This window comes from Colossoma macropomum, unplaced genomic scaffold, assembly GCF_904425465.1.
Source record: "Colossoma macropomum unplaced genomic scaffold, Colossoma_macropomum, whole genome shotgun sequence".
NCBI classification, from domain to species: Eukaryota; Metazoa; Chordata; class Actinopteri; order Characiformes; family Serrasalmidae; genus Colossoma; species Colossoma macropomum.
Window position 1 is genome coordinate 37,603,668 of NW_023494795.1, and position 60,948 is coordinate 37,664,615.

Here is a 60,948-nt window from a genome sequence, read left to right on the forward strand (position 1 = left end):
GGCTTGGTTCGAGAAAGTCAATAAAAATGTTAGGAGACATCTGCATCAGTAAGTTATCATGAATCAGATAATTTTTATATTGATAATTGATTGACTGGTGGCTCCAGCTTTCATTGACCACCACCTCCCCTGAAATCCATTTACATCTTAAGCCCAACTGTCTTTGCTCAGCTCCTGATCCAAAGGTATACCTTAATTTTTAATTTCAGATGTACTAACCAGCACAAAAAGAAAGCTAGATCCCAGGGTGGTTAAAATACCCTGTCTACATTAGTTAACAGCTTGAACTGAAGCAGCAGATCCCTTGCTGTCATAGGGGGCTTTTGCTTTGCCTTTCTGGCCAGCATACAAGCAGTTCTGTCTGAGAGATTTCTTGAGGTTCTAGAGCTTTCCTTGACTTCCACAGTTCCCCTTAACTGCCATTTTTGAATGACAATTTCCAATTGCAAGCTGGAAGAACTTTGATATCTTCTGTTTTATAGGCATCTTTGTAGGCATTTTCAGTTTCTGAGCCAGCTGCTTAGAGGAGCCTATGGTTGTTGAGTGTTAGCACAATGTATTACACTCTGGCACTGTCATCAGTTGACAGTTCTTAATGACAGTTCTTGATCTGCCTATCCAGTCCTGATGATTCAGTTAAGGCCTAACTAGTTAATTAAGTTCTGACACTACAACTGGAAAGGTGTCCAAACATGTGCAAATTTTGTACAGTTTTTTTTTTTGTTTTCTATTTTAAACAAATATAAAGTAACTTTCTATTAGGATTAGCTGGAATAAATGAAAAAAATAGTTTGCTGCAAAGGTTGTGTTACTCTTTTTCTGCACATCAAAAATCAACAAAGTATGTCATTTGGTGACAACACAGGAGCTTTAAAGAAATGAGCTGGCACAGTAGTGCCAAGCTGTGATCATTTCTCTTGTGTAGGCCTCACTGACAGTTGCTTTATGAAAGCTGAAATTTGTTACGCTCTCCAGTCCAGATGCTAAAGCTAGAGAATTAAGATTAAAATCAGCTAAATTTGAATGACCAAAAGGGAAATGAGGAAAAAGTGGATTCCTTTCCATGCACATCCACTCAAGTCTAGGAAAAATAATCATTTGGCTCCTTTCCATTTCTTGGTGATTATGGTCACCAAAGCAGAGGCCAGATTAGCACTACTACTCTGCCTACACTGACTTCCCTGGCGGACGTAGCCCCAGAGGTCTATATGCACCAGTTATCTAGCAGTGGATGACTCATGCATTTTCCATCTCGCCTATCTGACAGACTCCCCCTCTGGCCTGCCTCCATGATTACAATTATTATCCAGTCACTTAAATGCCATGATTACACCTTCCAGCTATCCAATCCCTGCCCCTGTCTTTCTGTGTGTATACAGCCCATTCCGGCAGACAGCTGATTCCAGGCTGATTTTCAGAAAGTTTTATGATGAACTTTTTTTCTTTATTATCTACAGGATGTTAGGCTTCACTACTCATCCAGTAGTGTTATCCATTACAGAGTGCAGCAATGCAGCAGCGTTCATGAGGCAAATGGAATGCATTTGCAGTAAATGTGTTACTAAGGAAATAAGCCTATGTACGTAGCATTGTCCAATAGCGCTAAAAGGATAAAGATAGAAGCCAAAGCCTAAAGATAACAGTCATTAAGTAAGATGCCTCAATAAATAGCGATCCATGAAGATGGCATGGAAATAAAAGAGTAGGACTGTTTCTGTACAGCAGGGTAGGTGTGATTATATGCATTTTTTCTACTATGCCCCATTGAGTCTTCTTGAAAGCTTCCGGCGTAAGCTAGATAGCGAACAGTGATTAGGCTGTCGCTGTTCTCCATTTTGATGTAAAGTTTACTGGGATTTTGTACTCAAATTGTGGGTTTAGTCTATGATGCTAAAGGAAGTGAGTTCACAAACAAAGATTTAGCTTGCCATATTTGCTAATTAGATAGCCACATACTTTGGATTTTTGTAGTTTTTCAAACCGTTTAATCCAGATTCTACACCTCTTCTCCAGGTCCTGAATGGGCAATGCCCGCCCTGTTACTGGCTGTACTACTAGTGGCTTGCTATGCATGCCTGGTATAAAAGCCTACACGGTTAGCATAGTGTGCTTTGTATGCATCACTTTGTATTAGCTGCACTATAACTGCACTGATGATTAGCTGCACCCACAGCTCTGTTTATTTTATCCTGAATGTATGGCTCCAGGGCCCTGTATTTTCTTTCACGTTTCATGGATGCGCTGACCCTCTTCCCACCATTGCTTTTCAGATGCTTTCGTTTTCAGCATGATTTAGTTCTGGCGCTGGGCCTATTCTCCTCTTGTGTCTTTGGTTTTGGAAATGGCTTACATTTCACTCCCTCCAAGCTGTTGGGATACAGAGTATGCATTTAACAAGTCTACTATGGGCAACCCTGTAGCATACTGTAAAACTCTGAAAGCTTGTCAAAGGTGCCCAGGCTTAGTTACACTTACAAAGCTATGATGGGTCAACTGTGAAAACCAGTTTGCTGCAGCACCACCCTGAGGCAGACCAGTGTTTTAGCTCTAGTAGTTAGTTAATACTGAAGACAGAGGCCCACCATTTTGAGGGTAAGACAGGCTAAACTAAAACACAGTAACAATGAGTGTTTACTAAATTTGTACAACCCTATTTCCGCAAATCTTTTAAACCATATTTTTAAAGGAAAATACAAAGACAACATATCAAATGTTGAAACTGAGAAATTTTATTCTTTTTTTGAAAAATAAATGCCCATTTTGAATTTTGTGCCAACACTATGTTTCATCACCTCTCCTTTTAACAACACTTGTTTTTTAACAAAACAAAGCGTTTGGGAACTGAGAAGACCAATTGCTGTAGTTTTTAGAGTTTTAACTTGTATTTGTGGATGCAGTGATGAACTGTGTTCACAGACAGTGTTTTTCAGAAGTGTTTCTGAGCCCATGCAGTGATTTCTACTACAGAACATGCCTGAGGGCCTAAAGATCATGGCCAGCAAATATTGGTTTTGGGCCTTATCCCTTGCATACAGAGATTTCTCCAGATTCTCTGAAACTTTTAATGATATTATGTACCGTAGATGATGAAAAACAAAAGTTCTTTGCTATTTTACGTTGAGAAACATTATTCTTGCATTGTTGCAGTATTTGTTTGTGCAGTCTTTCACAGAGTGCTGAGCCCCTCCACAACTTTACTTCTGAAAGATTCTCTGGGATGCTCTTTTTTATACCCAGACATGTTACTGAACTGTTGCCAATCAACCACCAGGTGTTTTTTTTTTAGCATTACACAACTTGTTTGCCCCCGTCCCAACTTTTTTGGAACGTGTTGTTGGCATCGAATTCAAAATGGGCAAATATTTTTCAAAAAACAATGAAATTTCTCAGTTTCAACATTTTAAATTTGTCTTTGTACTATTTTCAATGAAATATAGGGTTTAAATGATTTGCACATGATTGCATTTTTTTTCATTTACATTTTGCACAGGGTCTCATCTTTTTTGGAAATGGGGTTGTATTTGAGTATCTTGAACATTACAAACACCATAACAAGTTTATTTTCACAGACCCAGAATTTTGATTTTGAGACTTTCAGAGGGCCCAAAGGGTTAATTGCATGACCACACTGTATTTTGCACCTCGCTTTTTTATAGATTCAGTCCAAAACCAACATGACACTAAATGTCTTGGCTAGTCGATGACAATAGGGTTAGGAGGAAAACTGTGTACATTTGATTTTATCGTGAACCTTCTCTTTATAGGCGAATTCCACCCAAATTTTAATTCAACATAACTAAATGGTTAAATGTGAGATGCTCCATTCTAAAGAAATGGTGACAGGAACCAGATGTCTGAAGAGTGTAATGCCTCTAAAAGCCACATCACAGATATTTCTTCCTGGAAATAGTTGTGAATGTGCTGCCTGATGCCTGGGACATTGTTTTATGATAGTTTTGAGAGTTTTTGGCCTAAAAATGTATTTACAAAATCTGTTGATGGTGGAGGGGTACAGAAGGATGTTATAAGGCAAATTAGCCCCCTTTTTACCATCATCAACTTTACATATAACAATTTAGAAGACGTGTTGGTTCAGTGGACATTTTGTATTGTAAATGAAGTGGCTATATTTGTGTTGTAGACATTGTGACCCCTGGTTCCCATCACCATTACTTTAAAGAAATTATAGTTGGTAGGTTTCTCTGTAATGAACCACTTCACATCAAACCACTCTGAATGACTGTCTAAACGACTGAATTATGCAGAATCTTTGAAAAATCTGTAAAATTCCTCATTAACATCTCAATTTAACCTAGTTCTTGTTAGCAACAGGCCTGATATTCAGACACAGGTTAAACCTACCGATTCAGATATTATTTCTGTGAGGAAATACCTCTCTGACCTTTCTCCACCGTAATTATTTCTTCTGATTCCACCCTCCATCCCTCTATTTGCAAACTTCAGCTTCCAACACCTTCATGAAAGTTTCTGCCCTCATTTTCTCCCTGTTAATTTTCTGTTCTCACTTCGTGGGCATGCATGATATGTAGAAATGTGGAGCAGTTCCTAAGCAGTATAACAGCTGATGTAACACAGAGAGAGAGAGGGAGAGAGAGAGAGAGAGAGAGAGAGAGGGAGAGATGAGTGGAGGGAGGACGGTGGGGGTGTCTGTGTGGGAGAGAATTAACAGATTTAGTGTCATCTTTCAGACTGGAGGCAAGCCAAAGTATCGACCGCTTTAATCCGCTCATCATCTCCCTCCTCCCCTCCCTCCTTCTCCCGCTCTTTTTCCTGCCTCCCTCTTCTCCTCCACCACCAGTCCCGATGTCTGCCATCTAGAGCTGTTTTTTTTTCTCATCTGCACAGGAGACTGTGTTTGGGGTCTGATCATATTAAAGCTGCCTAATGCCCGTGTTTGTGTGGTTGTTTAGCAGGAGCTGGACGAGGCCACAAGGTCAAACATGCATGCCGTCCCCAGGAAGAAGAGGTAATGACCAATGATCAGTGGCTAACAGACAGGGAAAATGTAGAAATTGAGCCTAAATACAGTGAACGAATAAGGAGTAAAGGAAACTAGTTTAATACTTAAAGGGCTCATATGTGCCCACGTTCTTCACTCATATATAACACACATATCAGTTTCATAGGGGTTACTGACCAATAAGCCTACAGGATAAAGTGGTTTTCATACACTGGACTGTGATGTATGGTGAGGTGTATCACTAAACATACATATCGCTGCTGTTGGAAGAAAACCTTGTATCTTCATTTTTGTTGTTTTTCAGTTTTTGACATAATTCGAACATGCCTTTTGCTCTTTACATTGTGTATAAATTTCAAAGTGAATGGAGCAAAAGAAATGGCCCAAATTGACTTGGAAGAAAGTCTGCTTCTATTGACTTACATTGAAAGTAAAGGATGTTTTTTCCATCTCCTGTAAAGTTATCATTTTGGAGACATGAGGTTTAGTTCCGACAACAGTGACATACAGTACTGTGCAAAAGTCAGGGACCACCCAGAGAAATGTTTAAAAGCTACAAAGAAGATGGGACCCCTAACAAATGTGCAAGACCTGGTAGACCACAAAACTGCCCCCATCAGATAAACAATACACTCTTAACAAAGATGGTGCTTCAAGGGTTCTTTAGCAAAGAAAATGGTTGATTAAAGGGCTCTTTGTCTCATGAAAGCATTCTTCAGATTGATGGAGTATGTGCATGAATGTGCTATAGATGGTTCTATATATAGAACCTTTTTGAAAAGGGTTCTATATAGCACCCAAAAGGGTTTTTCTATTGTTACAAGCTCAACACTGTAATAATAGAAGAACCCCGTTTAGGTACTATATGGAACCATTTACAGCACATTCTCCATCAATCTGAAGAACACTTTCATAATGCAAAGAACCCTTTGATCATGCAAAGGGTCTGAGTGTCCATGGTTCTTTATAGAACCATCTTCTTTACTAAAGAACCTTTGAAGCACCATCTTTGTTAAGAGTGTACTGTTTATCTGATGGGGACAGTTTGGTGGTCTACCAGGTCTTGCACATTTGTTAGGGGTCCATCCTTCCACTGTGAGAAGACAACTCAGTGCTAAGAAGCCCTTACTGGGAAAAGAAAACTGCTGGTGTCCTCAGAACGATAGACCGTCCACCCCAGAGTCGAGACCTGAAGATCACTGAATGTGGGATGATTTGGATTGTGAGAAGCAGAAAATGCAAACTTCTAAGACTGATGTTTGGAAAACAAATATCCAAAGAATAAATGCTAAAAAATTCTATTGTATTTAATTGTTTAGGCTTTCGTGTCACTTTCAGCTTTTTTTCCAGATGCTGAAAAATGAATAACTTGTACTTAAAGGCCATTTAACTAGACTTGAAATAAATAAAGGGTGGTCTTTGACTTTTGCACAGTACGCTAGTATTGAAAAGTTTGGAATCACTTGCCTTATTAATAATTGTCAGTAATTTGATATACAGTAATAACTTAGACAGTGCGGATCTAAGTATTACAAACTTATCTCCAAAAAAGTATTTTAAGAGGTTTTGTTTAATATTTCAAGATTTCTGAATGTATCTGCTTCGAGATTTGATGTCTACTTTTGAAATATGCTGAATTCTGGATACTCATTTTATTATGAATAATTTTATTATTATGAGAGGTTGTGCAGAACTCATATTACACAGTATATATGTACATGTATACATATATCTGCATCCAAACTGATTTTATATTATTGAAAATACCGACTCCAAACTTTTGAACACCTGTGTACTTTAAACTCATTATTATTATTATTGTTTATTGAAAGTGAATGAATCATTATCAGCTCAGTTTAGTCACTTAGGCCTGCAGTGTGCTGGTCAGTTTCTATTGTTTCCTTGTAAATCTGACTTGCCCTCTTTGCACTGTTGGTGGGGGGATTTCAGAGAGGTTGGTGTAATTATGTTTTTGTAGTGATGGTGGGGGGTCGGGGGGGACATGGTGTTGGTATTAGTACTGTCCAGCCTCTGTCTACATTACAGACAGTTTATTAAAGCACTAGGATCTGTTAATCTGACACCAGATTATAGCAGGAGAATCAGCCACTTAATCCGATGACTAGCCTCATAATCCCACCCAAAACAAGACTCCCTGCACATGTCTAACACATACACATATATACGCACACATTTCACAACACACAGGCGTACAAAGAGGAGGCAAAATGCAGAAATAACAAACAGAATATGAATCAGAAGTAATGAACTGGTTGGTGACTGCGCTGAAAACCTTGACTGACATTAGCACGTCTTAATCCAGAGATGACTGGCATTCAAATGAACGCACTGATCCCATTAATGCACGGCCTGGAGACTGCAGTAAACAATGCTGAACTCTGTGCTTGTGTGTGTGTGCACACGTGTTCAGAGATCAATATTTTAAGTGTTGGGTTCAAACATTGGTGATAACAGTGAGCAGACAGGTAAGGGGGAAATGGAGGAAATGACCCCCTTAAAAATGATTTACTGTAATGTACTGTGATTTACTGTAATTTACTGTAAATATAAATAAATAACCATATCAAAAGCACTACAAAAATCTTTAAAAGGTTGCTAGGGAGAGTAGCCCCTCTGGTGAATCTTGCATCAATTTGTCATCTAAGTTTTATAGAATGTGTCATTTTTTATAGCAAACTTTTTTTTATGAAAAATTGTGTTAGCAATCAAAGTACAAAAATTATTTTTTTATGAAACTGAGGCCTCAGCCAATTTATATGTTAATGATTCCACTTCATTTTAATAAAGCATGTCAAAGGACAAATGACAGTAAAATAGAAATACTTGAAAGGTCAATTATTGTGATTATATCAATTATGAAGTGATATTTTGTTATTATTATAACCTAAAAAAAATTAACTTAAAAAAAGTTGAACTTTAAAAAGTTACTGTCTGGGCTGCCTCAAAATGTTAAGTGATTTGAACTTCAGATAATAAGTTAGTAAGGCATAAATCACAGATTCTTGTTCTGTTAACTTACTATTCACAGTTCAATTGGCAAAAAAAGTTAAAACAACTATTTTTTTACATTGCGGTCAAATTATATTAAACTGTCCAAAAGTTATGGCACATTTATATATATATTTTTTTTTCAATAAAAATCAACTGCACATAATTGGACAGGAGATTTGAACCTCTGCATATGACTGCAGGAACAATAATAACAATTTAAACAAAGAATTTTTCGCATTCAACATACAATCAGTAAGTGTAAATGATTAGTGGACATGACAGAACAGATCAAGTGTGGATGTAACTTTGCCAATCGGCAAAACTCACAAATAAATTTCAATACAAATAAATCTCCAGCGAGATCGCTAAAAATACAGTAATTATGATGGTTTATGATCGCTATAGCTAACTTGAAAACCTTCAAAAAAACCCAGTGAAACTCCAGTGAACAGATTTGTGTTTTTATGGTAAAAAATAAATTATATTTCTGGGTCACTATGCCAAAGGGGACCTTTTGCTTAAAGTTTGGGGGGATTCTAGTACCAAGCCCCTCAAAACCAAACATATTGCTCTGTCCACCCCACCCACCCACAGTCATGTGTATTTTTAAACTATTTTTCTTGTGCAGCGTAATATAAGTTCACAGATCACTATAATCCAATGACAACAAAACTGATCAACTGGTCCAAAAAGAATAAACCCAGCAATGCAGTGATCTGAAATTTCAGAAGGAATTAGACCACGAGATTGTCGAGATCAGATTCGGCTCCATAATTTGATCAGGAGAGAAAATAAGAGAGGAAAGACATCTTACCCTGTGGGGCTTTATCCACCAAGTCCCCTATGCATATCGAGGAAGGGGGGGAGGGGGGGGGCAAAAAGAGAAACACACAGAGAGAGAGAGAGAGAAAGAAATATAGAGAAACAGAAAAACAGACACAAGAGAGAAAAACAGAGAAACAGAGAAAAAAGAAAGAGAGAAACAGAAAGAGAGAGAAACAGAGAGAAACAGAGACAAAGAGAGAAAAACAGAAACAGAGAGAAACAGGCAAAAGAGAAAAACAGACAGAGAAACAGAGAGAAAAGAAGGAGAAGAGAGAGAGAAACAGAAACAAAAGAGAAAAACAAACAGAAAGAGAAACAGACAAAAGAGAGATAAACAGAAAAAGAGAGGGAAAATCAGAGAGCAAGAGAGAAACAGATACAGTGGAGAAACAGAGAAATAAAGAGAGAGAGAGAGAGAGAGAGAGAGAGAGAGAGAGAGAGAGAGAGAAAGTAAGCTGTTTCAGTATGCTGGAAATGTGCTGTGTCCAGTAATGGTGATATAACAGCACTGCCAGTGCTGGAGTTGTGTGTTATAAAAGGGTGCAGAGGCTCATGGGAACATGATTTCCATTCTCATTCATTTGTAATCTAACCTCCTGCACTTCTGCCTTCATACTGCACAGAAAGTAAAAGCAACTTCATGCAGCCTGAAGCGACCCTCTCTCACTGACCCTGTCTCTCTGATCCTCTCTCAGTGACCTGAGCCAGCCTCTCTTCCTACATCCAGATCACGTCCCCAGTCGACACCAACTGCGGGCCGTCTGAAGGCATTGTGTGTAATAGCTGCTGGGGTGAACATGAGGTCAAGACCAGGATAAGGAGCTGCAGGTATCCAAAGTGGGGTCAGTCTGTGGGGCAACTGGGGTAAATTGTTCTCTGTATGAGGGGCGGGGTCTGCATGGTTATTAATGCATTTGCTTGTGGATCTGCCTCCTCAAAGTAAAGAAGTACTACTAGTAAAGTGTCCACCTATGTGCACATGCCTGCACAGCATGCTGTTTCAGTAACACATGCAGAGCTACAGTCTGTTGATAGACTGTTGAAATCTACTGCACTGGTACTGCAGGCGCTATCAGTGGCAGATAGAATGCAATGAGACAGTTTCAGAATGAAGCTGTCAAAGTAATTCAGGACGCACAAAAGCTGCAAATCTTTTTGTGACTCTCTTCAGAAGAAGCAGAAGCAAAGACCTCCTGAGTGGAGTCGTCTCTGTAGCTGCCACCCTGCACACACTGAGTCACCGTCCGTCTGAACAAGACAGCTAGAAAACACGTCATGCAAACGCAGTGCTTTCTTTCAGCAATTTCCAACCGAGGCAGTTAACTATTTTTAGGGACTTACTGTGTCATTTATAATAAGGTTTATTTATTTATTTATTTGTTTGTTTTTAATGGTAATTAGTTTACACATTTATTTTTTGAGAGTTTTGAGAACTTTTGAGGAAGAAATTAGGAGGAAAAAAATAGGTTTATTTATTTATTTCTTTATTTATTGTAGTTAACTTATTTTCTTATTTGTTTTTTTTGTGGTTAATTGTGGGGTTTGTGAACTTTAGAGAAAAAATGGGAGAAAAGCTCCCTGGACAAAAAATTAGTCACCTTGCGTGTTTAAGGTGGTGACTAATTTTATGTCCGTGTAGCTTGTGAATAAAAATCGCTTCGCTTCCACGCAAGAATTGCTTCAAGAAGTCAACGCAGGTCCTTCACAACTAATTTCTGAAAGAACACTCCGCAAGGAAGCGATTTTTATTTACAAGCCGTGAAACACGCCGGCAGTCCCTGTCCGTCACTGCTGGTTGACCTGTGTGACTGTACGCTTCGATATACCTGCAAATTCAGCTACTTCCTTCACACTGTGGCCTTTGGCACGCCTTCATGCAATCACTCCTTTTTGCCAATCATTAACATTTGCTTTGCGACCCATTTTCCACCCAGCACATGAGACATTCACTGCACTGTACCACCTCTTCTCAATCTATGAAGGTATTTATAGCTCGATCATCCTCGTGCAGCGCCATCTGCAGGAGCCTGAAGTTACTACCACCTTAAACATGCAAGGGGACTTATTTTTTGTCCAAGGAGCTTATTTATTTATTTATTTATTTACTTACTGATGTATGTTTTTTATTCTTTATATATTTGTTTGTTTGTTTTTATAGTTTTGTATTTTTTTAGAACTTTGAGAACTTTAGAGACAAAATTGGAGAAAATTACTTATTTATTTGCTTATTTGTTTGTTTTGTGGTTAACTGTTTATTTATTCATTTAATTTTGTTAGAGGTTTAAATTAGGTTTGAAAATTTCAGAGAGACAATTTGAGAAAAGTTTTATTAATGTGATTTAGGTTTATTATCTCTTTATTTATTTGCTAATTGAGCTAATTTATTAGCTTATTAGTGGTGTATTGTATTGTTGTTTGTATTTATTCATTAAAATGTTTTGGGGGGTTGAAAACTTTAAGGAGAGAAATTGGAGAAAATTGAATGATGTGTGGTGCAGACAGTAAATTTGCAGCAGGCGTTACTGTAAATCTGAAATGAAGGTGCAGGCGACACATCATTAACTTGATTGACATTTTAATTTTGACTTCAGTAAGGCTTTTTGTAGCGGATATGGAGAAACAGCAGCATCACGATAACATCACACACAAGCTTCACTGCCTCATGATTGCCAGCGGTGTGTGAATAAGGGCTGTCATTCTTCTTATTCTTATTAGTATTCTTATTCTTTTACCTGCTTTATAAAGAAATTCATGATGCAAAGATTGTAATACCTTATTTGAGCCAGTGAATTCATTTATTAGCAAGATTTATATGAGCAAATTAACTGTTCTGGTTCCAGATATGTTGTTTAGTCATTTGACTTTCAGACATGTAGTTTTACTAAAGGAAGAAAGTGATGAATCGGGCTTATTTCAGTTACGTTTTGTAGTGGAAGGTCAACTCTCTTGACCTTTCTGGCCATTTTGGCTACGTCTCCAATGGAAGTTGTGTTGTTATAAGCACCAAGCTTTTCCTCCAGAAACACACACAGCAGACTGATGGAGACGCAGAGCTGAAGGGACAACAACAAGACACAAAGCCTTCTCATTTTGGCAGATACACTGTTAACACTTAAATTAATGACTAAATTTATGTTTTAATGTAGTAAATCAACTAAATAAATTTAAAAAGGTGTTGTAGTGTGTGTGTGTGTGTGTGTGTGTGTGTGTGTAAGAGATTACACTTCTCTCTTTATTATTGCCTTGATACTCATACCCTAAATCAGATTTAGTCACACAATATTAACACACTGATTCCTTAACGAGACGTTATTAGAAGCCTCAGATTAGCACGTTGAGCCCTGGAGGATCATTATAAAGTGCTCGTTCGGCACTTGCCCGCTTTGTGCAGCAGTAAAAATCCAGAATTACACGCTCTTTGTCTCTGTCTCCATGACTGTGACTAAGGCCTGAAGGGGGGGGTCGACTAGTCAAGGCATTCTGGAGCCAGACACAAGAACAGCCAAAGAGACGCAACAAAACACATCCTAGCAAAAAACAACACCAAAAGGTGTGGGACCAGTCAAAATAGCCCCTTTCTTACCCTTTTAGGGCCCTGAGATTTGTCTGATTTAAACAATGCTCTATTAATGTCTTTGATCTGATGTCATGTGTGCCACTGACTAATTTATGTTCAGTGTTATATTACAGGTTAAGTGGCTTTTAATACTCCAACTGACTGTCATTCAGTACTAGTCAAAGATTTGCACACATCTGCTTGAATGCACATTAGCGTTTATAAGTTCGGAATCACTTATATTATTAAGTGCTGTTACTTTATTCAGTAATGACTTAAACGGTGTAGATTGAAATATTATAAGATGAACACCAGGAGCTTTTATAAACTATTACAATTTTATTCAATATTCAAAGTTTTTTGGGAACATGAAGAATCATAATAGACCACAATAGAGAACCATAATATAATCATAATAGAGTGTCATAGAGTACCTTCAAGTAATTATAATAGACTACAATAGAGCACCACAATAGACCATAATAGAATCATAAGAGTACCATGATAGAGTACTATTACAAAATCAAAGAGTACCATAATAGACTATAATAGCATATCATAATACTATCATGATATCATTATAGAATCTTAACAGACCATCATAGAATACCATAGTAGAATCACAATAGAGTACCATAATAGACTGTAATAGCATATCGTAATACAGTACCAGAATAGAGTATCATAATAGACCATAATAGAGTACCATTATAGAATCATAATAGACCATCATACAGTACCACAATAGAACACCATAATAGACTATATAAGCATGTCATAATAAAACACCATAACAGAGTACAATAATAGACTATTATAGAGTACCATAATAGAAACATGATAGAGTACCACAATAAGATTATAATAGACCACGATAATAGATCATAATATACCAAAAAGTGCCAAAATGGAGTCATAATAAACCATATTAGAAACCATAACTGAAACATGGAGCACTATAATAAAGTACTATAATGGAACCATAATGAAGTACCATATTGGAATCATAATAGGCAATAATAGAGTACCATAATAGAGGACCATAACTGAATAATAATAGACCATGATACAGTATTATCGCAGAACATAATAGAGTACCATAACATAACCTTAATAGTCTATAAGGGTGTGCCATAACAGATTACATAACAAAATTATAATAGATCATAATGTAGAGGTACCAAAATAGAATCATAATAACATCACATTAAAGTAACATAATAGAGTACCACAGTAGAATAATAATAGATCATAATAGAGTACCATAGTAGAATCATGACATAAAACAGAGTCATAATAGACCATAATAGAGTACCATAATAATAGACCATAACAATGTACCATAATAAAGTGCCTATTTAAATCATAATAGACCCTAATGATGTACCATAATACATTACCATAGAATACCATAATAGAATGCTACTAAAGAATCATAATAGGCCATAATAGAGTATCATAATAGAACATAATAGACCATAATAGAGTATCATAATAAAATCATGATAGACCATAATAGAGTATCATAGTGGAATCATAATAGGCCATAATAGAATCATGATAGACCATAATAGAGTATCATAATAGGATATAATAGAGTATCATAGTAGTATCATAATAGGCAGTAATAGAATCATGATAGACCATAATAGAGTATCATAGTAGAATCATAATTGGCCACAATAGAGTACCATAACAGAATATCATAATAGGCCATAATAGAGTATCATAGTAGAATCATAATAGGCAGTAATAGAATCATGATAGACCATAATAGAGTATTATTATAGAAACATATTTGGCTGCAATAGAGTACCATAACAGAATATCATATTAGACCATAATAAAGTACCATAATAGAATCAACATCTTAATACAATCCTTTTATACTGCAAATAATAACTGATAAATAACAATTGGTTTTATATTATTGAAAAGTGAAGGCCTTTCTATCTAAAGGCTTACACTTAAATGTGTAAACTGTGTTAAATGGAATTAAAATTTAAAATCAGTTTTTTAAATTGTGTTTTTTCTTCAAGCTTGTTTGAAAAGAATTTCAGGTGGTGCTGGAAATTATGCCAAGAAAGTATAAAGTTATATCAAGACAGAAGGGGGCTACTTTGACAAATCTAAAATATAGCATAGTATGAAATGCAGCGTATGATTCCATATGTGTGGTTATAGTTCACTGTTATAGTAAAAATGAGGAAAAACCCTCTGTGTGGATATGTACAAGCTAATTACTTTAAGCAAAGATCATTCTCCTAATGCATGCTGCTCTCTCGTTAGGTCTTCATCCATGTTTGAACAGGTGTAAATGTTATATCTAATGCAATGCTCACCACGTTAATGCTTTGGTTTATCTTTCATGTGTTCACGAGCACTAAAAAACACACACACACCCATTACCCCATGGAGAAGCCACTAGGTGGCAGAAGACAGACAACTGCCAGCTTCACAAGTTGTCCACTGTAAAATCATAACTATTATCTCCCTATATGTCATCCCACATATGAATATTTCATTACCATCACCAGTGCTGTAGATACATCTATTTCTGAGTGCTTTCAGGCTGTTGTCAAGGCAACCCCAACGGAAAGCTGGCATTGGTCAGGTTCTCAGAGTGAAGGAATGAGTGTGTGATCAGGGATGGACGCACACACACTATAATGTCTGTATCATGAACTTGTATATACATTTTCGAGCTCGCTATGTACAGAACTTTTCCTTTTTAAACCCTCCTGTAGACCTCAGAGCCTCTCTGAAAGATCAAAAACACATAAAATTATCAGCGTTATACTTTGTGTCTTTTCATCATTTTAGGAGAAACTGTATTTTAACACAACAGTCCACTACAGCAGAACATACAGATCCTACACATCTTCTCTCTGTGTGTGTGTGTGTGTGTGTGTATATATATATATATATATATATATACACACACACACTAAATCAGGTGCTGCTGATGGAATTCAACAAATCTATGCAACAACTGGAGTGCAGCAAGTCAAAGGAACCAAACCTTTGTTCTAATAACTTTACTAAAAATGTAAATCTTGTAATATTTTACTCCATTTCTGTATATTGGTATTTACCCTAATGTTTTATGGTGTTTTCACTGGCAAAAACACACTTGCTGCTGAGATAAATAGCTTTAAATAATTCTTAAACAGTTCAATTCCTGCTGCCTTTGCACAGTATATAGTTGTAGGCAAATGTTTGAACACTCCTGAAGAAAGGTGGTTTTGTTGATTTTGCACATTTACTGTACATTTGCTGAATTCAAAATATTTGGCGGAAAAAATAAACATAAAACGTCACCTGTGCAGAAGTTATGGCATATTTTACGTTACATTTCGCCACTGACCAAAGAAAAACAAGTATCTCCAAAATAGTAACTTTACAGGAGAAGGCAAAAACACTCTTACCTTTCAATGCAAGTTAATGTAAAGAGATTTTATTCCAAGTGATTTCAGAGCATTTTGATTGGTTCATTCATCATGAAATTTTCAGACAGCGTAAACAATAGTTGGTGTGTTGAAATGCAAAAAATAAATATCACCAAAAATGGAGATACATGGTTTTCTTTGGACAGCAACTTTGTTTTTTTTCCAATACATTAGCAAATAAATAGAATTTTTACACTAAAGTTTGCAGAAGATGTCATGTTTCAGTTCTGTGTGGAGGATGTGTTCATTTATTTACACTTAGAAAATCAATAAAATGCAATTTGACAAGGGTGTTCATACTTTTGCATACAATTGTATAGATTTTCATGTATATTCCACTTAACATATCGTTGCTGTTTTTTTAATCTTTTACATAATTTAAAAATTCCAGCTGTCCTTTACATTGTGTGAAAATTCATGAAAGTTCATGATAACAAAATGACTTTGAATACGATGTTACATCAAAAATTAAGAACTTTTTTTCTTCTGCAAAGTTACCACACTGGAGGTTTTGTCCCAACAGTGATGAAACAAACCATGAAAAACTTAATTATTTAGTCCAATGTTCATGTTTCACTTTTCTCAGATATGAACACCACTACTTTGTGGTTAAAGAGAGGGTTAAAGCCTCAAAAAGAAGATTCATTTAGAATTTTTATTCTTATTTCTTTCAACATTGGGGTCTTTGGGACCCCGAACTGTGAGGAAGTAAAGCGCATCTCACCTAAACATGAAGTTTAAGAAAAAGTTTCACGTAACTATTTTAATAGTCTAAACGTAAAAGTCCACAGTTTGGAGAAAATGCTAGTTGGGCTCACAAAGATTCAGATGCACCTGACTAGAACAATGATTAATAGAGAAATAAAGAGGAGCGAGAGAGGAAGAGAGAGAGAGAGAGAGGGAGAGAGAGAGAGCATGGATATGACAGAACAATTGAACAAACCTGTGGCTTTAGGAAGGATAAAAGAAGGGGGAGCATGACAGTGAGAGAGAGAGGCAGAGAGAGAGAAAGAGAGAGAGAGAGAAAGAGAGCTGGGGGTAGAGAGGGATTTACATGGAAGAGGAGGGGGCAGTGACACAGTCCGTTACAAAGTGGCACACGCACGCTCAGATGCTCACAGTCTGACACACACTCGCTCCTACACACACTCTCTCTCTCACACACACGCACACACACACACACATACACACACACTCATGCACACACACTCATGCACACACAGCGGGCATCATTCAGCCAGTCCGGCCAGTAATGAGGGATGAAACAGATCAGAGGAAGCCCTACAGGCCTCGCTTTGTATGACCCACGGTAAGAGAAAAGTCAAATTCTTAATTGTCTCTTTACCCTCTTGAACTCTAGGCTTTTTATTCAGTTATTAATCTTAAACCTCATTATTCAGTAATTAATATGAATTATTTGGTAACCGCTGAAAGTTAAATATAAGTTACGGAATGAGAGTGAGGAACTGAAGTGTGGGCCCACATACAGGCCCTTAGGGTTTAAAGGAATACTTGTTCTAATCTCTATCTGCACGTCACAGTGGGAATAAAACATAGTATTTCGAAATTAACAAGTAATCTTCGATGTATGTTAATGCGACAAGAGTTTATCATGATTTTGGACCATTCATTGTAAATTGTTTGTGCAATACAAATGAGAGCTGACATTTCCACACAAGTGATATGTTCAAATATTGTGTGATAATATGTTGACAAACATTTCAAAGAATAGTAAACAACATTAACTCAAAACACACTTGGCATCTGCCTATTGACTTCCATTATAAGTATATTTCGAGACTACTTTTTTGGTGCATAAGTACAGTTAAACATGTTAAAATGAAAGTGTGTGCACATGGCAGATAGAGATTAGGTTTAAAAACGCTGTAAAGTATTCCTTTAAAAGGTTAACCCTATGATCCCCTAACATCTCCTGGGTTCCTCTCTTTCAACTTTTTTGTTGTCTTTTCTGATTTTAGCTTTAAATCTGCCTTTCTCTCTCTTCCTTTGAGGCTGGCTAGCTTTTAGGCCTTTTCTGTAGGCCTGTGACGGCCTGTCCACTGACACACTTAGTTTTTTAGGCAACAGGAGGCTATTAATTCACTGAGCAGCGATCTGGAATGATGCCTTCAATGTTGGCCACAAAGGCGTTTTTAGAACAGTTTGATGACTTTACTGAACCCTGACCCGTGAAATGTACCATGCGCTGATGGCAAATCCTTTGCAAATGAGGCTTGAAATTCACGAGAGGCCGGAACCATTTTCATATCTCGTTTGACGGATTGTTTTTCACCTAGGGCTGCGTCCAATTATAGAATTTACAACGCAGTAATGAGGATTTGTGTACGGGGCTCATAAACAATACAGCTTCTGTTATTGTTCAGCTCGGTATCATAAAACTGAGGGTGTACTTTGTTTAGACCAGATTGTTTTGGTTTGGAATACCTCTTTACATTGCTCATAGTTTCATTATGATAATAGGAGAAGATCAAGTAGGCAATGAAGCTTTGGCTCATGATATATTTATATGATGATGAATTTTGGAATTGGATGTTTTGATCTGTTTTTAAGAAAGATTGAAAACCAGAGGAAAGCTTGATGCTATGTGTAGTATCTTGGGGCAGTTTTCTGAATTCTACCATTCCTCTTGATATTAATATTTATGCTTCACCACCGAGGTGGGCAATATGGCAAAAATGCACCATCACAATATATTATCATGATGGTAAATATCACAATACATAATATAAAGCACAATATTTTGTTTTCCTGAGGTTTATATGCATCAGTAGCATGAGACTTAAAATACTATCAAAAACTATAAATACAATATTTTTTTATTCAAAATTTCACATACTGTGCAGCACTAAATCAAGTTAAATCTCTTTTTAACATCCTTGCAAAAAAGCGTACTTAGGTACGGCAGTGGCATACTTGAAGTATATAGAAACTATAAAAAGTAAAATTTTTATGTCGTGTTTTATTGAAATACACTAAAAATATACTTTTCTGTCTTTTTTAAAGCAACACACTTTAAATGATACTTAAGTATGCTGTAAGGAAATACACTTAAATAAATGTATTTCTTAACATACTGACACATACTTAAGCAAACATAGATTTGGCATCAACTTAAGTGTACTATTTACAAAAATACTCCAAAGCAATGACTTTTAAAGCATGCTTTAGTACATATTACATGCATTGTAACTCAAACTTGCCTAGATATTCCGAATAATATATTTAAGTGTATACTTAACTATGTTTTACAAAAGCACACTTAAATATGTTTTAAGTGATGAATGTTGAATTCTTTTTGTGAAAATGAAATATAGCTTAAAATACATTTAAGTGCATTGTAGTTACAGTGTAACTCCATATTTAGAGTGTATATAACAGTTATGTCTACATGTTACATACTTAAGTTTACTTAGGTTGTTTTAAAAAAGCACTCAAAAGCACTAAATGTATTTAATATATATGTAATCATAGCTTAATTACAATTTAAACACACTTAAGATGTCATAGGTGTGTGCCAAAAAGTATCCATACATTCAATATGCATTAAAGTATGTTACAAGCATGAACATTAAAAGTATAAACTTTTCATAATAAAACACTTTTGAAAAGTGCGCTTACATGCATTTTTCTTCCACAACCATTTCTCTTGATATTATTATTAATATATGCTTTACCACAGAGGTGGGCGAAATACAAACTATAAAACTATATAGCTATAAATACATTGTTTTTACTCTATATTTATGTTTTAATGATATGCACAATATGCTCAGAAAAGCATACTGTGAAGTAATATGATGTAATTTATCACAATAGCAATAACATCGTCATATTACCCACCCTTGCTTTACCGCCAAAGCATGTTATATCAGCATATTCATATGATGTTATTTTGAGTTATACCATTTTTTCTCTTTTGTCTCAGAGTGAGCAGTGTCTGGATTAAGATTATAGCTGGTACCTGGGATTGGATTTAAACCTTTCCTCCCAGTAATCTGAATCAGATTTGTCGGCCCACTTTATTCCTTCTGACATGGATAGGAATAGCAACTGATATTGTAATTGGCTTATAGTTAGACACAGTCATGTTGAGCTTTATGTTAAATGTATCAGCAGGCTCCAGCATGCCTCAGTGTGAACCTTCCTTTGCTAACAACATGCCATCACACTGTTATTCCATGGCTGCTCACTTAAACTTTCTGATTTAAACTTTATGACAGGTTAAGCTATACAACACACAGCCATTGACATACCTCACATGAGTGCTACAAACATAATTTTGATAAGTTTTCAACTACTGTCTCTTGAAAAGTCATTGACATTAGACATTTAAATGTAGTATTATATGACTCACACTTTTATATGTGAAGTACAAACAGTGATTCATCTGCAGCATGATTTATTTAATGCTGAGTAAAAGGTCCTTATACATTTTCACCCCTACATTTCTGACCCACAGCGTAGAACCATTTGTGCTACTTTTGGTCCAATCTCACATCATTTAGCATTAGCATGATTAGCATGTCACAAATGAATTCGTCATTTAGTGCATTACCCCGTGCCGTGCCATTCCCCTTTGGTTAAATGGGGGTTTAGAATGAATAGAGCACCTGGCGCAGTGTGCCTATACAGGGGATGGGCTGTCACTCTCATGCTGTTTTTGACCTCTCAACCCTGGGCTCAGTGATGTTATCTTGACTTCAGTTCCTGCTAGGCCAATCCCAGTCATATTCCTGCAATAACATTAGAAGTACGTTACAACAGCTTTCAGAGAAAACATTCCCTGGTTTGAGACAACAGCTAAAGGTTGCTTTTCGGCAGTTTGCAGAATGGAAACTTCAGCAAGAAAAAGTTACTTAGTTTAAACTCCCCATTAAGACAGAACCAGGATAGATGCCTCTGGTCAGTTTATCAACAAATGAAGGTACACATGCTAGAAAATGCATTGATTTAAAAAATTTGTCCAAATCCATAATGTTATATAAGCATTACTTTACAACAACCAGTGTAGCAATTTGATGAGCTTGCTACTCTTCTATTCATTCCTTGCTAGTTACTGAAATGTTCTGTACCATCCTTCTTTCTCTCTACTCAACATTGTTTGCATGTTTTCTCATCTGTACCATTTCTATTTCTGTCTGTTTTTTTTTCTCTGGCAGGATCAGGAGGTAACGCAAAAAGTCCTCCATACAAAGAAGCGCTGGACCCAGAGAAGCACACTGTTAAAGGTTTTGGCCAATCAGGGATCTGGTTGGGGGTATCATCATCGATCCTCTCCGATCAGGGCACTGGGGTGGCAAACCGTTAACTGTGTCTCCTTGCAAAGACTGAAGCCCATCTCTGTGTGCTTGCAGGGTCAAGAGAGTAGCAGCTCAAGGGTTCTTCTCTTCTACATCTTAGGAACCCGCTGATCTGTTACTCTCCAGGCTCTCCACTCAGTAAAACTGTGGCTATGTCGTCCCCCTCTCTCCCTCTCCCTTCGCTGCCCCCCAGCCCCCTAGCCATGGAGTACCTCAATGACTTTGACTTGCTCAAGTTTGAGGTGAAGCCTGACACTCCCCCACCTCCTCAGCAACAATGTTCCTACTCCAAAGTAGGCCTCCAGCAGCAGCGGGACACCTCAGGCTCCCCATATGTGGTGCGCCCCCCTCCGGACTCCAGCCTTAGCTCCAGCCCCTACACTTCCCTGCCACCTTCCCCGACTCTCAGTGATGCCCATCCACCTCCGTCAGCCTCGTCCTCTTCCTCCTCCTCGCTCTCCTTCCCCCTCTCAGTGTCCACCGGCTATGTCTCTGGACTCAGTCAGGCCTCTCAGGGCAATCAAGATGGCAGCCCTGCCCCAAGTGCTCTGCCGCAGTGCCCTAATCCTGCCTCTTTGGAAGACCTCATCTGGTTGGCCGCGCTGCAGCAACAGTTTGGGGGAGAGGCAGGAGGTGCTGCTTCTCTCTTGGGGGCCCTCGGGGGAGCACCAGAGAGAGGGGACAGGGATAGGGGTCCCATCGGGGGGTTCCTGGGATGTGAAGATGCCGTGGAGGCGCTGCTCAACTCAGCTGCTGCGGCTGTAAGTTCACAGGTACTATACGTGAGTCTGAGTATGTGTTACTATAATGGTTTCCTAACACTGGCCCTGGGGTACCCTTGCCCTGTACTTTTTAGTAGTTGTACAGGGAAGGGGTAATCAAGAATTGGGAACTGCATTAATGAGTACTCAGCAGTAGGTTTGTGTAAGAGACAACTGTTCTAAGAGTGAGGCAACTATTATCTACAGCTTAAAACAGTGGTTTTCAAGCTCTGGACTATCAAAAACTCAGCCAGTTCACACTGCAGTCCATGTAGGTGCTGAATAATAAGCTTTATGATGTAATAAGCCTGGGATTTTAAGAGGTCGATTAACTTATCAAGTATGTTAAAGTAGGCATTCTCAACTCCAGTCCTGGGGTCACAATGCCCTACAAAGTTTCAGGTATTCCCTGCCCAAACACACCCAAACCAAATCATTGACTAATTATGAAGCCCTTCATTAGTTGGATCAGGCATGTTCCAGAGCACTAAAAACGAAAGGCAGGGTGACCAAGGACCAGGGTTGGAAACCACTGGTTAAGAATGTCCATGTATATGGTTGTACATTTGGTGTTAACCTATAGCTTGCACCAAAATCTCAAATCTTTCTATTACCTTTCTGTGTATTGATGTCTCTCTCCCTCTTACAGTTTCCTGTCCTGTCACAGAGCTCTGGAAGCAGTAACTTGGGAGATTCCAGTAGCGAGAGTGGAGGTGATGTAGCCGTCAGCAAAGCCTCAGAGCTGTGTCACCGTCCTCTCCTTTTCGTTTCCTCCGCCCCTCCCTCTCTCCATAGTGCAAACCCAACCACTGCCCCGTACCCCCAGCCCCCCAGCCCACAGGGCCGTCTTCATCACCCGCAGCACCACCATCACCACCCCCATCATCCCATGCATGGCAATCACAGTCACCATCATCACCATCAGCTCCAAGTTGGCCAGGTAAAGAAGAAGATGGGCTGCAGCACTATAATGAACTGTGGTTTCATGTGGACTCTGCCAGGGTGCTAGCAGGAGTTCTTTCTCTCATATACTTTTCACTTTAACCCCTTAAAATCCCAGGTTTATTACATACTAAGGTTTATTATTGAGGAACTACAGGGACTTCATTGCAAACTGGTTGAGCCATTCCTAGCCTATAGACATGTGTAACAAAACTTTGCGCTGGTGGGCCTGGCCATTTAATGGGTTAAAAGCCTTTCATTTAGGGGAAGAGGATGCTTTGAAAAACCAAAATGGACCAAACAGAACTTTAACATCCGTGAGTAGAGCAGTGGTTTACAAACATGGTCCTGAAGTACCACCTGCCCTGCACATTTTGGTGTTTCCTTGGCTCCCAACACACCTAGATCCTGTGTTGAAAGCCAGGAAGCACTAGGACACTGGGTACTCCAGGACCAGGGAAGGGAACCTGTGGTTTAGAGGATTGCACAAGTATCTGACTTCACTGGGTTGAATTGGGTTACTGCATTGAAACCTGAGGAATGAACACTTGTCTGAGTGACTTGTGCTAATCCCTGTTACAAAACCAATGGGATTCCATTCCACTCAAGCCGATACTGAGACTGCATGATTCCATGTTTTGCTGTTGAACATAGAATGACTAGAATCCAGACACTGCATGGAGACACTGGAAGATCATCAAGGCAATGTTGAGCTGAGAAAGTAACTTTTCAGACATCATGAATTTAATTGGGATTTAAGAGTAATTACCTTACCTTGGCCTTACAGGTTGCTCTGTTGGAGTTAAATTTGTGCATTTTTGGAGGATGCCTATGTAATGCTTTGGCTAATATGGCCAAAGTATGAATATCTGCTGTGAGAGTAAAAATATCTGAACTTCCCAGCCACAGGCTACGAAACATTATAAGCTGATCAAATACATCAATGCAATTCAGTCTCACATATTTGAGTAAGTGAATATTAATAACCAGTTTGTTGTGTCCATGTCAGTTTGTTCTTGAAATGCTGTTGCTACACGTGCCATTTGCACCACATTGAGAACTCCTGCACAGGTTTCCTCTGTAATGTATGCACACTGAATTTAACATGTTTACAACCCATTAACATTTTACTAGAACAGCATTTTTTGTCTGGAGGTTGATGCCACTTTGGTCTGTCACATTTTTTCATTGCAGTAATGGTGCGGTTTGATGGGTTTTGTGGGAGAGACAGTAGTGTGTGTTATGTTGTGCGTGTGTGTGATGTTGCTTTAAAACGGCGGTTCCTGTCAGGACGCTGGCTGGAAATTTATGGGGTTGAATGTGGAACAGGTCTATGAGATTAGCATAATATCTGCTATTATTGTTGTGTAATCCCGATCACTGTCACTCACACTCAGTCAGATTACACTATAGATTATGAACATGTGCAGCCGAAATGTGCAGCCCATTACACACACACACACACACACACAAGCATACACAAGCAATGCTGCTCACAATCATCATGCTCATGCACGAGCCACATACACGTGCATGCATCATAAACAATCACATTCTAATTTGTCAACAAAGACCTACCATCTTCATCATCAGTCATCACCGGCATGCTCATAATCTCTCCATGCAAGTCTGTATTCAGCAATATGAATAAGTGAAATTCAATTCAATTTAATTCAGGATGTTTACTTATCATTAGTACATTTAGTTACTGTGTCAAAAGAATGGAAATAGATAGATTTAGATATTTAAGATATTCGTTTTCATTACAGAAATATTATGTTTAAAATGATCAAAGAACACACAATTGCATGTAAATGTTTTTACATGCAACTGTAAAGGATTTGAATGAATTAAAATATTCTAACTGAAAATAAGTTAACACATCCTCTACAGAGAACACACTTCTGCACATTTTTCCCCTCAGCAAATAATATTTAATATGCCACACTGTGTTCTGTCTAGAGCATGTATTAACTTGTTTTTACTTAGAAAATTGACAAGCCATATTTTGAGGAATGGAGATGCCTACATAAATGCAATAAACGCGATACAAATTGAAGGAATAGTTTGGCCAAAAATCTAATTTACACAATTTTCCACTTATCAGCCGAAAACATGTTTGGTGTCGGTATTTTGCTTGTGTGGAAACTCGTGTAGACGCCGATGAGTCAACATCATCTACTGCTGCAGTGGTTAGCTCTAGTGTTAGCATTAGCCTGTCAGTTTATTCAAGGCAGCCTACTTAAGACTTACTCAATTGCAGTGACCAAAACATGTACGTGTGCTACTGATGTATTTGTCCAGCTAGCAACACTTTACCATGTTTGATGATGCGGTACTTAAAGTATCTCAAAGCCCATCTTTTGTAAATTAAGTATTTAGAAGTCTGTTCATTGAAGCAACGTTATGGCCTAAAACTAGCATTTAATAATATTTGCTATGTAACATAATATTCTGTAGCACTCAAAGTTTGAAAGAATTTATAATTTTGAGTATTGCCTCACTACAGGGCCCAGCTTGTGTTGCACAAATACATCATACAACCACTGGGAATCCCCCCCAAAGCGAAAGAAATGCAGCAACATAGAGGCTAATAAATAGGCCTACATATATTCAGCTGTGCAGAAAAGCTACCTACCAGCTAATGGGGAAAAATTCAAACAGCCCACCCTCATTTGTCCACCTCAATTTGCCTGTAGTTTTTTCCAGGTTCCTCCCACCTTCAAGGTACATCATAATCGGTATTGCCTAGTCTTTAAAATCTCAATCTCTGGACTATTGTGGCACCACTGTGGGATGAATAAGCATCTTTACAACAGATGTAACAATGGTTCAACTTTTCATTTTGGCCAAAGCGTCCCTTTAACTTACAGACAAAATGCTGCTGTCTTTGCTGTGTACACAGCATTTATTACACAATCTAAGTGAATAATTCACTGTTATTTGACTGCTAACTATGCTAACGTCTACCTGCTGTGGGTAACGTTTTGCCCACTATGTGACCACGTGCTCCATGAATTCTAAAATGACCTCTTTCTTTCTGTTATCTCTCTCTCTTTCTTTCTGTCTCACTCTCTCACAGTGCGCTGTGGACGAGCGGTTCTCGGACGAGCAGCTGGTCAGTCTGTCCGTGCGGGAGCTGAACAGACACCTGCGTGGTGTGAGTAAGGACGAGGTGGTTCGCCTGAAGCAGAAGCGCCGGACCCTGAAGAACCGCGGCTACGCCCAGTCCTGCCGGTACAAACGGCTGCAGCATCGGCACGCGCTCGAGTCCGAGAAACACCTCCTCACGCAGCAGGTACGCAGCACACAAAGCACTACACCTCTTAAACTCCAATTCACAGTTTTCAGTTACGTCATTAAGAACACCCCACCGCCATTTTGGTAGGTGAGCTGTAGCTCTTAATGTGCTCTGGTAGAGCCCGCCTCGTCACCACTGTTGCAGCTACAACCCTTTAGGTGGATGAAGACCAAGGAAAATAGACCAGAATGAACACGAAAAACATGAAAAGATGTGTGGACGCTTTAGATATAGTCTCTAGAAAATGCTTCAGGGAGAAGATCTGCCAGATTGATGGACTGGATCCGTATAGCCTACATATGTCTAGAATTCAGAAAATTCCAAAGCATGACATTTTACAAAAGCTAATAATAAGTTACATGCATATAAAGCTGAAGTTGGCTTCTTATTCACCAGCTTTACAAATACAAATCTAAACGTCTGCTTACCTCAATAAATGCATTAATTACCCTCAACTAATGCATCATTAATCAACAAATACTTTTGCTTGGAAGTGTTTAATGAGCAGCTAATACACTGCAAAGCAGGGCTCTAATCAGCCACTGGAGTTTCTGGACTGTTGACCGCATCTTATAGGCTGATCCAACACTGCGTCCCAAATCACACACTTCTATACTTTACATACTACATTAATGACTGCACCTTAGCATATGTGCTATTTTGTGCATACTATCTAGTGTGATAGTATTTCGGAATGCGGCGATAATGAGCTTATAACACTATGTATGTAATAATGGTGCCACCTTGAAGATGTGCCATAGAACAGTGGTTACCAACCTTTGTCTTTGAGATCTACTTTCCTGTGGACTGTAGTTCAAGCCACAATCTGCCACATCTGCTACAGCTAATTAAACTCTTTTGAAATCCTTGATTGGCTGGATCAGGTGCATTAGTGTTAGGTAAGGTGAGGACAGCATGTTAGAATCAGGTTGGAACTAAACACTGCAGAAAGTAGATCTCCATTAAGAGGGTTGGTCAACGCTGCCATAATAGAACCACTTTTGGTTACTTAAAGAACCTTTTAGTGGATGTTTTTGTATGTAAATGAGTGTGAGTGGGAAAAACCTGTTAAAAGTTTAAAGATCCTCTACATAATGTCATGCGTCTAAGTCTGGGTCTGTAGAATGTCAAATTCAGGAACCATTTGGGGAATTTTATTTTTATTGAGGTTTTAAAATTGCTGCTCAGTTTTCTGACTCTGTCTGTGTCTCTAGAACGGAGCAATTCACACCAAACCACTCTGTGAGACCTGGTTTCCCTCTTTATGACTTAATTATGCAGAAATTTTGAAAAAGTGGAATTCCTTTTTAGGCCACAGCAAGCATACATCCAAGCCAAGAACCACAAATAGAGATGGGAAGGTACCTTCAGAGAGGAGGCAGGATTCTTCTTGTTTGATTCCAATATTGAAACCTTGAGTGTCCAGTATCCAGCATTTTCTGCTGAAATCAGCCCAATGAGGATACCCTTTGATACTGATAGGCCATCTGTAACCACGAGCCTTTATTTTTGAGAGTCTGCTTACTGAGTAAAGTTCAAGGGGTTAAATCATCTCCCAAGGCACAAACTCAAACACAATAAAAGCATGACCTCATACATGTTACACACTGAAGCACACTATGTAGATATGAGGAAGGATGAAGTGTGTTTTGAGTGTTTTCAGTACATGGAGAGGAGTCACTCAGTGTCAGTGACGTTTTTAGCCTTTTCAGTATCCATATTCATATTCAGAGCCTGCAAATCTGAATGCAGTGAAACGTAATGCGTCTTTAATAGAGTGCAGCTGGCAGCTGAAGACGGTCGAGAACGCCAAGAATTTCACTATTACATAAGAATTTACACATGAACTCTTTACCGTCGCTCTCATTTCTCTCGCTCACTCCATCATCTCTCTCCTCTGTCTGTCTCTCTCACTCTATCCTATCTCTCTGTCTCTCTCTCTCACCTCTTTCTCTCTTTATCTCTCACTCTCCCTGTCTCTCTCTCTCTTTGTCTGTATCCCTCTCTCTTTCTGTCCCTCACTCTCTGCCTCTTTTTCTCTCTCACCATCGCTCCTCTCTGTCTCTTTCTCTTTTTCCCTTACTTCTCCCTCTCTATCTTCTTTCCTCTCTCTCTTACCTCTCTCTGTCTTTCTTCCTCTCATGCCATCTTTTCTATCTCGCTATCACACTACATCCAATCTCCCCCTGCCTCTGTTTCTCTTCTATCTCTTAATCTCTCACTCCATCCCCTCTCTCTTTCTTTTTCATAATCTCTCCTCTCTCTTCCCCTTATTCTTCCCTATCTTTCTGTCTATCTTTCTCTCTATCTCTGTCTCTCTCTCTCTCTCTCTCTGTCTTTCTCTCTCATTTCCTCTACCATCTATCTCTTTATTTCACTTCCTCTCTCTGTCTCTCCTCTCTTTCTTTCTCTTTCACTCACTCCACGCTATCTCTTTCTCTCTCTCTGACCTCTTTCTACATCTCTTTTCCTCTCTTTTTCCCTTGTTTCCTCACTCCATCCCTTCATTTTCTCTCTCTCTCTCTCTCTCTCTCTCTCTCTCTCTCCAGCTGGAGCAGCTGCAGTGTGAGCTGTCCCGTGTGTTGAGGGAGCGGGACGCCTACAAGGCTCGATACGAGAAACTCGTTAGTTCTGGTGAAGCCCCGCCCACTCAAGCCAATAACCCGCCTTCCCCGCCCCCAGACTACTTCCTATGATGCTCTTTGCTGAAAGGAAAGGACTGGAGAGCAGTGAGATGACAGAAGAAGAGCGAAACTGCCCCATCCCAGCGAGCTAGCCAGTCTCTCAGATGATGTTGCGGGAGGTGAGAGGGGAGCAGGAGGGGGGAGGCCTCAACAGTGAAATAAGCTACTTAACCAAAGCGGGTTCAATTTGACTGTCAAATTTGGGCTCAACCTGAAGCCCTAGAATCCAACTCCATAAAGACTGTGCTCTCTGCTGCTGGCCAACGTTTCACTGTGAGATTTTGTAGTAGCACAATAAAAAAAAAGGCTTTTCTACTTTTGAATGCATTCTCATCTTTTCAGCACACATGCCCTGTCCATATTGAAAAAGACTGACCAGAGAAGGGACAATTAGAGAGAGCTGTCTGGTAACACTAGACATCAGAGCGCTAGTAAGGCCCTCACATAGAGCCATCGGACTTCATACTCCTCGTGCTCTCATAGGATGGTTTTCACCATGTGCCACAGCTCCAAACTGACTGTTGGATCAGGACATTGTCAAAGATGAGTCTAACTGCTGCTCTATAACCTTTTGATCAAGACTGTATAATCATAAGGTTAATCTTTTTTGTGTTTGAGTGATCAGATTCCCAAAGGTCAATGCAAATCTCACATCATATAAAACATATAGGTCTGAAAGGGGAGCCTTGAGTTCATGTAAAATTGTAAACGGCAAGTGTTTCTTTTAATCAGAGACGCTGAGGTGGAATACATTAAAAAGCAAGCTCTACAAGCATTCAAGGACATTGCTGTGTAGTGTTGCATTCTGACACCTCATTCGTTCCGGAGGAGAAGACAATACAGTGGGGGTTTATGTCATGTTTGTGATTATTCCTACTTGTGATAACATACATTATTGCAATAAATATTCTGGTTTTGAAAGACTTGCTGGTTTGGGAATGGACATATGCACTCAACAGGAGAACGCGTTGTGCTTTTTGCAAGTGGTTGGAACGCAAGGCATCCTGTGTTGTGGCTTTAGGATGGGTCTACGATTAGCATGGCTGAGTGAATTAAATGGTTTTGAGTGACTGTGTCTTTCACTATGTCTTAATATGTAGTGAGCTGTTTACGTAGGCAACATTTTAGGTCATCGAATGCCCCTCCTCGACATGGAGGCTGTCTCAAGCCAGTGAACAGAAGATATGGCAAGCAATGACTTTGCTAAATTGTTCTCTACCATTGTAAGAAAAATAGAGCTAGCTAGCTCTGTTGCCTTTGGCTATTGTTTCAATAATCAACAAGATTTTGCTTAGCTATCTAGCGCTAGGATGTTACAATCTTGTTGTTGAAAGTTGTCAGAAAGGTAACATTAGCATTTGGGAATAATTAGTGATGTATACCCTAAATACGTTGCCTACTAATCTGATTTTGGTCAAAATCTAAGGCAGTGTCTCACATATTCTATAAGGAAACCTCACGTTGCAATCCAACAACATGTTTTAATTCAATGTAGTGGACAGAGGTTAATTTTTCAACCACTGTATGGAGAATTTGTAGATTATTTTCCACACATTTATAGACACTAGCTAGCTCTGTTGCCTCAAGCTGTTGTTTCAAATAGCCAACCAGCTAGTTAACTTTTGCCTAGGTATCTAGCGCTAGGTTGTTACAATCTTGTTGTTGAAAGTTGTCAGCTAGGTAACATTAGCAATTGGGAAGAATTAATGATTTATACCCTAAATATGTTGCTTACTAATCTGATTTTGGTCATAATCTAAGTACCTATCCTAAATACCACATACCCTCAATGGATAAGGTAACCTCACAGTGCAATGCGACAACAAGTTTTCTTAAAATGATCCATTCAATGTGGCGGACAAAGGCAAATTTTCCAATGTAAGCCTTTTTCAACCACTGTATGGAGAATTTCTACTTATTCTCCACACATTTATAGACACTAGCTAGCTCTGTTGTCTCAAGCTGTTGTTTCAAATACTAAATTAGATATAGCTAACTTTTGCTTAGCTAGCTAGCGCTAGGTTGTTGATAGCTGTCATCAGCTGTCTTGTTGAAAGTTGTCATCTAGGTTTACATTATTATTAGCATACAAGTGGTGGGAACAATTGGTAATGTACATCTGCTAAGATATCTGATTAAATTTTAAGACAAGAACAAGGCAATACTACAATGCAACAACACGTTTAGGCCTAATTGCAAAAATGTAATTAAAAGTTGGTGAACCGAGGCAATGTGAGGTAGCTAAGTTCTTAAATGTCAGTTTTTACCAACAACGGACAATTTGTAGAGTGTTCTCCAAAAAATTCACATATGCTAGCTAGCTCTGTTGCTTCAGGCTAATTTTTCAAATCGCCAACTTGATAGCTAACTTTGCTTAGCTAGCTAGGTTGTTGCCAAGTTGTCAGACTTGTTAAATTAGCCATTGGGAACGATTGGTGATATCTGTGTCTGATTTTTTTTTTTCCATTTTGGTTAAAATGCTGCCTACTTAGACAGCTCGCTAAGTACTGAGACACATCTATTGAAGCAAACTAAGAAAAAGCAAAAGGATTTGTTACAGAGTGACGCTCATGAACCAGTTTCAAAGAGACTAACAACCGATTCACCTCCGAATTCACAGAGCTGGACACTGTGGGTTATTGTTATTATTATTTTTTTAATGACTGGGTGAAATGCAGGGACATATAGTAAGATTTCATTAGTACATTTCCAATTATTCCTTATGCATACAACGTTACTACAGTGTCATCTGAGTAGCTTAGAACTTTTTTCTCTTCTTTTCTTTCTTTCTTTCTTTTTTTTTTGGCTGAGTGTAGGTCTGTGGATAAGGCTTGTCTGTTTAATTTATTTCCCTTATTTATTTACAGTATTTATTTATTGTTTGTTTATGTAATGATCATTTTCATTCGATCATTTGCTGGTTTTCTGTTTTATTGACATGCTTAGTGTGTATTTTATTTATTTTGTAGCTTGATTACATATATTGCCATGATTACGATGATACTGACCGTGACTCCGATCACTATTACTATCGTTTTTGGGTTATGCTCTATTGTAGTGGTTTCCTATGAAATAAAGATATTTTTACCATTCGTGGATCATTATTATTCATACCCTCACCATGTAGCTGATTAGAGAATATGGTTCATTTGAGGACATGTAGGCATTTGTGTTGACTGCCTGGCTCAATCACAAGTAATTTATTTGTTTCAAATCGATTTGAGTGTGTTTCAGTTCCTGCAGGTCGGCTCTGTTGCTGCCTCTTTCTTTAATAGTTCACGTTTTCCTAACATCCCCTCTACCCCCCTTTCTCTCTCTCATTCTCTGTATCCCTCGCTCTCGCTATAGAAAGACAGTGACCCTGGCTAAGAGCTGTTTAGGATGACCTCACCCTTGCCCCTCCCTCCCTCTCTCTGTCTCTCGCTCTCTCTCTCCCGGGCCTGGTACAATGGGCTGGGGATTAGGGGGATAATAGACCTGGGCCAGCTCACTGCCGGAGCGCTTTGGAAAAGGCAGGAGGCCATTGTGGACAGGACGTACACAGAGTTACATGCACACTCACCCCGCTTCTATGCCGCGCTGACGCTTCGCGCACACACACCCCAATTGTAGTAGGAAGCATGCACAGATTTATGTTCTAACTCTGCAATGAGCTCATATGAAACACTGGAACACATGGCTATAAATAACATTACAACACGTAATATTACATACACATAGTGTCTGTAAGATAGAGGAGCTGTGGTGACGTGGTTCTTTCATTGTCCATCCCTGAAACTTTAGCACACAAACACACAGAAGTTTGTATATCTGTCTTTTTGAGGTACTTCCATTGACATTTGTGCTACTGTGGCTAATTATTGCTCTATATATCTAAACCCTAAGCTCTAAAGATAATTCCACCATTTGTTTCAAAATTTTTGAATAATTCAGTCCCTGAGATGTAAACAGAGTCATTCAGAATGATTTGATGTGAAGTGGTTCATTGTAGAGAAACTTACTGACTGATTTCTTTACAGTGGTGATGATAGGAACCAGGGGTTGCCATGTCTACAACACAAATATAGCCATTTTATTTACTATCCAAAACCACCAGTGAACCTGCACATGTCTTCTGATTTTTATATGTAGTGTTGATGGTGGTAAAATAGTCATATATCAGAAAAAATAAGTTTCCTTTAGGGACTGCCATACAAAGGGACTGCATGTATCCCTCCACTATGAATGGATTACAATACATAGATTAAAAGTACAATTTAAGCCTTAACTTTTGTCACAAAACTATCATAAAACAATGTGTCAGACATCCCTTTATCTAAAAGCTTTCTGTGAGGGAGCTCTCAGGGGCATTAAACTCTTCAGACGTCTGGGTCCCATCACCACCAACTCTGCAAGCTTCTCTAGAACTGACCATTTCACATCCAACCACTCAGAATGACTGTTTGCATCTCAACCGTTTAATTATGTTAAATTTTTAAAAAATTGGTTTAGTTTTCCTTTTACCTTAGTAATCAAATCCTTTACTTTTTCAAATAAAAAGTGTATTTTAAAATCTAAAAAAGTGTTTTTAACATATGGGGAGCAGTCAAATGTCTACACAATGTGAAAATATCATGTTTGTCCTTTGGGTATCTGGTCATTGCACACACACACACCCACGCAGGTTTGTCTTCTAGTCTTTGTGGGGTATTTCTATTGCCTCGTCAAACTGTAGCTAAACCTAAACTGCTAACCAGGCCCATTTCTGAATTGTAGCCCTAAGAGACATCCTACTTGAATGCCCCAAAACCTAACCCCACATTTTCTTTTCTTTTAAATAAAAATGTAAAAATGTGTGAAAACACCTGGACTCACTGCACTTTTTGACAAAAAAAAAAATTAATGTTTTTATTTTTTAAATAAATAATAAAAAATACATATTCGGAGCCCCCTGGTGTTTCAGGGGCCCTAAGTGACTGCTTATACTGCTTAGAGCTAGAAACCGCCCTGTACTTAATTCAAGTATAATCAAGTATAATCACTTACTTGTAATCCCATATTCGTGGGGTATTTCTGTTACTGTCTGTGTGGCTAAATGCTTCTACAAATGGCACAGTGCTAATTCAATCCTGACTTCAATCTCATGCACCAAAAGAACGGAGTCCCGCAAGTGACATCCCGTTTAAATAAAAATAATGCGTGGCCGTATTAACATGTGGGAATGAGATCCTAATGTGAAGCCATGACTTAGTAAGGCATGGGAATGAGATAATTAAGTCGTGGCCTTAAGATCATACCTTATTAAGCTGTGGTCAAGGCTTAATTATCTCATTCCCATGCCTTACTAAGTCATGGCCACCGGTTATTTTTATTTGTACGGGATGTCACCAGCAGGGCTCTATACAAAAGTAAATATTGTACTTTTTCCTTAGATGCTGTCAATCCTAGTGAGTCCCCACAAGCAGCTAAATACGCACAGAACTTTATTCACACGGGCTTTGCCAGGCCAATTTTATTTAGCCCCCCTCCTAATGTACAAGCAAATGTACATTACTAGTCCAAATTATCTATAGTTTATTCTCATTCACAATACACTGTAATAGCTGGGCGCAACCTGGGGGAGGAGCTAAGTAGGGCACCTCCTCTGCTGTGCTACCAGAGATTGACTAACGTAAGATTCGGCCAATCATATCCAACCTTATATTCTGTAAGCCAATCATACCAGACATCATACTACGTAAGCCAATCATATTAGACCTGAGGGAGGGGCTCTGTTTATGCACTGCAATGTAAAAGGGTAACGGAAGATTTTGGCTAAAAGCTCACTAAAATAAACATTAGACGTTACTCAAAATCTCTAATATACAGAGTCAAACAGAGCGAATTCATCAACCTACAGTATGGATTTGAGGCAATTTATGGTCACTATAGCTGGATATCTGTTTTTACCTGGTTGTGAAGTAACTAACCTAACTAACGCTAGCTAACTTTCATTAACTTTGCGTTTAAGTAAGGTAAGGAAAATAGGCTAGGCTAACAGAAACATTAGCTAGCTAACTAGCTGACAAGCTAACCTAATTAGTTTAAGAGATTATTGGCAGCTCTTTATATGCTTTGTTTTTAGATTTCTCTTCAGTATTTATGAACAATGACACCATATTTGCCATATATTGTTGTAAGTTAATGTCAGTGAAAGGGTCGAGGCTGAAGTTGTTTTCCTGTTCTCCTGAGTCTTGTCGAATTTCCCGCTGCGAGGCGCCAGAATGAAACTGCTGCAGCATTAAAGGAGGAAAATTCAAATAAGAAGTTTGATAAAAATGAATGTATTACTCAACACAGGAACAGAGAGAGAGAAAGACGAAGCTGACAGGACTGAAGGAGCAGAGCTGATGGAGGTTAGTGATCATGAAGAAAGCGAGGGAGAGTTGTATAAACCTTCGGTCAAAATTAATACTGAATTTAAATTAACTGAGAAAATATAATATTTGTCACCATGACCACGATATTCTGTCATTCTTATTAAACAAGCCTATAGAGCAAAATCACACCCTTTCTGATTGCACTACCTGAGACTGATCTATAATCTGTGTGTTTGAATAAGAGTATAACTATATAGAGACAGATCTACTGTGGGCCAGTTTGACCACATAACCATTTTTATGTACTTAACACGCTCCTGTAGTGGAGAGACTGGATTCGTGTGGGTTTCGGCTGGTGGTCACTGGCTGAAGTGATTGTGAATGTGGTTTAAATTATAATTCAGGGCTGGCTGTCATTTTTCTGCAGTTTGAAATGATCGCATTAGACATCTACAGGGGGAGAAATGAACAACACGACTAAACGTCGCTGCGGTGGGTCTTTTCATTTGTTCTCTGCTGCCCCCTGTTGACTCTCCACGCACTGTGAGCTGCACTGAGTTGTGTGTAGACCCGCTACACTGGGGAAGCAGTGATCAACAATAAGAGCAGTTTTCTCCAAAACCACGACGGGAAGAGAATCGCTTAGCCTAGCTGTGAGTGCTAGGCCTGTAATCTGTCTCTCTGTTTGCACTCTGATTTCACACGGGCATGAGTCACTAGTGCAGAGAGAGAGATGAAATGCACACGAGAAATACTCATACACAAAACATATGTATAGAAAAGATATATATATATATAATATATATATATATATATAATATATATATATATATATGTAAAGAGAGACACCCACAAAAAACACAGAGAGAGGTGGGTGAAAAAGAGAGAAAGAACCCACAAAGAAAACCATACAAAAACAGAGAGAAACAAGTATAGAGAGAGAGGAGCACAGAAAGACAGAGAGAGATATGTAGAGAGAAACAGATGCACAAAGAAAAACAAAAATATAGAGAAAAGAAAGAAGATGCAGGGAGAGAGAGAGAGACCTCTTCCTCTATAGGTGCCTGTAGTGCTGTATCAGGTGAGTAAGAGTGAGTGAGTGAGTGAGCGAGTGAGCGAGTGGAGAGCCGCGCGCGCCTCTGAGTGGGAGAGCGGGAGGCGGAGCGCGCGAGCCGCCGTTACCGAGCAGCACAAACCGGAGTAACGGACACACTGCGCTGAGAGAGGATCTCTAATGGGCGAGAGAGGTAGGAGATAGGAGAGAAAAGCGCCATAAACCAGCACTCGCTGCACTTTCACACCTGGAGCCGCCTCACACGACCAGCTGGACCAAAAAACTTCGGCGAGGTCGGCGCGAACAGGCGCTGCGGGTGATTTGGTGGAGTTCAGCTGTTTGAAGGCTGGTTCATGGCGGTTGCTTGTTACCTTAGCTAATGTGAAGAGTTCTGGAAACACTCAATAGTTCTTATTTTTTTCTTTCGTAAGTAAACTTAGCGGTGTCTTATCCGTTCCTTAGTAATATTTCCGTGTTTATCTCTCTCACCTCTCAGTTGAGCACTTTTTAGCGAATTTCCTGAGGACTAGTTAGTCTGAAGAGTATAGGAGGTGTTTGAAATGTGTAATTTAGCTGCTTTGCTACGAAGCTAGGCAAATTTTGCTATGTGGCGAGAAGTACGAAAATAGAAGGTAGCTAGTGGGGCACAACAAATCCTCAACAAAGCTGAAAACAGTAAGGTTACTTACAGGGTGAGAACTGAATATGACTCAGATTCAGATATAGTGGGAGCATTCAGGTGCTCTGGTTGATGGTTGTTCAAGGGTTCTTTAGTAAAGGGAATGGTTCTGTATAGAAGTTCTACACAGATCAATTTGCATGCCTGAAGGTTCAAATTTAAGGAGGTTGTGAACTGTATATAGTTCTATATGGAACCCTTTTAAAAATATAGCGCCAAAAAGGATTCTGCTGTTGTCAGTCTAGACAGTATTTGGGCTATATAGAACCATTTTTAAAAGGGGTTCCATATAGACCCGTATACAACACATTCTCCATCAATCTGAACAACAATTTCACCAGGCAATCGAACATTTAAGCATGCAAATGGAAACCTTTAGAACCATTCCCTTTACTAAAGAACCCTTGATCAACCATCTGTTTAAAGTATGTAGACCATGAGGAGACTCTGATATTACATAATAAGAGGTTTGTGTTAGAAAACATAGGCTTGTGGTTAATATTGGGTTACTCACTTTTGACTGGCTTTTTGTAATGAAATAAAGGTCATAGTGCCTACAAAGTCTGTCTGTGTCTCTCTCGCTCTCAAAATGTTCAGTTTTCAGCCTGTTAGGTAACAGTGAGTAGGGCTGGGTGTATCATAGTAATAGTAATTTCTTCTAGCTCACTTCAGAATTGAGAGATTCAACTTCACATTACTTGATCTGAGGTAAACCACAGAACAAGATGATATGATATAACGACTAATACACTAATTATGTTATAGGACTAATGACTAATATAATGAATAATATGTGTGGACATCATGGCAAAAATATAACGTCATGGTACTTCAACATTTTCTCAATACACTACATGTATTGTGATATTCAGTTTTTCAGTCAGAACAGACAAAAAAGCCCCAGTAGTGCCATACGTAAAAAATACCATCTGAAACTATGAAAACTATTATTTTAATTCTGTGTTGCAGTTTCACGTCTTGCGATGAACTAAATCCAATTACACAGACCAAATTATGATGTCTTTGTAATTAAACATGCAGTTTGTTAGGACATGACGATAACCCGTGTGCTCGGAAAAGCATATTGTGACGTAATGTGAAGTAATTTATGACAATAACAATAAATACTGTTATATAGTCTCCCCTTAATTAATGCACTGTGTATGGTTAAAATGTATACTCCATGGCAGCTTGTGGCCACTGTTTGATGCAACATTAGTCTGTTAGGTCCTGATATTTCATTACTTTAACCAGTTTTTAACTTCTTAATGTAATACTCATCTGTAGTCAGGATAAATGTGGGTGAAATGGCAAAAATGTAACATCAACACATTTTCACAGTAACAGAAAATGTGTTGATGTTACATGATGTTATGTGATTTTTTGTGGACAAAATGCATCTGGAGAAAAAAAAATAAGATGAAGGCATAATGGTATGACATCCAGTCAGCTACTTGTTACTGTGCAGCTTATACTGTTGCTGCATGCTGGCTTGATCTTAAATTGATCTAAATCTGTCTTTCATGATACATGCAGTTGTTCAGCATTTTAGAAGTACTGCTAATGTCCATTTACAAAATGAATAGCAGGATAACAGTAACATATTGTCATAGTGCCCATCCCTAGTTCAGCCCATTTGACCGTTTTGTTTCCAGTTCTCTTGATGACTAATCTGATCTTTTTATTTCTGTAGCATGACTTTGTCCAGTGCCCCACCACTTCGTAGAGGAAGCACCCCTGTTCCAATCAAACATCAGCTCAGAAGGGAAGAAGCAGTCAATGATGACTGTGATTGGACGCCGGGACTTGGCGGAACATCCCCTCCTCCAATAAGCTTCATCCCGGCACAGGATGAGGTCATTAGTGTAGACGTGGAGGAGAGACAGGATGGCCCTCTGAGGATTGCACTACTTGGCCAGAATGGGGTGGGCAAAACGTCACTCGCTATCGCCCTCGCAGGGGAGATGGACAGGACTGCGTCTGTGGATTCTGATGGTACAGTGATTTACTAAAGTTATGCATCCACTTTATCATCATCATCCACATTAGCAGAATTTTATATCTTGTATTTCCACTTTATGAGGTTCACCTACCGTTATCGTACAGACCCACGTAATGGGTGTACAGTTACGTTCTGTAGCCCATTTCTGCAGATTTGTTTAGCTGCCCTCTATCCTGTCCATCATTGGTCAGTTTCTGAAAACAGGACCTTTGCAGTGACATGGGCTCAGATGAACTGTAACTGCACAATGGCATGGTAGAGTTTCCAGGTAGGTGTTTCTAATTAAGTGGCTAGTGAGTACAATTTTGCATAAACTGGAAAGACAAGTGTTCTGTTGTTGATTATGATGATGATGATGATGATGATGATCTTTCAGTGATTGTTCACAGACATTTAACTGAGCTGTGGGTGTTTAATTGTTGCAGCATTTCTTTGACCCTGTACAAATACACTCACTGGTTAATGCATACAGATTAGGATCTGACTGACATGAAATTTGTTTGCGAGAATTAAAACTAAAAAGTTCCAAAAACTGATAATATTAACAGTCCATTAATATATAATTTAATATGGTTAAAATTTCTGACTAATATACTTGCCAGTTCTTAAGTGTTATATTTCTTAATCTCAAATTAACAGCAAACTCTGGCAAAGTCTGAAATGCCCATATCCTGCATCGTCCTTGTATTTTATTTTCCCCCCTTATGGCCAAATGTAACATTTGTATGGGGGTAAGAATCAGTTTTTTGTGTTAAAGCGTAGGCCTAGACATATTTTACATGTTTCTGTCATTTTAACTATGATGGCGTTATGTGTTAGAATTCACCAGTTCAGCTTGTATAGCTGTAATAGAAGTGAGCAGATGTGAATGCCAACTTTGTAGTCTATAAAGTGAACCGTTTTTCTCATAGCAAAGATGCTATGGTATAAAGTTAACCAATATCCGTGAGATTTTTGCTGATACCGATAAATCAGCAGACCTCAAAAATATTATTGACCAAACAGTATATCCTTTGGACCCTAATACATATAAACACACTGGTTGATTTATACTGGGTAGAAAGGCAGACTGTGCTGTATTAGGTGCCAGTGAAATATCAGTCTGTCAGCAAATGTCGAATTATAAAACAAACGCCCTAGTTATGGCCTCTCGGACTAGACAGCTGGCTTGTTAAATGGAGACCAGGAGCGTGACCTTATGATAGCTAATGTGGTGCAGTGGATAACAGTGCTCGGTCAAATGTAAGTTGTTTTTCTGCAGTGTGTGGTGGTCTGTGCTCCGAAGGGAGCTTATTGCTGTTACACAAGCCCTAGGAGAGGGAAGAGAAAACACAGCAGTCCCTCAGGAACCTTTTATTCTCTCTGGTCACAGCTATTTGTGTGTGTGTGTGTCTGTCTGTCTTGTAGGAGAGGGCTATGTTCGAACTGTCACCGTGGATGACGAGGAGAGCACCATCTTTATATTTGATAATTGGAGACAGGTGAGATTTTTAAGCTCTGTGTGTGTGTTAGGTTGATCTCTGCACTGAAAGCATGAACATGAGCATGGTTTTCCTTTGTCTTCAATATGTCTGCCACATTTACCTTCTTCATATGTTTAAAGTACATAACTAGTTTAAAAAATAGAATGATATTTTGACATTTTCTTGTTAAAAAATCCACCAAGTATTTTATTACAAACATCTGTACACCTACACATTAATGCAGTTATCTAATCAGCCAAACATGAGGCAGTTGCGTAGGGCAAAACTTCATCCAGAAACAGCCCAGCAGCTTCAGGTAATGTTCACATTAACATTCACAAACAGTGTGATCTTAGTGATTTTGACGATGGCATGTTTGTTGGTGTCAGGCTTTGAGTATTTCTATAACTGCTGATCTCCTGGGAATTTCACGCACATCTGGTGTTTACTCAGAATGGTGCAATAAAGAAAAACATCTAGTGAGTGGCAGTTCTATGGATGGTTCTAAACTGGTTTGAGCTGACAGAAAGGCTACTGTAACTCAGATAACCACTCTGTATAATTGTCGTGAGCAGAAAAGCGTCTCAGAATGCATACATCAAACCTTGAGGTGGATGGGCTACAACAGCAGAGGACCATGTTGCGTTCCACTTCTGTCAGCCAAGAACAGAAAGCTGAGACTGCAGCGGGCACAGGCTCATCAAAACTGGTGATTTAAAGACTGGAAAAACATAGCCTGATCTGAAGAATCTTGACTTCTGCTGAGGCACACAGATGGTAGGGTCAGAATTTGGCACCAACAGCATGAATCAATGGACCCAAACTTCCTTGTGTCATTAGTCCAGGCGGTGGTGTAATGGTGTGGGGAATGTTTTCTTGGCACACTTTGAGTGCTCCAGCCTGTTTGAGTATTGTTGCTGAGAATGTGCGTCCCTTCATGACCACATTTTACCCATCTTCTAATGGCTTCCAACATGAAAATGCATCATGTTACAAAGCAAAAGTCGTTCAGTTTCATGAACATGACAGTGAGTTTTTGTTCTTCAGTGGCCTGTCCAGTAGGGGCTACCGATTATCAGCCTGACTGATAGGTAAAAACATTGCGGTTCAACAACGTAGTTGGCAAAAAAGCTCAATGCACTCGCTTATTTAATTTCACTGACTCCAGCCAAACAAACATGACTCGTGCATGCAGCTCGAGCCCTGTCCGAAACACTATGTGGTGAGAATGAGGTTCCTGTGTGTGGGGGCAGACACGCTGTTCTGTAGGAGTTTGAACGCATTCAGAATGTGTGCGCCTGCAGCAAAGCCTTAGTGGACCAGCTATGAAGACAAGTCTCTAGAAAGCAGTAAATTATTTGTAAAATCTTATTGTATTGTTTTACATTTAACAAAAAAATTATACATAATTTCTGGTCAATTTCATTTCTGTTTTCTCTTGGTAAACGTGTAGACAGCAACTTTCAAAGATTCCACCACTCTGCTTAGACTAAACAGACTGTTTCCACAGAATCATGCAGTGCAAAAGACATCTGATATACTCAGCAGCTCAACTACTGCTTGTCATGGCATAAAATATTCCTTCATTGTTGTTGCTTTTTAAAAAGTAGTGACAATTTTACTGCATGATTGTTTAGATGCTTAGTGTAATACTTTTACTCTAATACATTAACAGTTCTATGTATTTGGTTAGTGTAAGCTTTTGAGCCCCTTTTTAGCTCCATTTTTCTTTCAAATGTCACTGACTAATAAACGTCCTTGAGAGCTAGAGATATGTTTATTATCTTAAAGGCAACTTTAAAATGTTTGTTACTGTTTTTGCTGTCTGTACTGTCTAAAGCTTAAAGCAATTTATTTTTATAATGTTCTAGTGTTCATAATGTAAGTTGTGAATAAGAGTTGCATCCTTGTAAATTTTCACTTTTTCATCTATGGTAAATGAACATCAGCCCCAAATATTGGTTATCGGTATCCTTCGTTACTAATAATCAATATCGGTATCTGCCCTGAAAAAAATATCAGTCAACCCCTACTTCCCAGTCACAGGATCTGAATCCAAACCCCAAACCCGAATCTGAATCCAGTCCAGTCACAGACACCTTTGGGGTGTGATACAGCTTGAGATTTACAGCATGAAAGTGCACCTGAAAAATCTGCAGGCATATGATGCAATAATGTCAGCATAGAGCAAAATCTCAAAAGAATGTTTCCAACATCTTGTGGAATCCATGCCACAAAGAATTGAGACTGTTTGAGAGCAAAGGCCCTACCCTGTATTACTATAATGTTTCTAACAAAGTGCTTAGTGAGTGTGTTGGGGTGTTGAATTAAATACACTTAGACTTCATACTAAAAATTGTGTGATAACAGGAATGGTTTCTATAGTTCTGTTTGGCACAATCCCAAATATTCCTAAAAGGAATAATCATCAAAGTAAAAAAAATGGAAGAATTTAGCTTCTTAGCTTCTTATTTGCAAAACAAATAAGAATTTAGAGTCATGAATTCCTAAGAGCTACTCTTTTTATAGAAACGCAAGGTCTGGCTGTATAATGCTGTTAATAAACTTGTAAAGCTTAGTTCATTTAATGTTGAGATGTAGCCTTATAGTCCACACATTTTTTGTTTGCTTTTGTTATTATGAGCCATAATAACACTCATTTGCCAAACACAAGTGCAAGTGAAAGTTATGTTAGAATTTCTCCTGAAGTATACACCATTATATAGATGGGATTTTGTACAGGTATGATGTCTCCTGATTTAATCAGTGTTTTTCTATGGCATTACCCAAATAATGGGATCCTGTTATTTTACATATTGAAAGTTATTATTATAGTAGAGGTGCTCTTGAATTCAGCCATAGATGCCAACAGAAATCATGAAATATTATATTCTCATACTTTTATTTTCATTTGTTGACTTAGTTCAATATCTGGTCTGATTGTTCTAGAAATGTGGCTGTTGAGCCACACTGGTTGAATGCAGAGACAGAGGAGGCAGACAACATACCTCTACAAAAAGTTCTCTATGTAACAGTGTATGGTTTCGGTCATCTTCAGACCACAGCATCGGGTTACACACATTAGATAAAGGGCTTCCCTTCTTGGGAAAAACAATGTTATGTCTCAACACTTATATATTTTGACAATATAGGCAAAATGGCCTTGGACAAAAAGCATCAGACTAAGCTAAGCACCTGTAGACACTATGGCCTCGGGTGGTTAAGTTTGTGTGACGTTCGTGATTCCATTTGTTCTTACTGGATTATTTACAGTTTTGTGGAAAAAAGAATGGTAACCGTATACTGCAACCACAAATTTACTGAACTGCATCATAATTGTGTTCTGTTATTTGACAGAGATTAAGCTTCAACTCACAAGTTAACCTTTTTTTCCATGCAATTTTGCACTTTTATTTATATTATTTGTAATTTATTTTATGTCTTCTGAGAAAGTATGAGCCAGAAATTTGTGCCAGTTATCCCTTCAACAAGTTGTTGTCTTTTTTGGTGGAAAAAAAAACATTTCGGAATTACCAAAAAATAAATAAATAAATGTGAAAATTATATTGGTATTCCTCCTAAAACATACAGCATTACATAGCTTTTTGTAAAGGTATGATGTCTCCCAGTTTCACTTTTTCCACAGTCATTTTCCATGCGATTACCCAAATACTGGGATCCTGCACAGGCCTACTTTACATATTAGAAGTTATCATTATAGTGTAGAATTTCTGGAATTCAGTCATAGATAGCGGTAGAAACCATGAAGTATTATATTTTCATAGTTTTCCATCTCATCTGACCTATAGGGATGCAATGGTATAGGGGGCCTTCAGTTTGTTTGTTTATATATATATATATATATATATATATATATATATATAGAGGTATGGTTTTGGTATCTTTATTTGATTCCTTTTCCAAAAAAGGTTGGGATTTTGTGCAAAATGTAAATAAAAACAGAATACAGTGATATGCACATCATTTAATCCCTATTTTTCATTTAAAATAGTATCAAAACAACATATCAAGAGTTAAAACTAAGAAATGTCACTGCTTTTGAAATCGTATATGTCCATTTTGAATTTGATGGCAGCACCGCATTGCAAAAATGGGACAGGGACATGTTTACCACAGTGTTGCATCAACTTTGCTTTAAGCAACACACTGTAAGTATTTGGGAACTGAGGAGACCAGTTGTTGTAGTTTTGAAAGTTAAATGCTTTCACATTCTTGCTTGATCTAGAATTTTAGCTGCACAGTTAATGGGTCTTTTTTTGTTGTATTTTTTGTTTCATAATGTGCTAAATGTTTTGATGGATGACAGATCTGGACTGTAGGCAGGCCAATTAAGCACCTGGACTCTGTTACTAAAGAATCATGCTGCTGTAGTTCATGCAGAATGTGGTTTGGCATCGTCTTGCTGAAATAAGCAAGCCCCTGAGAAGCACGTCATCTGTAATAATGCACCACCATACCATCACAGATGCTGGTTTTTGAGCTGTTTGCTGATAAATAGCTGGATGGTTCCTCTCATCTTCAGCCCAGAAGACACAGCGTCCATGATTTCCAAAAAGAATATCAAATTTTGCTTTATGAGGCCACCATACACTTTTACTCTTTGACTCAGTCCATCTTAAATAAGCTTGGGCCCAGAAAAGGCAGTGGCATTTTTGGATCCTGTTAATATATTACTTTTCCTTTGCATGGTAGAGTTTTAACTTGCATTTGCGGATGCAGCAATTAACTGTGTTTACAGACAGTAGTTTTCAGAAGTGTTCCTGAGCCCATGCAGTGAATCATGTCTATTTTTAAGGCAGTGCTACCTGAGGGCCCAGAGATCACAGCCAGCCAATACTGGTTTTTGGCCTTGTCCTTGGCATACAGAGATTTCTCCAGATTCTCTGAATCTTTTAATGATATTATGTACCGTAGATGATACATTCCCCAAGTTCTTTGCAGTTTTAAGTTAAGAAACATTATTCTTAAATTGTTGCACAGTTTACCACACAGTCTTTCAGAGTGGTGAACCCCTCCCCATCTTTACTTTTGAAAGACTCAGCCTCTCTGGGATGCTCTTTTTATGCCCAGTCATGTTACTGACCTGTTGCCAGTTTAGTTGTGAGATGTTCCACCAGGTGTTTTATTAGCATTACACAACTACAGAAATTCTGATAGGCTCCAGAGAAATTCTGTGGATCTGAATGTACAACCTGTGTGTAGTCTGCAGCGCAATAAGCAAGTTTTGCAAAATGTAGGAAAATAACAGGCGTATAGTAATAATGCAGTTCATGTATCCGTATTAAACCGTAGGGGGCGTATCGACGGTTCAATAACATACCATGTACTATTGCATCCCTATTACAGTGTCCTAATAGCTTATTATTGTAAAAATGCATTATTTTGAATGTAAAAGAAAATAAGTCCTATATGTACATATTAATTAATATTATTTAGTAAGCTTTTTAAGGTTGAACTAGTCCTCTCTATTTTTCTGTCACTTCTCTTCCCCAGCGTGCCAATTATCACCTTTAAAGCATTGTCTTTGGGTTACTTTTCAGTCAACACTGATTCGGATTACATCACCCAGTCATCCAGGCCTACATGTCTGTGGCATATTGTGGCTTGTTGCCGTGCTTATCACAACAACACAACAGGATGAAGTGTCTCATTTCTAGCATGGTTATTAAAGTCATTTGTACAAACCAAGCAATGCAAATAAATTGGTCACTATGGCATCTGGTTTGGGATTTCCAGAAGTAACTAAAACATTAGTCATTTAGATGGACTTGGGTAAGAAATGTCTCTTTGAAACATATGGGAAGGCTTTAGACCTAGCTATCTATCACCAAATCAGAATTACTGTTAAAAAAAATTATAACCCATTCACTCACGTGCTTGATGCGTTTGCATGTGAGTACGGAAGTGTTCCAGTTTCACAGTCTCTTGTGATTTTATGCAGATTGAAAGACATTTTTGAGGAATTATACCAGTGAATGGGTGGGAACGAATAAAAGAAAAAACTCAGAATTATAAACATTATGGGCCACAAGGAACTAAGATTTCAAAAGAAAATGCACCTGACACTGCATAACTGTAAGATGTACTTATCTAATTTAGCTTCAAGATATTCACATTTTAATACTTATTAGTGACTTACTGAAATGAAAACAAAGATGAGAGAACAAAACAGTACACTTTATCTGTACAACCTATGTTTTATTACCATGAACCTGAAGAATGACATTTTGTTCCACTGTAAGTTATATTGAGGAATGACCATAAAGACTGCTAGACTTGACTTGATTCGTACATTTTGAGGTAGATGATATTCACTCCAGGAAAGGTTTCTGATTCTGCATGTACTGTCTGCTGACTGGCTGAACTGCCTGGTGTCCAGTGCACCTTTGTGCTTTGTGCCTATTAGGGCAGGGTAATTGCTGTGGATGTGTTGAAGACAGCTAGTGATTCAACTGTGCTCCACAGGGTGTTGCTACGCTAATGAAGAGTTGAGGAAAGCAGCTCTTGGGGAGACTCTCTGACTCTGTGGGCCTCTAATAGCTTTTCTCTGCAGGCAGGAGAGAGTGTTCCTGAAAAAAAATACTTTAAAGAAAATGTATTCAAACCGTGTAATGACAGTACAGAAAGGGCAAGGTTGGGTAATGATCGGTCAATTTCACAGTTCTTTCACAATTTTTTCTGTGATATTACGTAGATTATAAGTAACTTGAGGTGGCACAGGAACCAATACTTTGGTGCCATATTGTAGCCAAAATGAAAAAAAAACATAAAAGCACTGATTTTCTACAGATTAAGTAGCTCAGAGTCGAAATTGATGCCACATTCTTGTCTGACTGCACGCAGATGAAAACAGACGCAGGAATCAAACAGTGTGACAAGTTCGCCACTGCAGCAATAGCACCACTAAATAAAGCTGTTTTCACACCTAGTTGATTTGCTAAAGTCTGCACCAGTTTGGGTTTCTGTGAAATTGTCTCTTTTTTCATTTGGTTTGGTTGATTTCACAACAGCTAAAGTGCACTAAAAATACATGTGTGCTCATTGTTTGGTTAGAATTTTGAAAGGGATCCAAGTGCTCTGTTATTTTGACGTTTGTCTCCATTGGTGCCAATAACTGACCTTTCTAAATGTTCTCAAGCTCATCATTTGGTAAAATCCAGATCTGTCATATCCATCACACACGTGTACTGTTGATAAAAATGTATTTTCTCACCCATTTCATAAAGTGGAAATTGAGAAACTTAACTGTGTATGTCACAATCCAAGCAATAACTGTACTTGATCTCTACTTCTTCATGATTTGGATTGTCAGTTTGAATTTAACCAATCAATCAGATCTCTAATGCTTGGCCCAAAGTACTTTCTGTGCTTCATGTGTCAAAATCAAATACTTTGCTGTACTTTTATCTTATTGCTTGTCTACTGTTATTAGCAGCAGCTTGGGCTACAAGAAAGACATGAGCATCTGTCGAGTTAAATATTAAAACAGACAGATTCTGAGGACAGTACAGCACTGACTTGCTAGGAAAAAGTAAAGAATGCTCTGATGTTAATTTCCCTTGTTTGGTGCAGACCGTCATAAAAATCTATTTCCTCCAGCCATAAACTAAACCAGTGTTCACATGGAAGTGGACTGAGACCTGGGTTTTTGTGGTTTATCCATGAGATTCAGATGTTTGGTTTGATGTGCACTGTTCAAGTATGAAAACAAACTGTCCTAAATAAAACATTTAATTTGCACCAGACAGCATAGCACACTAAACTCACATATTAAAATACATTTCCTTCGAGATAAATGAAAGTAAACAATGTCTTTGATCATTTCAAACTAAAAGTGAGGGAGGTATTATCAAATTTAGCAATTGAAAGAGCCTGAACAGGTCACTTTCAGTTCAGCCTCATGGTTAATTAACAGCTAGCATAGCAAAAGTGGTCCAGAAATACAAGTGTTGTTATTATTTTTCTTTGAAATTACTGACATTGCTTTGTACTCCTGTTTGGAATTGCTGGAAGGCTACATGCCATTATGCTGTTTGTTTTAGTTGTTAATGTTCACATTTACTTCAGTTGTTAATGGTTTTTGTTGTTGTGGTATCAAATGAGGTATTGAGAATGTAATTTCACTGGTATTGGTATTGGCTACCAGAATATATATGGTGAAATGACTACCAGAATATCTGTGGCCAATACAAGAAAATATATAGACCTGGCACACTCCAGCCGCTTACTGACACTCAGATCTTGGCACATTGATATGTGTATTCGAACACTTCATATAAGAGTCTAATTTACTCCACAGCTCCAGCAACTAATTTGCTTGGGCAGAAAATAAATTACAGCTCCTTTCCTGTTTTCCAGACTATCGTACTAATAATGAAGATGTTTCAAATAGAAGGCGCACAGACTCTCATTTGCATTTGGGTTGCAGTTCTACCCTGCTCTTTTTGAACGCAACAGGGAGATGACACTTTATCTTTCAGAAACATAGTTGAAAGTTCCTAACAAGTGTGTTGGAATCATTAGCAAAAACTGAACTGAAGATCAATAAGAGCTTCGCTCTTTTTTTTTATACATCCAGTGAAGTTACATAGTTTCCCTGCACACTTATTTTGTTTGTTATTATCATTATTAATTTTCTTAAAACATTGATTCCCTTTGGGAAGACAGCAGCTTTCATTATTAAGTTGGAATCACTATTTAAGACTGACTGAGCAAAATGTGTCTCTATGGCTCTTTCTGATAAAATGTGCTTTTCTGATTTGCATCAAAATTCTTAATGCTTCTTGTGAAATTTTAATATATAATCCAGGAATCTGAGGTCTAGACCCAAATTGAGAATAAAGGCTGTGATTTCATCTCTTCAGCAGTTCCACCATGTCAGATTCATGAAAATATCGCATACATGGCATCAGTAAAAAGGCAGTTTAGACATGACAGTAGACATGACGTTATGATCATCATGATAGCTATGCCCCAAAACGTTTAGGGAGTTTTTCAAAGGCTTCTAAAGAGAAGTCTGTCAGGAAGATGAACATGCCGGCAATTACATTTCAGTCACGTCTCCCATAATGGGCTATTCGATGTTTAGCACTTATTTTTCCTGCACAGGTGTTTCAGACTGCAGTGCTGGAGGGCCACAGGACTGCATAATTGCTCTAAAACACCTGATTCAACTCATCAGCTAATTATGAAGTCTTGTCATTGTAACAACTTTTAAGTTCAGCTCCATGAAGAGTGTAACGGGGGCTTTGAGTTACGTGGCCTTGGAGTTTTCATATTCAATTCAAAAGGCTTATTCCAAAAAAATCTTCAAAAATATATGTGACTTCAAAGCCACCCATTACCCATTATTGAATTCACCTGCTATTTTGGCTGATTCTGCCTGGTATATAACTCCCACAAGAGTACCCAGAATGCCATGTGAGTCCAAGCACTCACACAAAAATCCATTATACCAACGACCGGCTCATAAGAGATCATCTGCTATCATCTACTTCACACGTGTTGAAGCACCAGCCGCTGTGTAGCAAATCAGCATGGTTCATGCGTATGTTTCAGATGAATCATGTATTTACACCGACAGTAACACATTGGATGTCTCTCTCATGCTTTCTCTTCCTCTCTCTGTCTCACGCGCTCTCGCTCTGACAGGATCTGTCCACGCTGGTGTGCGAAGTGTGTGTGTTGGTGTTTTCGGTGACAGACAGACGCAGTTTCCACCGCACGGCTCAGCTCCGCCTCCTCCTCAGGGAAAACCAGCCCCAAACGCCCATCATTCTTGTGGGTAATAAGAGTGATCTGGTCCGCTCCAGAGAGGTCACCACAGAAGGTATGTTCTGTTTGACCTGCTTACTACTCATTTTTAAATGAAGAGCTGGGAGCGTTGAGATAATTGTCCAGTCCCGTGTTTCCTCTACCATAGAAATTAGTGAGCGTCTCATCAAGTAATCTTGGTCATCTGCCCACTAATCCCATCTAAAAAAAGCACAAGACAGTGGAACCTTCACATTAAGGCAGATATGTTTGTTGTTTTTTTTAAGACTCTGGGAACACGGAAAGAGAATGGAAGAAGAAGGAAAAATCTTAAATAGCAACGATTAGTATATTATTTTTCTTTTACACATTGCATCTAAAAGGTGAATACATTGGTTACACCCTAATCTACTAAGAAGACCAGGCTTGAACAGAATAGGTGTAACCTAGCCTAGATAAACTTGGACTGCACCCATGACAATGACAATAACTGTAACCAAAGGGACATCATCATTCAGAATAATCACAGAAAACAAACTGGTAAGGGCAAACACGAAAGGGGTAGGTCGAAAAACACAAAAAAGATCATACACAAAAAGGCTTAACAAAAACAGAACACTCAGTATGCAACAATGAAGTTGGCGGTACTTCACAATGTGCTAGTCCAAAGCCCAGGCTTAAATACTGACTAGCTAATGACTAGATGATAAATAGGCGTGTGTAATCAGAATTCTGGTGAGGAGGAACAAAAGAATGAACGTTCATTGGTGGATGGTGAAGGGAGGACTCCAACTCATTGGAGTTGGAGTCCTCTAAATAGTCCATGGACTCAACTGATCCCACAGGAGAAAGAGAATAGACAAAGGAGACATCCTCGGCAGGAGGCGTGACATTAGTCAGTAGGAGTGGGGGAAAAAAATCGATTCTTAGATGCATTGCGATGCGGACGTGGATGATTCTGAATCGATTCACAAATGTCAAAAATCGATTTTCTAATATTTAATTTATAATGTAATGTTGATGGAACGCAAAAGGCGAAACTTGGAAGTGGGTAAGTGCAGCGCCCGGACAGTCTCTGACGTGCACATAACAAAAACACAATTGGATGAGTGAGAAATCCGACCGGCACCCTCTACATTAAAAGCTAGGTTAGGTCAGGAGTCGACAACCCAAATGTTAAGAAGAGCCATTTTGTCCTTTCAACAAAAATCAGACGACCTTGGGAGCCACAACATTTTATGTCCAGTATGTCTCAGTATGTGCTAATATCCTAGTATAGGCTAAAAAATATAAACAAAAATGCAGGCTTAGAACAGTTTCTTGTAAAATGTCTCTCAACGTTCAACTGTTTTACGAAGCTGAAGTCAATTCTCATTCACCAGCTTCTCGTTTGAATTTCCCCATTCCCCCATGCCTGAGGCGCCAGAATGTAAAGGCGTTTAAGGTGGAAAGGGACAATTTGAAAGAGAAGCTGACTTCAGCTTTGCAAAGTTTTAGTGTTTGTCAGTCTATCGTTGCAGATTTCGTACCAGGAAACCAACTGTGGTGCTTATAAATGCGAATAAGTCCATTCGTCTCCATCTGTTCATCTTAAATCGCTCTCTTTGCCTGTGAGACTGTGCGTTGCTATGTGACCTGCAGTCTGCATGCCAGCCTTCAGGGTTATAGGGTAGTGAATTAGCAGCATTTAAGAACATTTATTGTTAAAACAGTGTTAGAACGATCAGTAGAGCTTTATTTTACTACAAAGGAGGATTAAACGACAAACATGAGAAACCATATTACACATTTCTACCCGTTTTCCTACCGGTTGTACTTGCTGCCAACCAGAGGAGAATCGAACAAGCGATGTCAAAGCTTCCACCCAACTCGGAAGCGAATTACAAACTCTGTCGCACCTTTAATTGCCAGGGATTTGCCATACTAAGTCGTTGAGAACCAGGGCTTTCGTGCTGTGTTGCACATTTTGGGGCTGAGATACAGCGTCCGGTCTCGAAGATATTTTACTGACGCAGCAACCCCCCCTCTCTACAACCAGACCAAAACCAAAGTTAAGGACGGCTGTAACGTGCTGCGTGGACATCCATTGCCACAGGATCTTATTTCACTGTAACAGCGCATTTTATCACAGATGAGTGGCAGCAGCGTCTCATGTGCTCCAAACAAGAGCACTGAATGAGAGCCTTCCAGTTCACTTACCACATCACTTCCATTTGTTTTATTAAAAAAGATATTGGAAGTAAATTCATTCTGGATCATTCCAGATACTTTGCTTTAAAAATACAAAGTCGTCAGAAAAAAGAAATGCTGTATAGGAAAAAAAAAGATGCATCGAGATGCATCGATAAACGTTTTATAATCGCATCACAGCCCTCTGAATCGTAATCAAATCGAATTGTGAGGCGCCTAGAAATTCCCACCCCTATTAGTCAGTCAGTATCCAACTCACTTCAGCTGGTACTGATAAAACCACAGGTCATCAATATTAGCTGATGGTAACCTTGGCACTCTTGCACAGCTTGCTGTATGCTGTTATGTTAATCACCAAAGCTTTTATACCAGAAAAACAATGCACACAGAAAGCAACACAGAACATTTTTATGCGTCAGGTCCTTTTTTGCCACTTGCGATCAGTAGCATTATAGTGGTTACTAACTAGGAACACTAAAATATTCAATATTAATTCTATATTGTGTCATCTAGACCTGTAATCAAGACAGTTTAACAACCAATGAGGCCCTCTAAAAATAAATTATCAAAGAAACACTGATATTCTTCATGCGCTAATATATTGTTCTTTTTTCATATTCAAGAGAATCCAAGAAACGTCTTCCTCTAAGACAGATCATTTCTGTACAGTTTGACAATTAAAAAGAGCTTTTTGTAAGTGCACAAATGTAGTAATGACAGAACATTGTGAATAGCACAGTTATTTAAGAGCTCTGTGTGTTCTCCTGTAAATAAATCCGTGTCAGTTGGCTGACAGCAGCTTACTTCACCAATTTTGAAGTAGAGCACGTTCAGATTGGGATGTGCTGCCTGAGCCTGTGGCCTAGAGCCAAATCGTTCGAATGTAGATTCAACTCAGAGTCAAATTCTAAAAATGTCTGGGTGCGGTTGTGCAAGCAGTTAGCTTGGATATAGATTTTTGTGCAGCGTGACCTTTAAATTTGTGCACTGCACTTCCATCCCAAATGTTTTTTTCTGTATATAGTTGGTAAGCAGTTCTTGCTCTCTTTCCACCTCTGCCTCCATTTTCCTCAGTCTCTCTCTCTCTCTCTCTCTCTCTCTCTCGCTCTCTCTCTCTCTCTCTCTCTCTCTGTGGCTCTGCTGTCTGCCAGTGAATCTCTCACTCTGCCTTTCAGACTCTCCAAATCTTGCTCTTTCTCCTCTTCTCTGTGCAGTGACAGGCAGGGTGTGTGTGTATGTGTGTGTGTTTGTGTGTGTGTGTATGCATGAGTGAGTGAGTGTATGCAGGCGGTTGTTTGTGCATGTGCATTTTCCTTTCAGTGTGTGTATGTGTGTGTCCTATGTGGGTCCCAGCTGGAGGAATGGGATGTTGGCAGATTTATGAAAGCAGAGATGCACACTGGCAGAGAACAGCAGCATCCACTCTGTGTGGGAGGAGAGGAGGATGGGCTTTAACATGAAACTATACACTCACGCTCACACAATTTTAGATTGCTCTCACTGGCTGCATTTTTATGCATCTTTATCCATCTTTAAAGACAAAAGCAAAACAAAACGACTTTGGAGAAACTGGCACACACACACACACACACACACACTTTCTTTTAGGTCCTGCGAGTTTGTGGATGTTGTGTAATCTCAGCTCTCGCTGCATGTGTGTGCGTGCCTGCAGCGTGTTACATGGCATTTGGGGTTAATTGCATTCAGAGGCGTTGGATGGAAACTGCAGTGCTCTCTATCCAGACTCTAGCTCATTTAGAACTGTCCAGAAAGTTCTTTTAAGCCCTATTCAGATTGGATTAGTATATCACGTCTGTAACGAAATAAGATTGGATAAAAGTCTCAAATAGTGCCTAGTCAAACATGCGTGTTGGGGTGAGAAAAATTATAGATTTTTAGATGCATCGTTATTTTCTCTTAAAAGTGTTTAAATCCGTTCACAAAACAACATAATATGATTTATATATATGCTCAACATAACATTGAAAACCACATTAAAGTGTAAATGAAAGTCAACAATTGTGTAACAATGTTATTTGGATAAAAAGGATTCTGATAAAGTAAAGTTTTCTACATTAAACTTTGCTATACATGCACATACTGTTATATGACTGAAAACATAGAAATTATTGATTTAAATAGCTTTTTTAAACGATTGGAACATCCCATTCGTTTATGTATCTTTGGACTTTCTTATTGCAGTGTTTTATGCTTGGCTTCTCAAATCTAATATTTTTAATTTCTTAATGAATGATTTCATCAGCATTTCATGTTTCTGGTGAACACGAAACACTGTGAGCTCTACAGTTAACAGTATTTTTATAAAACCTATATATAAATAAGTTTTGCTTCTCAGCTTTTTAGGCTTTATTAGATGGTTAAATTGCCTATAGGCTTAACAAGTGCACAGATTGTAGGCTACATTCAAATTTAACTAAGCTAACACTTCTTGTTCATTGCTTCCCACACATAGTCTATACTGAATTGTCATTATTACCTTGGCAACTGTAGTCACTGCAGTGCAAAATGCTCTCTTTTTTTCTTTTTCTCATTGGCACTCTCTTTTTTGTTTTTGTTTAATAAATGAATGGTCTCAAATAAATGTGAAGTACGTCACGATTAGTTAAAAACTTAATTTACAAAATTGCAAGATGATTCACAACTTGCACTATATGTCCAAACATATAGACAGCCTTTTTTTATTAGTAGTTTCAGCTTCTTTAATTTGCACTAGTGTGCACTGTTTGTGGTCCAGGCCTAATCATCCAACCTGACCTCATGCTCATCCAACATTAGTATCTGACCTAAATCTCTTGAGGCTAAATGCAATCAAATTCTCATAGCAATGTTCCAACATCTTGTATAAAGCCATATCAGAAGTGTAGAGGTTGGTACTGCAACAAAGAGTGTACAAACTCTGTATTAATCCTTTGATTTACGAAGAAACGTTGGATGAGAAGGTGTCTACAAACCTTTGGACATTATATATATACTGTTCAGTTATGACCACCTCCTTGTTTCTGTGCTCATTGTCCATTTTATCAGCTCCACTTACCATATAGGTGCACTTTGTAGTTCTACAATTACAGACTGTAGTCCATCTGTTTCTCTGCATACTTTGTTAGCCCCTTTTACCCCTTTTACCCTGTTCTTCAGTGATCAGGACCCCCATGGGCCCTCACAGAGCAGGTGCTATTTGGGTATCTGTTTTTGGTTGGTGGACTATTCTCAGTCCAGCAGTGACACTTAATTTAAAACAGTGACACTTATTTAAAAACTCCCACTGCTGTGTCTGATCCACTCAGACCAGCGCAACACCACCACCACATCAGTGTTACTGCAGTGCTGAGAACGATCGATCACCCAAATAGGACCTGCTCTGTGAGGTTCCATGGGGTCCTGACTACTGAAGAACAAGGTAAAAGGGGGCTAACAAAGTACGCAGAGAAACAGATGGACTACAAAGTCCTCCTTCCCCCTGAAACTCTCTCCAGGTTTATTTTATACCTGTGGAAAACACTGTTGTTAATTAGAAATACAGGGAAAAATAATCGTAGTGTAATAATCGGCTGTAGAAATAAAAAAATTAAATACATTGACAATCTTTTTATAATTGCCCCTTGGCACCCTGAATCAAAATCAAAATTAAATCGTGAGGTGCCTAGAGAGCAACAGCCAAAAACATTTTTCCCCTAAATGAGACGACATCTGTGTGGAAAATCATGGACTTGTGCATCAGGACAGAACTAGTTTGGTGAAAACGGTAGGTAATTTTCTCAGGGGAGGAGGGAGAAAAGCACCGACATGGCCGTTCTAGATGGAAATTATATCGCACAGTAGCACCTGTACAAGAGAAAATTACGCTGTGTAAATTTAATTTTAAAAGGGCTTTAGCTGGAGAGACTTCAGCCGTTCCATTTCTCTTTGTATCTACCATCGGGGACGTATCACACTTTAATTAATGGATGAGATTTTAATTGCTGCCAATTAGGGAAATTACCATTTTTGTGGTTGAACATAATCTGTTCCCATTAGATTAGCAGCTCGGCACTGCCATCTCTCTTTCCCTCCCTCTCCCTCCCTCTCGTTCTCTTTCTCTCAGCTTCTGAGATTTTTCCGGAGATGTCTTGAGAAGTGTGTGTGTATGTGTGTGTGTGTGTGTGTGTGTGCTTGTTTGTGTGTGTGTGTGCTTGTGAGTCCACGTGTAGGTGAAGTTCTATAATGAGGCTTTTCATCTGGAGAGGCAGGTATCTGTTACACTGCTCTCTGTGTAATGTTTACAGACCAGGGTGAGGATGACTCAGAGACAGAGAAGGTGGGAGAGAGGGAGTGAGAGAAAGAGAAGGAATGAGAAACAGAGAGAGAGAGAGAGAGAGAGAGAGAGAGAGGAAAAGCAGAACTGAAGACAAGGCACTCCATGACCCACCTTGAGCCACAGTAATGAGTCGGCTGATTTTCTCCTCCCTCCTTCCTCCTCTTTTTCTTCTGGCTATGTTTACCACTGGGTCTGTGTTTTGTTATTTTCACTCTTCCAGTTTTTAACACTATTACAACGCTATTTGCTGAGAAATCATTTTTGCCGTATTATGACACGGGTGTATTAATAATTAAACTGTGAATATGAAGCAAGAGTATACAGTGTTACATGTTATTTATTTTGGGTATTTTTGCATTTTATCATTTAGGAAAGAGTTGTTTCATATACTTTAAAATGCCAGCTACTTTTTACACTGTCAAAATTTAATGACGTATGGACCAAATAGAAACGGTCCATATTACTACTACTAATAATAATAATAACAATAATAATAATAATATTGTTACTGATATCATATTAAAAGTTAGGAATACTTTTTGCTAAAAGTTACCGTTTTAGAAACACAGTGTTGTCTTGCAAGAGTGACGATATACATTGACAACAAGGTAGGAGTGTCTAATAGAATGGACAGTGAGTGGACACAGTGTTTAAAAAGTACAGCAGCACTGCTGTGTCTGATCCACTCACACTAGCACAACACTGCTATGGCAGTGTCACTGCAGTGCTGAGAATGATCCACCACCCAAATTACTCCTGTTCTGTGTTAGCCCTCCTTCGCGATAACACATGAGCTCGAGTGTTCTATTGCTTTTATACAACAGTTAAATAAATAAAGTAAGAAATAAATAAATTGGGCTGTGAACGTGGCATTTAATATGTTTTAATGTTAGCAATTCCTTACGCCAAATTATAGTTCCTTAACAAGCAGCTTGTTGCTATGTCAGAGTAACGAGCTCCGCTCACTCGCTGCACAGTCTGCCTTAAGCCTCGCCTTTTGAAGTATGAACTGAGCCATGAAACTGCTGCAATATCAGGTTTAGCTCAGTTTTTGTCATTTTTTGCTTGATCAGTGTTAAAGTTGTTTTGTTCCAGCCAGTCTGTAAAGCATCTTACAGCCCATTTTGTTTGGCGAATGGTATTCGGTTTATGTCTGGCTAGGTCCAGGTTGTTTAGCTGTTCTTCTGTCACAGCTGCCGACTGGAAAAACTGCTCAGTGGTGATGACAGTTTGAGAATTTAGTGCAGTCTCATCTTCAGAGTCTGACCAAATCGGCTGTCGGTCAAATGTGATCTTAAAAGTGTCCACTTTCCACAAAGTAAGAAGTAATAACGTTCAAATGGCTTGAGCATCTCCTACAGCTGTCAAAGTCGTTGCGTAGCAACAGTGTCTCAGCGGAGTGATACAGTGTTTGTGAAAAAAAGGTTAGAATGCTTCTCAACCAATCAGCTTGTGTGGCTGGAACTAACTGTTGTATAATATTATATATTTTTTATGAAGTAAGCACACCAAAAACAAACTGAATAAAGGCAAACTGAATAAAAAATTATTAAATTATACCCTAGTATTTGGTTGTAAACATCTTGCAAAGTCCAAACCTTTGACATGACTTCTTCTGACGAAGACTATCTTCTGATAGTCTTTCGGATGCTTTTGACAAACTTTCATGAGTACTTTTCAATTCTTGTTTATTTGGAGGGTTAAAAGGAAATTCCACACATTTTTTATAATTTCTTAATAATGCATGAATTTGAACAGGAACACTGGTACACTCCAAAACTTTCACTTCTTTCCTCTGTTTGGTTCCTTTGGTAGTTTTTGTACTGTTGCATAATAAATCATCAGTAAATGATATTGAAGGTAATTTCATTCAAACAGGCTCATGCTTCTGAACACTGCTTAAATCTTTGTATGGCTTTCATAGTTTGTTTCACCAGCAGTTTATACCTGCACTTTGGAAGCTGGTCTATGATGGTTATGGGTCAGGCACAGTTTATCTCAGCCAAACTGGTCATTGCAGTTTAACATTAATATGTTTCAGATGTTTTTGCTGTGTCCAGATGTGACTGAATTAATTTCTCTTTGGCATTAAAATTGTTAACTTCGTCCTCAGAGATAAGTCTTGATGTCTAATTTATGGATAGGTGCTCCAAAGAGAGACACAAAGAAGCAACAAGACATTGTAGTTCATAGTTTTTGCCCTATGCAGAGAGTTACAATATTTTTTTTATTTGTTGTTCCTTCTTGCCTTTCACTGACAACACAAAGAAGTCTTAGAACAAACATTCAATATAGCACAAACAACATACAGTATTATGCACATGGCACAAAAAATGCTGTTATTCTATAATAAAAAAGACATATATTACCAGGAAGACTCCAAAAAGAAAATGATGATCTGTAGTGTTGCCCCCCGAAGAAAATTTGCACAGTAAAAATCTATAATAAAAATAATTCTGATTAAAACTGTCTTAATATCACTGAAGGCCGCTGTATATTTTACGCTGTGAGCTCTCTCTTTCTCTTTTTCTCAGAGGCTCATTCCAGTGCTGCTCTGTATGAATCTCCATATCTGGAACTGTCCGCCTCTCTGGACCATGGCACCACGGAGCTCCTGGAACTGGCAGTGCGGGCAGCGCGTGGCGAGAGTATTGGGCCACTAGGGGCCGGCGGAGGAGAAGGGGCATCTGGAGGCCGCCGCGAAAGCCTGACCACACGAGCCAAACGCTTCCTCGCCAGTCTGGTGCCACGCTACCCGCGCGAAAAGGAGCGCGAAAGTGGCAAGTTCTTCAGGCAGAAGTCTCGCTCCTGTCATGATCTTGGAGCTCTGTGAGCGAGAGACCGAAAGAGAGGAAGAAAGATGCACAGAGAGTACAGGGAGGAGGAGAAGGAGCGGATAGATAGAGATAGGTAATCGATAATCTAATGAGCAGCAGTGGAGAATTGGAAGGAAAAGAGATTAACTAAAATTTTTGATTGTTGTTGAAGAAGCGCAGTGTAGAGGAATTGATGAAATACAACATGAAATAGAAAATCACAAGGGAACAAAATGGTTTTATGACTACATCTAGAATGTATGTAATAGCATTGTAGAGCTATAGCGAGTGTTCACCACTGTAAACTACTTCTGTATATACGTCCCCATTGGTCCAGTCACACACCATCACTGCTGAGGGCCAATCATAGCATTTAGTACATGTAAAACTGTAGCGCTGTGACTGACTGAACTACTGTATTTTGCATGCTCCATTATAAAAAGTTCAGTTCACGTAAATGATTTGAGGAAACTATCTACTTTGAGTAACTTGTGGTGTGCTACTACATTAATTAGTATGAGTTGTAGAAATAAAATTAGAACAGATCCATTGTCTCTAGGAAATTGATTTTCACAGACCTTTTGATTGAACTTTTCACATTGCAGTATCCCTTGGCTGTACCACTGAAGATGTACGTGCGAAGAATTTTACGTGTACTAAAGGCTTTGATTAACTTAGCCCTAAGGTTTCATCCTCCATTACTGAGAGGTAAATTAAATGTATTAAACAAAATCTGAGGATTCAGTTTCCTTTTTTCTTTTTTCTTTCTTTTCTTTTTCTGTGAGTACAAACTCTTTCAGCTCCAAATCTTTAACACCAAGCTAGGGGAAAGAACACCTAAGAACTGCATCAGATTTTATTCAGTTAACACACAGACATAAAATCTGATGCTAGTGCTATTGAGTGGAAGGAGTACCAAGTCATAAGCAACGGAAGGGCAGTAAACGGTAGAAACTGCTGCTTTCCAGTATCAAGCCATGGCAGCGGCAATATGTGCCACAACATGCCTGAATTTAACATTAAGACTGCAGCTTAGCATGCAAACTGTGCATAGCCCCGCCCACTATCTGATTGCTCATGAGGTGTAGGGCTTTAAAAGAGCTGAAAACAAGCTTGAGACAAAATAGAAAATGAAATTTTATGACACTTTGAGGCCCTATAGCAAATTTAAGTCTGGTTTTAAAAACCAGCTGCCATGAGTTGCTCAAACTTTGGTAAATTGTATGAAATGTGTGTATATGGGTGTAATATTTCCACCCATTTTTTACACAGTCCTCTCATGTTTCGTGTAGCTCTCTATCAAATATATATGAAGTGCATTTTGACATGACATGACATGCACACGATCCATAAACTGCATATTTAAACTTGTGCACCAGTTTTATACATAACATACATCTGATTTGTTTTTAGCATGTTGGGCCTAGAGTCTTAGAACAGGTTGAAGCCATTTGCTGAGCTGTAGAACCTAGTTTGAAATCCCTG

General features: G+C 38.7%; 2 protein-coding genes across 3 annotated transcripts; both read left to right on the forward strand.

Moving 5' to 3' along the window:
* The first annotated feature begins 20,737 nt into the window (after nt 1-20,737).
* Nucleotides 20,738-28,844, forward strand: nrl (neural retina leucine zipper). The gene is made up of 6 exons (XM_036582807.1): nt 20,738-20,768; nt 21,004-21,147; nt 21,271-21,917; nt 22,555-22,845; nt 25,930-26,145; nt 28,698-28,844. The coding sequence occupies exons 1-6, from the start codon at nt 20,738-20,740 to the stop codon at nt 28,842-28,844; spliced, it is 1,476 nt and encodes a 491-aa protein (XP_036438700.1).
* A 7,299-nt stretch (nt 28,845-36,143) lies between these two features.
* LOC118815928 (GTP-binding protein REM 2-like) lies at nt 36,144-60,195 on the forward strand. 2 transcript variants are annotated; one of them, XM_036582352.1, is made up of 5 exons: nt 36,144-36,251; nt 38,597-38,898; nt 40,313-40,386; nt 50,041-50,218; nt 59,182-60,195. In XM_036582352.1, exons 2-5 carry the CDS (start codon nt 38,598-38,600, stop codon nt 59,478-59,480), a joined length of 852 nt encoding a protein of 283 aa, XP_036438245.1. In that variant the 5' UTR covers nt 36,144-36,251; nt 38,597; the 3' UTR covers nt 59,481-60,195. The 2 variants fall into 2 exon arrangements, with proteins under 2 accessions (XP_036438245.1, XP_036438244.1); XM_036582351.1 differs by lacking the exon at nt 36,144-36,251 and adding an exon at nt 36,295-36,417.
* The last annotated feature ends 753 nt before the right edge of the window (nt 60,196-60,948 follow it).

Coding starts and splice junctions, on each gene's coding strand:
- LOC118815928 (XM_036582352.1), top strand. CDS start 38,598: ATGACTTTGTCCAGTGCCCCACCACTTCGTAGAGGAAGCACCCCTGTT. Junction 38,899..40,312: donor TGCGTCTGTGGATTCTGATG/GTACAGTGATTT, acceptor TCTGTCTTGTAG/GAGAGGGCTATGTTCGAACT. Junction 40,387..50,040: donor TATTTGATAATTGGAGACAG/GTGAGATTTTTA, acceptor TCGCTCTGACAG/GATCTGTCCACGCTGGTGTG.
- nrl (XM_036582807.1), top strand. CDS start 20,738: ATGCCTCTGGTCAGTTTATCAACAAATGAAG. Junction 21,918..22,554: donor CTGCGGCTGTAAGTTCACAG/GTACTATACGTG, acceptor TCCCTCTTACAG/TTTCCTGTCCTGTCACAGAG. Junction 26,146..28,697: donor AACACCTCCTCACGCAGCAG/GTACGCAGCACA, acceptor CTCTCTCTCCAG/CTGGAGCAGCTGCAGTGTGA.